Genomic DNA, 72,089 nt, shown 5'->3' with positions numbered 1-72,089 from the left:
TACTGATTAGGACTTTCTATTGGCGATTGTGGAATATTCGTCATTCAAATTTACCCTTATAGGAATATAGGATATTGATACCCTCTTTTTGCAGACCTATGAATGATGGTAGGTACTTAGTTGCTAAAAATGAAAATAGTTATAGCATGACTATGGAAGAGTAATCAAGGGAACCAAGGTTATAGCGGTAATCTGTAATCCAGGGACAAAGACCAGACAAGGAAAACAGACATACACAACAAAGAACATAAAGTAACTAAAATCATACATACAAAGTAACAAAAGTAAATGGAACACAGGGTCATAATAAAGGTCAGAAAATTATTTCTAAGCTTACATTTATGAAAGCGTTTGTTTCCATTCAAAAAAAGCTTTCTGCGTATAGAACTGATACCAGAAAAGACACCAAAACAATCGCTAGTTTAGTTAAAAACAATAAGAAAAAAAAAGAAACGTAGAAATGAAAGAAATTCAAAAAATTAGACATCACGCCCTTAAAATTCACCAAAGTAAGAACCGTACTGATGTGGATGATTGATTCCAAATGGGAACCAATAATAATAATAATAATAATAATAATAATAATAATAATAACAAAAAATAAATAAATAATGATAATAAAAAGAAATGTAAGGAAAAAAGTGTTTAATCAAAAAAAAAAAAAATAAATAAAAAAAAAGGAATTGTGACAACATAATTTTACAAAATAGACCGTTGTGTGATTTTTTTAAACTTTGCATTGAAATGTTTTCATTTCCTTTTCATTTCACAAATTATCAAATCATACTTTACCAACTAACATGACTTACTTATAAATAGTTCATTTTGTAATATGGTTTGCAGTGTTGGACAGTTGCTGGTATTCCACGCATTGGTAAGGAAATCTTAATATTTATTTCCTTTAAAACCTGATTGAGAAAGTTAATATAAAAATAGGAAATGCGTAATTACTTTTTTGTTGTTGTTGTTGTTTTAAAGGGGATGCCAAATCGTCATAATAGTTAGAACAAGACTAAGGGAATTAATTTTTATTATTTTCTCCTTTTATGCAGTTATCTGTTAAAACTCTAAATGTTATCACGGATTTTATAGGAGTGACTAATCCAATGATGTATGTTGGTTTTTAGGCACCAGCAATACAAATTTTTTGAATGTGGTGGTACTGTAAAAATCCCTGTTGAAACAAGCAATTATTCTGACAAAAATAAAGTACTGATACCAGAAAAGACACCAAAACAATCGCTAGTTTAGTTAAAAACAATAAGAAAAAAAAAAGAAACGTAGAAATGAAAGAAATTCAAAAAATTAGACATCACGCCCTTAAAATTCACCAAAGTAAGAACCGTACTGATGTGGATGATTGATTCCAAATGGGAACCAATAATAATAATAATAATAATAATAATAATAATAATAACAAAAAATAAATAAATAATGATAATAAAAAGAAATGTAAGGAAAAAAGTGTTTAATCAAAAAAAAAAAAATAATAAATAAAAAAAAAGGAATTGTGACAACATAATTTTACAAAATAGACCGTTGTGTGATTTTTTTTAAACTTTGCATTGAAATGTTTTCATTTCCTTTTCATTTCATAAATTATCAAATCATACTTTACCAACTAACATGACTTACTTATAAATAGTTCATTTTGTAATATGGTTTACCAACTAACATGACTTACTTCAAATATAATTGGTTTTGTTCGTTCGTCTGTTATGATATAACAAATATTGATGATTACAATTTAATTCCGAGACATCACTAAGTTAGGTAAAATTAAGTCTCTCACATTTGTAGAAACTTTTTTATTTTATATATATTTATGAAAAAATGTAATTTCAACTGCAACTCAATCGCATTACTGTTCGCACATCAATGAGGAAAACAAAAAGTTATCAGTTTGTGCAAAAAGACAGAATTGTAAAACATTCATATTTTATTGATTTATTAGTATTTTATTCGAATGAAATTGTATATCTTTTTTTTAAAATGTAATGTATTGGCTATTGTACTGTCTCTTAATAGTACGAGACACGATTAAAAAATCACAATGAACCACAGTTTTACTGCATATCAATAACAATCACAAAAGAAATAACTCAATAACAGTATAACAAATGTGAAAACAGTATTCAACTAACAAAGTTTAATGTACCAAAATATAAAATGGCTATATTTGGCATAATTTTTTGTGGAAAAATTAATCTACTTTCAAATCAGAATTGTACAAGCGTGTTGTGCTCACAAACTATTGCGTTTTGTAAGAAAGCCCTGCTTTCCTGCACAGATACCTGTAGGCTATTTTAAGGCAATTTTATCCTGCGAACAAGAACATTTTGTGTTCTTTCGAACTATGCATAAAGGGCAACAAGAAGCTGCGGTTTTTGGATAAAATATTGCCATACATCGATGCAGTTTTGTAGACGGTATTTATTTTTTATTAATTTAATTTTTACCACTAGTTTTAAACCCGTACATATTTTTGGACAACTATAGATTTAAAAGTAAATATTTTGCAACCAGATACCTTCTGAATGAACTCTCAATAAGGTGTAATAATAAAAAAATAAAAAATAAAAAAAAAATATATTAGTAGACAAAGAGGTAAATATCAGTTGTACAAGCTACCTCATAAATGCAGAATTTCATGTGTCCGAGTATAATCTATCATATATTGTGAATAGCCAGAACGCGTAGAAAAAATACACTCTTGTGTTGCGTTTTGCTCTAAAACAGTTTGTGCTCTATTTATTCTGTTGCATATTTAATTAGGGATATGGTTAAGAACATGAAATGTAAGTTTTTATTTGCAATATAATATACCCTCGCCATTATATGGTAAATAAAATTGGTCTTAAATCCCTTTTTTACCATGTCTTTCTATGTAAAGAAAACATTGACATATTTAAAAGTTAACCATTTCCTCTGCAATGATTGTTTTCTTGTGGACTTATCGTTTTTAGCACAAAAATAATGATAAACTTCCAAGCATTCGGTTGTCTCTGCTAACCTTGTGTCTTCCTACAGATGTTACGAATTGAATATTAAGGGAAGAAGTTTTCAAATTTTGTTTTATTACACATGGTTTTCAAGTGGGGTTCACAGTGATAGGAGTCTCCAACCTTTCATTCATCAGTCCGTACTTCCTTATTTCCTTTTCATTACACAGAGGGATACCCAACTGTTATACGTTTCTTCTTCTACAACAATGAATGGAATAAAATAAACCTTTCACAGAATCCTCATGGCATATTCCCGTCTATTTCAAAATTTGATATGTCTCCGAAAAGCTCTAATGTTTTGATGTTTTGGTTTGTCTTTATCTATAGGTGTTAAAAAATTTTCCTAGAAGGAATAAGCTGATCTCTGGTCTTGTATGTTGAACTATAGAGTTTTTTTTTTCCATAGGAATATACCTTTTTAAATTACTTTCAATATAGGATATTTTAACTTTTTATTTCGTATTCGTTAATACCCACAAAACAAAAACAAAAACGACAGCAACCATTTAAAAGTCATTTATTGAAAATGACAAGAATATCATTCACTGACAAAATAAGATAATGAACTACCTTAAAAACAACCATCCTTCAATAAAGGTGCCACACAAAAAAGATAAAACAAAAAGTTATTCGTATGATAATTGAGCCACTCAAAATTATTTATCATATATCAAGATGGAAATAACGTTTGGCCATATTCATTTGAGATCCCTTTATATGTTTCAGATGTTGCAGTGACTTGCTGGGTTTGTCACAAGTAGTATTGGCACGAACTGATCAGGAAAATCATGATTTTGAAAAGTTTGTTAAAGATTCTTTTATTTCTTACCATCCAGGAAATATCAGAAGGGCTGAGGTATAAACGATAGTAGTTTCATGACAAAACGCGCGTTGAAACTGTCCCACCATACTTGTCGGATGTATGACAACTAAATAGAAATGAATGTTTACAATTATTTCTCCACTCGAGATAGTCAATAATTTTAGGTTTCGAAATGCAAGTTTAAGCGAATATGTCAAAGAAAACCATCCAAAATAAAGAAAGAAGAATCGTTTATCCCATGAAATCTGTGTAGAAAAACTTAATATTATATTTTAATAACCACCCAGTAGTTAAAAAGTTACACGCCTTCACCAATTTAGTTAGAATGAAATAAACTTTTAAAACTGTAATTAAAAGCATTAATTGTCCAATTAAATTTCATATAATGAAGATAAATCAAATATATTAATCTAAAGGTGATCAGAAAACACAGATATTTGAAAAAAATATATATCAACAGCATCAATTACGCATTTCAAATTAATGTAGGAAATATTACAAAATATAAAGATAACGAATAACATTACCTTGAACATACCAGTTGTTTGCAGCTCCACATAATTTAAGGGAGATTGGGCATAATAGTACAAATCCTTTTTTCACTTCCAACATAATTGTCCTATTTATGACTATGCAGTTCTTCCAATATTACCAATTTTGTTGTTGTTTTTCCTTTATTACCCAGAAAGTATTTCGAAGGTAAAAGAAAGCGGACTATTTATATTGTTCTAATACATAACTGAACAGTAATTAGCAATTTTGTTAAGTGTTAGTCTTGAAACCATAACAAATGAGAGAACATACAGATTTATGATTTTTTTGCAAACGAAATCATTGAAGCATTGCCAAAATTTAGATAGTCTGTTCATTTTGAACTTTTTTGGTCATTTTGTGGCCCCACACTGAAAAGAAATTACATATTTAGTGAATAATTTCAGTTTTACATATTTTATTAAAAGTATAATGTTGTTTCGTAGATATGGACACAGTATTCAGGATGTAAATGTGTCCTATAAGCAACATTTATATTTCTCAGACGGTTTGTTACATGACAAATAATTGTGGTATCATTGTGAAGCCTTTACAATAAACATACTACACAAAACATTCAATTCCCAAATATTGACATTTTTTGGGCCAAAATTATGACCTAAACATCAATAGGAAGTGCATATATGTTTAACTTTATTTCTATTTCGTTAAGGATTACAAATGCGAATTTACAAACGAATAAATTTTAAAAAATGAATAAAAAAAAATTTTAAAAAATGTTTTTCACCTTTAGGACAAAGAGGTCAGATTGGGATTTTATGATCGATAATATCATTTCTCAATCCAAAGATGCATCTGGAAAGCAACACGCCGACAAGGCCGCTATCATTCATTTAGATAGTGGAGCCAAATGGACATCAGATGAAAAATTATATGCTCTCAAAATAACACAAGAGGAGAGTGCACAAATCGTAGGTTGCTTCAAAAGAAACAAATGTAAGGATCTCATGGCTGAAGGTGTAAAGTATCAATTGATACAGGACAATAATATTAAAGTGGCCAAAAAAAAAAGGACACGGAACACTCATAATGCAAGCTAGTAAAGGAGCCATTGTCATCAGCCATTGTAAAGAGAGAGACATATCTAAATACGTGATGAAAGGGGTAGCTGTTGTAGCTAGTTACTTAGAAAGCTTAGGGATGTAAGAGTAATTCTTTATTCAGCAATTCACCATCTCTTTAACTCGATCAACTGCTTTTGATTATATATATATATATATATATATATATATATATAAACATTCCATATCCAACTTTTGCTTTTGGACATTAATTTTTGTGCAATAAAAAAATTGTAAATGTTGAGCTGCACAAGAATTTAATCAATGGAAACAATTATGCGAGAAATAAAATTGAATAAAGCATATTTACTTTGTATTTTACACTGACCGGCTTTTTTTATTTATTTCATGTATTTTATCATTCACAAGCGGTTAAGTTAGGTCCATTATAATTTTAGTTGAAAGCATAATGCATTAGACGGATTATTTATAAAGTGATTACAACCTCAGTTACGGATTCGGCTCAATTTTTTCAAATTATAATTAGTACCTGGTCGTTTTACATTCTATTAAATATTTAACAAATATGTTATATGTCAGTTTATATAAATCGTTTCTGCGCACAGAGTAATCTAATAAACTGCATATTCATCAATGATCCGAACACTTATATAAATTGTTCCGAACATATTTAAAATGATACACGTGTATGTATAGAATTACTGGTCTTTTCTTCCTGTGTGTATGAACCATTAAAATTTTAAACTCCATAAACCGAAAAATGTTTTGAGCATTGAGCTTTGAATGGTATATTGACTAACAAGTATCACAATAGATAACTTATTACCCAATACCGGTCAAAATTAGCCTGTGTTTTCTGTCTCTATTGTAAATCGACCGATAACAATTTAAATTGCTTTTTATTTAGAATATGTAGCTTTAACATGATACCTTCACGACGTTGTAAATTTACACAATTTTCAGTTTCAGTTGTTTTCAAATCTGCCTGCCCAACATTTTAAATTTGATTGAAGTTGTAAGACTTAATGCTTAGAAGTAAAAATGAAGAACAAGATATTCTTGATCATTGACTACAGTAGAACAAGAAAACAAACACTAAACATGAAAACACACAAATTAATCATAAACAGCAACACAAACTAACCAAACGAATGCACACACACACATAAATAAGCAATCTGGAGTCCACTAAAAACTTGACTTTTCTTCACCAAGTGAAATAAAGGTTTATGAAAACAAACACAAGAACAACAGTATATGGATACGTGATAAAACGTCTCATATATCAACAGTCGTCTAAGGATGGATACGAAAAAATATATTGGATTGGTCACGTAGACAGTCGCGTTACATAAGGCTTTTAAATCGACATGAAGACAACGTAACTGTGGACAATTTGATAGATGAGTGTGGAGTAGTATCCGATGTGCATCACACGCAAACTTGTATACCTGTCTAATAGCCAGAAACAGAATAAAGATATAGTTCCTTATGCATACAAAAACAAAGGTATCTGATCCGAGAATTTCCCTACTCTTACCATATATGAGGTTTGAATCCAGTAAGGATGCCACCAAATCAGAAAATAGCTTGCCAGAAAACCTCTGGCATTGCTGGAGTATGAATTTCCTATATCATAAGATCTTCATGATTCTCCAATGTGCATATATACCAAAATTCTTGGTTTCGGGCACTAACTTTCCGGGCAAAATTTCTATAGAGTTTTACATAGGAAAACAATGGCAACATATAATTTATATGTAAGTAGCTTGATTTATATGACTGGCTAAAATTAAACTTTTGACCTTTAATCTTTGACTTTCATCGTAATCTTTGCATTAATTTTCCACTGACAACTTGTTGTACTGGGTAAAACATCAGCTAAAACTTTTGTCAAGTGTAATCCTAGCCTATTATTCATAAAAAGTCCCAAATCAAATATTTTGTGGCAGTATTTTCAACCAAGTTAAGGTTAGCATCGTTTGTCGGGTACCATGACAAACCAATTGAGTATACAGTCTAAAAGAAAAAAAAACAAAGAAACAAATAAACAAAAAACAAAACAAAACAAAGTAAAGAAAAACAAAGCAGAAAAACAAAGCAGAAAAAACGCTGCTATATCGAGCAACAGGTAATCAGTTTGCAACTGTTTCATCTTGATAATAAATTGTCACATTTGGAGGGACATTTCTGCAACAACTTGTAAGCATCTAGTTTCATCTAGAGACCAGAATGTTAAAAAATCTAGCTAGGCCAGTTTATTCATAGTATGGATATATTGAATACATTTTCTCCATTGATAATTCTAAATTTGATGAATAGTTTCCGTTTATTTTTCCACCAGAATCAGAAATTAAAGAAACTACTGACACAGCTTCCTCCGCGTCGTAAGACATTGACCTTTAATCTGACTACAGTAGTCATATCTGTACAAAATTATCTGACAAGCGAAACGAATTCTGATTTCAAAAATATAAATTTCACATCTTATGTAGTAATATGCCAACTTCCTCGGCTTATAATGTTTACATGTTAGAACCTTGACTTCTATGTCATAAATTTTGCATTAATTTGTTGTAGTAGGCCAAACATCAGTTACCATTTTTTTCATTTCACGTTAAATCCTGCCCATTTTCCCAAAATGTCGAAAACAACCTATGAATGATTGATCAACCATTTGCCAGGTACCATTATAAACCATTTGATTACACCGAATCGACAGTGAACAAAAAAAAAAAAAAAAAAAAGCCAAACAAAAAAGTTGTTATAACGAGCGTTAGGGAATCCGTTTTATCTACCAGACCTAGAAACACGACGAATTTGAATTAAAAGAGCTCCGGCATAACGTATGAGTTGTGATATGAAAACTCCATATGGAAGTGCTGAAGGGATGGTTGCCCAGATAGAAGGAGAGTTGACTATACGGAATGAAAAGTCATCGCATTTGTTGTATAGTTTGGTCAATAGTTTCTCTTTACCATCGACCTCTAAGTGCAGGCCAATATATGAGGCTGACTTCATAATGTCTGTAGTATCCTTTATTCGAAGTATCAAATCCCAGAAACTAGGAATGTTTATGATAATATATTATCTTTATAACGGAATCTGAGATTAAAGGATCTATCTAAAATATATAGTGGATTACCCAATCCGGGTGGTCAAAATATTTAGCCTCCGATAAAAATTCAAAACAATAATTAATGGACATTTCTTCTATTAAATGTCGAAAAAAATATGATTATGAATGTTAACATTCTCCAGGAATGGATGAAGGTGAAGTTCTTGTTCATGCGTGAGTTTAATTATCATCCGATTTTAGTAAGTAATGGTTCCTACATAGCACACCATTAATCAGATCTGCTTATATGATTATTTGTCGAAAATCAATTTAGAAATCTAATTTTTAACGGATTTTTTTAGGGTGATTTGGCTTTAGATATTGTTTGAGTTTGCTTTTTAGATTCATTTGGCCCTGCTTTAATTACTAATATTTATAATCTATTGCTTTTTGTGTCAGGTTATATGTTGATGACGGCGACAGCCCAGAATGGCGATTGCCGCCTAAGTCCCTGCTTTTACTAGTAATATGCAGTACCTCAAAACTGAGATTTTATTAAATAAATCGATGTCCCGTCAGAAATCGATAATTTTAGATGAAACGCTCTTCAACAATTCAACAATATTGTCGCAGTCAAAATAATTTGCCTGGTGTTGGCAAAATCCACACAATCTAGAAGAACATGTTTGATAGAGAAAAGGCAAACGCATGGGATACACTCAGGTCGAGGATCACCAACAAGCGATAATGGGTCGAAACAACTAAGAACGGTTTACCTAAAGACGTCAGAAGCTAGTCTCCAAACCCACGATGTCAGCAACTAGAATAAGAAAGATCATGTAATTTGCTTCAGCAACAGTTGTTTTTTGTTAGTGTATATATGTTTATAGGATTAATATCTAATTTCACATAAAGTTAGTTGAAATAATATCTGTCTTTTATTTTAAATAAGGAAGTGCCATTAATCTTTTGTATAAAGATAAACACATTAACATTTATTTTATTTCAAAGAAAAACTTAGAACCGCCTTTTAATTTTCTCGACGATTTTTATTTACATTTTATGCGCAAATTTTTATGATATTTCTGAAATAAATGCAATATTCTTCTGAAAATCAATATGTCAATAGGTAAAAAGCACAACCAAAAGTTAAAACAACACAGCGTGTATGCAAAACAGTCTAGTACCACTCTCAATATAATACTTTTTGCATTCTTACGTGTCTTATGTAAATATACTTGTGTTTTTTTTTAAATGTAACTGCTAATTTTACTGTCTCTAAAAGGAAATATTTCTTAACTAGAACAAGAAACATTCAATTCAAAGATAAGACTTAAACAAATACACAGACATAAATAAACAGGAACAAAACAAAAACAGAAATAAACAAAAAAAAAAAAAAAAACAAACAAACACCAAAGCTATTTAAAACAAAACTATATAAAGAGATATTTAATTATTTAACTTGCAAGACATAGAAGGTAATGATATAATTCATAATTCATAAAACATTCAATGTAGGTGTTTTAAAAAATGTTCATACAAACTGTTTATTTCTGTTTATAATGTAGACACAAATCTACTACAAATTATTCGTGTCCAAATTAGAGTAAGGTCCCTTTTGTCTACTAAAATATTTGACTGATATTCTAAAGATCTTTAATTCATGTACATTATATTATTTGTAAAGGGCATTGGAACTCCGAAGGTTGATAAATGTGTAATTGGAAGCATATTTCGAAAATAATTTTGTTATGATCTGTTTATTTGACTGAACCGATTTATGTTATACATTTCAGTATTTTGAAGTTCAAAAGTCCATAACAAAGTCGAAAAAAAGTATTCGCCTGTCTGGTAGTCAGATCTATCGGCCCGATCTATATCACATATTATTTACTAATTACAAAATTCAAAAGTCCTTAACATTTAACTTTATTCCATGTATTGCACATGAAAATGTTCAAGTGCTAGATTTGGCTTCATATAATGACATTTTTGGTTTTGAGTACTTCATGTGTACAATGTACATTTCACTGTTGGATTGATATATTCTCATGCGTACGGTTCTTATGCCGCTAATGAATGGTTTCTGTCTGAATCATGTGTTCTGCAAACTGTAATGCTAATATGAGTGGCATTTTTTGTATTTAGCGCCCCAATCACATTTCATCATTTTTCAAGGGTCACTCAATCTGTAAACCAGCCGATTCGATATTCGAATGTCATGACAAAAGGTAATAGATTTTCCATGAAAAAACCGTATTGTTCCGTCCATGTTGACTGAACTTAACTGTAGTAGTGTGCCTGGTCAAATCTCCATGCTGTTTTTGTTGAGTCACGGTTTCTCCGTTGGTTAGGACTTAATCATTCGATAATGGTACATACGTCGTATGCAATTAATTGTTTTTACAGTCCTACCTGTATTGAAATAAAAATTAGTTATTACTTGTACAAAGTCAAAAAGGACCAGTGTTGTGATCTTCCCAAAGTACATTAACCCCTTTCCTGTTTGCACGTTTTAGTCATGTGCGGGGACTTCGGAGTCTCTATTTTTAAGCTGCCGCATAATTTTGCTGGTTTATGGCAGATGGCTTAATTTAATATACTATGCAAAGGTCAAGAAACTAAATCGAACAGATCAGTCGTAAGGGGTTTTACTTGGTGTTACTTAATAAACTAATTAATTATTAAATGTTTTTATAAAACAGCAAGCTGTTATCGGTTTCTAAGCAATTAAACAGACTGATATCTTTTTATTTTGATCCTTGCACTTATTTTGAAACAAAAATAAACGTGGATACTGAACATGGAAAGACTTTACTTCACAATAACATATACAAGTAAACAAAATAACAAACAGCAACGATTTATGAAAGTTGAATTTGTCAAAGGTTTTGGCAAGAAATACATTTCAAGATAAATTATTGCCACTGTTCACTGCTAGGGATTACAAACGTAACAGAGATAAAATCTGCTATGAACTGGTTTTTCAGTATAGCTTTACGGATATTTTATTTTTGATTAATGTATTATTTTCAGTTGATTCACCAACAATTGTTAAAAAAGTTGACTTTTGCAAACATTTTTTTTCATATTAGTAATGTATATCAGCTTATTTTTTTCTGCTTTAATATTATTTGTATGGTGAAATAAAGGAAAATAAAATTAAATAATTTTTCAACTTATTTTTGTAGAAAATGGGGGGAACATCTCAATTTATTTACATACAAATAAAAGCAATCTGGGATAGGATATTCACATTTTTCACATCTATGACATCTGGTAAACTAATGAAGGTCAAACCAATTTAAGACATTCTTCGATCTCTCAAAAATTGTTTCTGAAGTCCCCTTATAGGTATTTGTGTTGCTAATCAGTTTTACAGAGAAATCTTGTCTATGTAATGATTCTGTCCCACAGAGTATTGTCTAATACCTTCTATAATTAGATAAACACATACGATTCCTCAGAGACCAATTACCATACATTATCATCCCAACCTATCGATTGTACAGTTTTGCCATTCCAAATGAAACAAAGACGTATTTCCAGCAGGTTACTTGTGGTGGTTCTTTAGTAGAATAATAATTACATAATTTAATAGTATATTTCTGTATACAGTTGATAACTGTTCTTACTGTTGATGAGTAACGTACCAAAGTGTGGAGTTTTTCGTACCTCTTAATTTGTTATAATATATTGTCATAGTATTAAAATAGTTAAAATGGTTTTACTTGGTCGTCTTTCTAAAGCTTAGGTCAAGTTTTCGTTTAGGAGTTCATAGAAAATTAGAGGACGACCACCGTACTGGTATATCTGGTCAATGTTTCTTGTTCTAGGTTAAGTCCGGATGGCTCATTTACTTTTGTTTTGTACGGGTGTGTTGTGATTTATTCTAATTTGAGATTTTATTTTTTAACATAATTTAAAAAATAAAGTAAGTTAATCCTAAACGTTATGTTATACGCATTCCCAAAACGTTTAACTAACCTTTTCATACCAAACTCTCTGAAATACAAAATCATTTAAAAAAATATTACCGCTTTCTACAAAGAAAAGAAATAACCTAAGACTGTTTACATAATCATGGGTCATAAAAAACAACAAAACAGTTAACACATATTCTGTGGAATTCCTTTGCTGACCATTTCTTGATAAGTTAGGCACAATAATTTTATATAAATTCTTAATGCACTGCAATATTAAAAAATAAATTGAATGAACATGCAAAAAAGAACGAAATATTATTGTGTAAGGTTTCCATATTGGTCCGAGACTAGCCCTATTCGACTAAGGCATAGCCGATGTCCAATATTATTCGAGGACCACTAACTCAGCCTATATGGAAAACCTTCCAAAATTACACTTTATTGACTAATTAGTCCAATACGCTAGGCCAATACGGATTTTAATCAGTCCAATATGACGTATTGGACGGGTAAAAGCCGTATTGAATGGCTAAATCCCATATTTGGGCGGTTAAATCCGTATTGGCAGTTTTGATCATATTTAGGCACATTTTCGAACTAATAGCATGAACTGTAATGTTCAAGTGAAATAGTATAACAATTACCAATACCAAAAAAAAAAAAAAAAAAAAAAAAAAATAAATAAATAAATAAATAAATTAATAGATAAATAAAAAAAATCTTAAATTAAAATTTACGCAGCTCAAATTATCGATTGAACCGCAGATTCTTAATTAAGGCTTCTTACAAAAAACGTGAATATCAATTTTCATCAAAATCGGACAAATTTGAATTTTCGAGTTCCAATTTCGGTGTGAAAAATTGGGGACTTTAGTCCGGCGGATATTTGGTAAAAATGGCGGCAGCTGGAATTTTTTTTTTAAGTTCTGCATCCTTCAAAGAGTAGTTCTAACTTCTTAAAAAGTTTTATCTCAATTGGACAAGCCACTCTTGAGAAAAAGGGCGGACACTTTCAACACGTTTTCTGACAGGAGAATTAAAATAATAATAATAATAATAATAATAATAATAATAAGTCGGCGACTTAATAATAATATTATTGTCACTATTATAGTAAGACCCAAAATCAAATAGATAGAATGATTGCGTCGTTCATGTCGGCCGATAGGTCCTTTAAATTGTAACCCAATCCCAAAGCAAGCAAAACAAACAACCCCTCCCCTAAAAAAAATGAAAATACAAAACAAACAAAAAAACACAAAAAAAAAAACAAACCCACCACAAAAAAATGGAAGCTAAAAAGAAAACCAAAAAATATAACAAATTAACATAAATTGATTTTTTCTAAAAATAAATAAAAATTAAAATAAACGAAACAGATCATAAAAAGGTCCCGGTGGAACATTTGTTGTGTGTACCTGTGTGTAGTCTTATTTTCAGTCATAAAATTATCAAAACTGTGATTTGATACACACTATCATGTCAAACACTATACTCTGTATATAAGAGGCTGTTAAGCTATCGGAAAAAAAACAATTATTGTATTTCTCTAATGAAAACGTCTGAACAAGGAGAAAAATACCAATATCGAGCTTCAATTAGTTCGTTATTAGAGGATTTTCCTACAGTACAAACTTCAGTGGAATTTCATTTTGAAGTAATTGAACATACACCATGTTACGTTGATAGGGACTTTGGTATAGTTTTCCACTCATTCATGGAAAATATTTAATGGTAAACTTGTAATTTCTAAAATTCGTTTGGAATATTTTTGTTGCGTGTTAAGGTATATGTTTGAAATGGGATTTCAGAAAAGGACTGACAAAGCATCAAGTGTTATACTGAACAATATAGTGATTATAACATTTATTAGCAGTATTCTAAACACAGTCTTACTGTGCATTTCTGCTGTTGAAGGTAAGAATTTTAGTGTATCATTGGGTATATAGAATTATTGTTTCCAGGTGCAGTGCAGAAAGTAATACTTCATTCGAAGCAAAATATTTTCATTTGTTCAAGAAGAAAAGATGACGATATAAAACAATCAATTTCAAAACTTATAAAATTCGCAACATGTATGTCAGAGATTGATTCTGACTAACAACATATAATGTAAAGTTTATGACTGTTTCAAAAAGAAAATTTTGACTTCATCGCAAAATGTAAAAGTAAAAATTAAAGAAGTAAAAATTTAGTGAAAGAATTATCAAGATAACTAAGATTCATGCCCAACATATAAACGAACATTTACGAATTCAATGTTATTTGCGTGTTTTTGTTATGTTCAAAGCGTAAAAATGCATGTTTTTACGAGTACTATAAATAATAAGGCTTGCTATAACAATTGTATATCTTATCATTAGTGCAATCTGGATGCACCCTTAAAGTGCTACTCTTTTCTATACCACAGAAAATTTTATTTTCAAGAAGTATTAATTCAAGTTTAGATTAGGCCGTATTGATAGATAGAAGACGTCATTAAAGCAACAGTTTGTCATAACTCAGTTTGATCTTCATTTAATCTCTCAGCAGAGAATGACAATTGTGGTATCCCGTCAATGTACTAGATACACCGAACCAACACATGAATCCATAAGAAAATGCTTGATCAACAAAATGCATTTGTATTATATCCAAATTGGTCTATATAATGGCCTTCCATCTTACCACGTCACGTGTTTTTTTTTCTGCGAGATGATCTCATATCTATGAGGACTCTAAAAAAAAATCTAAAAGATCTACTGGAAACTTTTGATTCGGTGTTGAAAAACAGCAAATCTTAGATCTGTTATTTGACTTTCTTACAATAATACAAAGCCAAAAGTGCAGTATAGACTATCAGGTTGTTTAATTTCTTATTGCTGCGAGACAAGATGAGCATGAGAAACTCCCGCCAGTTGAAAATATATTTAATAATCTGTTTATCGCTGTTTTGCTGAATTGTAAGGTATTAGTTTTCTTTTAGTTTCTGTTTTCTAGACCTAAATATGTAAGTTTTATAAGCGTTGCAAAATTTCCTTTCGGAACTATTTTTCAGCGACGTGCTACGTGACGTCACGTATGTAGTGCAGCTGTGATACACATTTTGTTTAACTATGACGGTCGCGTTTAAAATTGTGGGATAATTTTCGGGTTAATTCATTCTATTCGGGTAAGTTACTGTATTTCATCATTTTCTATTGTAGACTAGAAAATATTGCCACAAATTAGCCATTATTTTATACGCAGTAAACACACAGACGGTTATTTGGGTCGTCAAATATTCCTACGCTGTTACTTGTATATCACGCGAGGACATAGAAACTAGCGATAATTTGCATTCTCACTCGAACGGCGTGAGATTGAAAATTATTGTATAGCAAGATCAAAGGGATTTGCAACAAAATAGCGATAAACAAAAATATCACACACTCCTCCTTTTCGTAGTAAGGCAAAACAAGTAGAAACAAGTATACCGTAAAAGTTCTAATTATTTAGATATTTTGAGTAGATAGCATTTTTGTCTAGCGGGAAGGATATGCTTTCGACATACAATCGATATACCAATGAGTACTAGCAGTGCCTTATTGCATGTCGGTTTGTTTCGTCACTCTCGTGAGGCAGATTTCATAAGAAATTTAGTTAAAAAGAAAGAGAGGCATTTAAGTAAGTCTTTTAATACTATTTTTTTTTAACAAAAGTGACTTCCTAACACTGGATAATCGAGAGTTCGGTGGTATTTACATTGCATAATATAAATGACACTTCAGACAATAAGAAAGAGTAATCAAGGGAACCAAGGTTATAGCGGTAATCAAAAGAATGTAATCCGGGGATAAAGACCAGACATGGAAAACAGACATACACAACAAAGAACATAAAGTAACTAAAATCATACATACAAAGTAACAAAAGTAAATGAGCAACTCGGACTCCACTAAAAACTGGGAGCATGGACCAGGTGCGTCCTCTGTTTTTCTAGAAACACCCGCCGAGTTGCTCATAAAAAGTCAAGTCCGGGGTAGACAAACGAGGAAAGGAGAACTATGACCCGTTGAATAAATCAGTTTTCATGGTGTTAATGGATACACATAACGATCCACGAGTTCATGATGACGACCATAAAACTTCTGTAGTGATGACTTCAATCTTGTAGCAACATAACCCTGTTCCAGAAGCCTATTTGTTAGAGTTCTAGCGCGATACAAAAAGTCTGCGTAGTTTCGGCAAGCTAGTATAGTTAGTATAATATCCTGATCCTACTATAGAATCAATGATGGGGATATGTGATGAAAGAGATTTATCTATCCTACTTGATGACTTCCAACATAAAACATAAAAAGAAGTTAACAATTGTCTGTGCCTCTGCATACGAGTTTTTATAGCACTGCTCATAGGTTATATCAGAACATCCTACAGAAGCTACAACGACTTTTTGTACCGTGCTTAATTTAACGAATTGCTATTGGAACAAAGTGCATGACTAAAGTTGTCATATAAAAGTTTCACGGTCATCAGAAACCATTGATCGTCATGGGGTAGTAATATACACCATTAAAACAGATTTGTACACTTTGTCGTGAGTACCGCCTTTTTGTTTTGCCTATTTTGACAAAAGAATATTCCTAGTAAAGCAGAGAGCAATTATTATTTTGGTCTCTTTGTTCATACTTTATTTGATAGGAAAAAATAATTTGTTGCGACGATAGTCATAGAACGATGAGAATGTAAGGAAAACAGAAACACATTTAAACTGGCAACAAAAGTTTTAATATACCCACAATACTTCAATTGACTTCAGTCGAATTTTGAAGGTTATCGATGAAATGGTATGAAGCACATAAGCACATTGTAAGTGCTTTCCATAACATTAGCATTTTCTAATAATGTACTGTCAATATGTTATCATTGGAAAGACAAAGAGAATTGAATATTAGAACAATGGAACACGTGTTTTATATGATGAAGGAGATTGTTGTTAACTCCAGATGTCATATCAAAATAGATGTTTTATTTACAATGAATAGTTTACTCTTCTAACAGGGGCATAGAACATGAGTTGTTATACATCATGTTTATAATAAAGAAATTGAATGATCAATGCATCTAATTATTATTTTGTTTATAGTAGGAAATAAAAAACCAAATTCTCAAGACATTCCAACTTATGGTTATTACAGATATGTGTTCTATGATTGCATGATCGTGGTCTGAATGATAAATATTGTAACGGACCGAGAAAACCGTTACCAGTTACTATCCTTGGAGGCACTGTCATCCATGACAAGCATGAAATTTTACATTGAAGTACAAACTCAATCAGTCTATTTCTTTTTTACAACCTGACGTCATGAAAGACTGATAATGTTCATGAAATGAGTCGAATTATGCTTATTTGTCATTTGCCGGGTAGCCTCGTGAAGCACATATTGTGGATTTGTGGTGACCCATTGAAAAGTAAAAATGGTCTAACAATTACATTATAGGGTAAAATCAGATGCTGTTTACTGTGTATGGTGATAGTTTGCGTGTATCTTCATTAGTTTATTGTCATTTATGCATTTCATGATCAAAGAAAAATTATTTTACTGAGAAACCTTGTTTTTCATACATACAAATTAGGGGTAGTGACCACATACTATACTAAACTATGTATCTCAATGAGAAGTATGCAAGCAACACGTATGCCGAGATGAACATCCATTCATATGTCAGAAATAGAGAAATAACTCCTTAGTCAGAAAGAAATGACGTTGGCCATGTAAATTCCCTTTTACGTTACCGTACATAAGTCTTTACGTCATGACGTCATATTATTCCACAAGCTGTCAAGTTGTATAAAAGAAGAAAAATCGATAGAACTGATTCGTCGTTATACGACCTCGGAAGTATATCAATTCTTCCCTATACACGATATACGGGAAACTCAATGCCCAGTTTGCATACCGGTGGACGTTTTGGTATGACGACATACATATTGTCTTTACGGCGCTGTTTCCAAACAATTAGAAGTCATAATTTAAGAGGTCACTATCAATAAAGAATAATAGAGTCCTTTCCAATATAAGAGACTCTACTAAAGTTCTTATAAATACAAGAGTCTAGAAAGTTAATAACGCTAGCATAGAGAACGTTTCAAAATTGAAGCATGTATACTTTCGTCGGGTTCAATAACCGTGAAGTCAAATTACATATTACAGCCCATATATGCACACCAGATACCAATATATTTGTAATAGGAATATTGTCGATGATCCAATAATTACATAAATAAACCAGTCATTATACTGATTAAATGACCACAAAATAATCTGATGTCACGTGAATAAAATATAACCGGTTCGAAAGTTTCAAAAATCAGATGGATTAACTGACACTTCGCTATTGTTTATTATTCTTCGTCGGCACGAACGCTTGACCAGAGCTGTTCCTATGCTGCTTGCAAATGTTATTAAGTTCTTATGTTAAACTGTTCAAATGTATACAATTAAATAGTAATCTATTTTAACACTAAAGGTACTTGTCTGTCCGTCAACAGTCAGTCACTTCATTCGTAGCGGTCAAAGTCGTTACATATTTGGTGGAGTATATCAGTCAGTTCTACCGGAACAGTCGAGGTCGCTACACATTTGGTGAAGTCTATCAGTCAGTTCTATCGGAACGGTTGAGGTCGCTACAATATCTTAAACTTTCAAGATAATCCGTATTTAGTTCAAATCCTACTTAAAAACGTGTAGAGTATACCGAAATTTGCAATACTGATATTAGTATTTTATGGATTAAATTGATTAAAGAAAGTTTAAAGTTTGAAACACAGCGAGCCCGATGACTTTCAATTCTATATTGTTTATCTGCCATGTTATCAAAGTATTAATTTTCAAGCAGTAAAACAATGGAAAGCGATAAAGTTGCCGAAGAATAAAAGTAGCGAATTTTTTTTTCTCAAGTTTAAAATGCGAGCTTTTTATTTTATTCATAAAATGTCTACCAATCATTTCCGGTTCTACTCGCTATCGACAAAACAAAACTGACCACAATGACAATTAAGCAACCTGAAAATGATTGGTCAGAAGTATATTGAATAGGAATACCTCTTAAGCAATATCTCATTGATTTTTTCACTAATATGGCGTTCAATAATTCATACACAGGTCAAAAATCATTGCAATGCCGTAATGACCATTGCAATATAAAAATTGTTCATCAGTTGCATACGAAATATATATTTTCGTCGTTAATGAACTCGATGTAAAATCTAATGATTTTAGAATCGCCTATATGGGTTTCTGTGCAAACGGAATCCAACGGAAAACGGGCGTTTGATCATATGTTTTGTTGACATTAGACTTTAAGAAAACTGATTGCACAACATATGCGATATAAATTATAACTTCGGATTAAGGTTAACGTATTCTTTTGATAACCGTTCGAATCTTTGTTTTCGTGATTACCATTAACAAATAGAAGATATATCAAAAATCTGTGCTTTTAAATGAATAAGTAGTTTCTAATCTATTATGTTTAAAATTCGTTGTATGAATACAGTAACAATACAACGTAAAATTTGTCAATATTTATATTTTTTCAATTCAAAGCTTCTTAAGCAATTTATTTTCGCTTTGCCGACATGCTCCAAATAGATAAATTTATGCACGTCATCCAAAAAAGATACTTAATTTGTATCTTGTTGTCTCCGTCATATGTGACATATGACTATAAAGTTATTCTTTTTTTTTAATTTATTGTATACATACAAGTCAACAAAAGTAACGATTCAAAGTAAAGTTTGTCAATATTTATATAAATACCTTTTTAAATTCAAAGCCTTTTTAACAGCTTATTTCTGTACACAAAGCCAAAATGCATCTGCTAATCAATTTTCAACATCATTCCGCAACGGATACGATGTAAGATTAATCCGGGGAGTCAAGTTTCGAACAGACATAAATATGATAAAATCCAATGATAAGGACCAGATAGGGAAACAGACACTCAAAACAAAGAACATGAAACAACCAAAATAACACACACAAAGAAACAAAAACAAATGAGAAACTCGAACTCCACCAAATACTGGAAGCATGAACCAATCGTACTAATAGGATAATTGTTCTCTGCCCTTCTAGAAGCTCCTGTCGAGGCGCTCTTAAAATGTCCGGGATAGAGAAAAAAGGAAAGGAAAACTATAGAATAGTAATTAAATCGGTTCTCATGATGCAAATGGTACATCGTAACGGTCCACTAGTCTAAGGTCAAGACCATAAAACGTGTGTTGTAATAACTTTAATCTTGTATTAAGATACGTCTGTTCCATATGCCTAGTTCAAAGAAGTCAAGCATGGTACATAATTCTGAAAAGCGTAATTCATAGTAACTGTCACGTAAAACGTTACAAAATAATTTTGTTTCTGTAATATTTTGTTTTGTACACATAAAAATATCATGTTTGATAAAAATTTTGTATCGTCTCTTATGTTGACTAAAATAAAAAGTATTAAAAATCCAGTGCATCATCAGTTTAAAAAGGCAGGTTATTACTAATAGCATGTAATAATGGCGATAAAAGTCTACAATATTGTACGACGATACCGATTAAGATGTAACGCTATAAAAAAAAAAGATAAATAAGAAAGATTTTGTTTTCAGTCAAAATATTGAACTCTTTGAGTGCCTTAAACATGTGAGTGTGTAAGATTGAAAATGATATGAACACATGCAACTCGCTGCGTAGTAAAGCGATAATTTGTGACATATTCAAATTCCATTTTGAGATTGAGAACTCGAGCGATAATCATGCTTAAATCTCAAGTTCAAAAATCAATGCCGTAAAGATCAATGACGTAAAGATCAATGACGTAAAGTTCAATGACGTAAGGATGCAATATTTGTCTTTTTGAATGTTTTATTGATACAATATATGTATTATTTATACAATGAACCTGGGTATTCCAACACACCCACTGTGCTACAGCCGATCGAACACACCGTACAACTAATTATCAACACTGAAGTCTACGGGGACAAAACTGAAGTAAAAGTAACTTGGTTTATTTATCGATATTTTGTTGTTTTTTTTTCTCAAAAAATGATATCGGTTATGTATTTTTCTCTAACTTTAAATATTTAAATCGCTTTTCAGTTTTAATTCTGCATTTGTAAACTCTTCAATTATTAAGCTAAAATTGTGTGTCGTGAAATTGCAGAGAAAATGTATACATTTTTCATTATTACCTTACATATACAACTATATTCTTCAATTTTTGCATTTGAATGTGAACGTTGTTATAGAAACGGTCCTGTACTACACAACAGGCTACAAAATTAAACTACGCACATGGCTACACGGTAATTTTACAATTCTTCCATGAATAGACTTTTAAGCTTACTTTAGGATGTAGTCAGTGTTAAACATTCATATTTAAACCATCTGATTCTATAATAATCAACTTGAAAATGTTTCATATGGTTATACGTAAAACTGAGTGTTAAGTGGTGTTTCATCATTTCCGTCCATTGTTACTTTCTATGTGGATAAAACTTTGCCTTAACTTAACACATTCACGGTTGTTTCCAATTGTAATACAAACGCTTACATGGAATATAGATGCAATGTAGGTTTTTGACTTGATGGTTTATAAAAAGCAAATGTTTACATAGTAGAGAACACTGCCTTCATTCTTTGTGTTATTTTGTTACTCTCCGTTTATGTTTACAGTGAATACGAATGTTATATAACCATTTAATCTAGATAGACAATCAAACCGAATATTATTGTTATTTCAAACGAATAGGAGAATATCTGTATGTTTAATCCCTTTGCTAAATTAATGGATGGATCGTGTTGTATCCTTTGGAAACACAGAATTTCCATTATCGATACAGTGAATCCGATTGAAACTCCTGTACTAGCCTTTAAATACTTCAAGCTTTTCTGGTTATAAAGGATGCTCCAATTATAACTGTTCGTTTCAATGCAGACTAAAGAAGCATTCTATAAACAGCTAAGTAATCAATGGTTGAACGTCGATCCCATTGTCTTTATTTCTAAAAGAGTTATAAATTAAATTCACAAGCATAAGATACATTAAATTATATTGAAATCAGTTGAACTCAAGGAAAAAAAACTTCATAGATGCCATGATATAGCTTACCACAACTTATTAGAAATATCAACAAAAAAAATCAACGTAGTAGAATAAGCTATTCAGACTAGACACACAAACAACTAAAAAAACCAACTTGATCTGTGTATTTTGTTGTTTTGGAGCCAGCTGCAGCCTGCCCAGTGAAGTGAAGGTTTTCTCGTCATTCATTAAAGACCTGTTGGTGGCCTTGAGCTGCCATTTTTCATCCGATGGGTTTGTTGTCTCTTTGACGTATTCTCCGTATTCACATACCTTATATTGACAAGTTTTTGTAGTTACTTATTCATACAAATTTTACTATTGAATTATTATCAGAAATTTTATTCAAAATGTCATATGATGTATAAAGTTACAAACTACATAAATCGCTGAAACTGTAACTGCCAGGTAAATTGTGGTAATTTGGTAGTAGTATTTTTTCTCTTAAAGACTTCTTGCAAAATGCAATGGATCGGCTTTTTGCTTCAGTGCACGAATCTAAGTCAACTTCTGAGTTTTTTTCAGTCTTAATAGTTTCACCAAAAAACTTAACCCTAAATTGACATGTCAGTCACCTTTTCCTGGAACTTATAGTTTCCGTTATTGGAAAATTTGCGAATATTGTTTTTTTTTTTCTGACAAAAATGTCTATTCTAGATGAAATGCTAATATCAGACCGAAACCAGTTATGGTAATGAAAGGTTTTGTAACAAAAGGAGTATTCCTACAGAATTTCATTATTGACGAAACGTTTTCTACTGTTGTTGACCTTAAAGCCATTATATGAATTGTGCCAGTGTGCAAGTAATGGAATAGTATATTTTTCGATTGGAAAACGTCATACGTGTCTTTTTTGCCTCATCTTATGTTTGCAGAAAAGTGTCTTTTCAAAAGGATGATTTAAAAATGGAATTTCGAAAAAAAATAGACAAACCGTCTAATGATATTTTGAACAATATAGTTGTGTCAGGTTTGGTTAGCAGCATTTTGAATACAATTTTATTGTGTTTATCTGCATATGAAGGTACGTGTTTTAGAAATTTGTTTTAAGTAAATAACTATGCATGTTCTGTATTTCACACTTAACAGACAGATAAGAAATCGCTTGAGATAGTAGTATTGACATCAAAACTGGGTGTAAATTGCAAGTCCTATTTTACTGTGGTTAACCATTTGATATCAAATACGGCGCCTTGATTCGGTATTTCAAGAGATAGTAAAGTTTATATAGTTGATTTATAAACCCTTAATCTTCATCATGTTTTAAGTAAATGATAATCAAATTATGACACTGTAATGCTGAAGTATATTATAGATCTTTTTAAATCTCGTAAGAAGGAAAAGGGCACCAATAAAGACGTATATAAAATGCCTATTTACCTACCTAGTCATGCCCCAAGTCAAATAGAGCAAGTACTTGTAGTTTCCATTCAAGCTCTTTCGTCTCTTTTCTACCGTTTGTCTCCCTGTTGTTTTGGCGTGCCTGTTTTCGTTTCTCTTTGGCATAAATAAGCAACAGCGAAAATTGGTATGTTTACAGTAATTGTTATTTAACAAGATTGCATTTTTATTTTTTTTAAAACACTTGTGTTTTCCTCAAAATGCATCACCAACAGAAAATGGAAATTGACAACTATGGACAGAAGCAATGAATATAATTGTTGATAACGTAATGACCATGGCCAAACTATATATGTTCAAAGACATATCACTTTATTTTGTAAGGCAAAAGATTTACACAATTTCTGCAAATTTATATTTATCTTTCAAAATTTGCTCAAACCGCCAAAGAGACACTTTCTACTAGAAAATGGACTCCAAGTAAGAAAAAAGTACGTTTTCAGTGGAAATAGGCAAAATTTTAAAATCTTTTCTCATAAATTCTTTATAAATACTTTTATACTGATTTTGTAAACCTACATTAAAAGTAGGACCACAAAATTGTAGACGATGATTCCATTTAGTATTCTTGGACAATGACTTGACTTCATTGAAGTATAAAGGCCAATACTTTTTCTCGTTTACTTGTAACTAGAATTCTTTAATAAGAGCCTTCGTTCCAACAAATACGTTTAGTTTTATCATATTTCTACAATACTGACATCAGTTGGCGTGAAACTACTAATCAAAGAAATATACTGCTTCATCAGAGTCATGAATTTTGTCCGGTCGATCTATTTCATTTTGCTGCCTAGTATATTTGACACTATCCTTAGAAGGATCAATATGTTACCGTAATGTTTAAAATTATAAGTCGTCTACTAAACGACGTCAAGCATAACTTCGAAGAAAGATGCAACCACTTAATCCGGTATTTAATCATAAGAAATGTAAGAGTCCATGTCATGATGTTACAGTTTCTATCCACTTTTAATTTCATTTTTATGTTTTATGTCCTATTCTGTTTGAAGAGATCATAGAAAAAATTGATACTTGGAAATTGTGCATTTATACACAAAACACACAACGAACTTTGCTAAATTTCTACTTTTCTTCAAAGCAGTAGAAACAATATCGTAGAATGTAAGACAGAGAAGCATTTACCAAGCATTTCCCAAAGTTCGATCCGGTTTGTTATTTATGTTGGATACACACATTATTTTTATTTTTTACCTTTCCATGTTTAATCAACTAGTTTTGGTATATGTTACTTAGGGAAAAAATATAAAAATACAAAAAAACAAATCCAAAAAAATAATTAACAAAAAAATTAACAAAAAAACAGGAAGCTACGAATGCATACATACAATGAGAACTTTATGCATCAATGAAAAAAGCATATTCTAAAGCACATCTCTATTACAACAGTTACTTTAGAGAGACTATTTGGATGACTTATTTGAATTATATATGTTTCCAAGTTTCAATTATTTTTGTCGAATCTATTCTCCTGTGCTTAATATGCAATTTGGAAATTTGGAAGTAATTACAGCAAAAAAGATTGTATCAAATGCTACTGTAAAGGCAATAATCTTATACCTCTTGTGTTCTATTTGATAGTATTTATTTTCATCACGGTAGGTCAATGGTTGTTTTTATTTGATCAATTGACAACTGAGCTGGTAAATGCAATGCCACCAAAAATAATTACAGCAAATCAACGTACTGTAAGATCTCAGATATATATATATATATCTAACACGTCTTAGAATGTGACGACTCTATTCTCTACACTGCTCCATCGGATCAAATTGATACAGGGAAGATAACGTAAACTTATAGAAGGGTCCGAAAAATTCCCAACGATGTTAGAACTGTCAAATTTGCGAAGCAAATTTTTGTCATTCCCTCCGCGGGACTCGAACTCTATAGCCTAACTGGCCGAGTGGTTTAGGGCGCTGGACTTAGTGCAGGCGGTGTTGCCGTAGATGTCACAGCGGTACGAGTTCGAGTCCAGCGGAGGGAACGACAAAAATTTGCTTCGCAAATTTGACAGTTCTAACATCGTTGGGAATTTTTCAGACCCTTATATATATATATATATATCTGGGAAAGGTGAATTATGTGCTATTTTATGCCGTTTTGATAATTCTAATAGCGTAGATTAAACCGTCATCATCAGAATTAAATTAACACCAGATACATATGTATGCAACAACTTACAAATGTAATCACTTATTTTGTAAGAGACAAACCGTTGTTTTTTACATTACGCCATGCTTAAAGACAAACATGCTACAGGGAGGTGGGTTAAAAAAAGATTGCTGAGAAAATCGTTGAAAGCAATTTCTTTAGAGAATAATATATTCAGTAGTTTTTGTGTGTTTTGCGTAATCGATTCACCGACCACGAAGTGTTGGTGACTTATTGCATTAACTTTTTTTGTCTATCATTCTTTTTACCTTGTACTTATTTATCCATACAAATCTTTCCATTGCCTCACCCCATTTCTGCTTTGTCTCATACCCCATTCCCTATTGCCTCGTACCCATTTTTTCATTGCCCAAAATTCATTTACCTATTGCCCTATGCCAATTTCCCCATTGCCCATCCCATTACTCCACTGCCTTGTACCCTATTCCCATTGCCTCATGACCCTCAATCCATTCCCTCAGTACCATCGCCCCATTGCCTAATTACCATCTCCCCATTGCCTCATAACCTTCACCCTATTGGCTCATTACCATCTTCTCCACTGCCATATACTATACCCCTTTTTCATTGCCCTATACTTATTTCCACATTGACCCAATCCAATTTCCTCATTGTCCTATGTCTAAATTAATTCTTAGTTTACCCTATTTTTGTAATGCATCTATCATGTATCAGCGATTTTTTTTGAAATTATGTAAATAAACATTTGAAATTGAAATTATAGTGTTCGTTTTTCACGCGAAACATACTTCGTTTGAAATTAATCTTTTGTTGAATTTTATTTTGTATGAACAAAGTATATCTTAATGTACTTGTCTTAACTTCTTCCAGCCAGTTAGTAAAAAAAACCCGTCAAATGACTCATGTGGCTTTGACTGACAAACAATGTGAAATAAAAAATTGTAATGAAAATTTTAGCGTTAAAATTAAGTTTTTTGTTAAAGTAACGACACGATGACATTGTTATATAAAGACTTCACGAATGTACCTCGTATTTTGTTATAATGAAAAAGAGTCATAGTACCACTCATGGTCTCTGAAATGTATTGCATTTACAAATACGAAAGAAACAAATCTTATCGTACTGAATTGTAACAAAACATATAATATTGATTCACACGTACTGCATTGTAACAAAACATTTCATCTTGAGTCGCACATCTGTTTACATTTAGCTGATCCTTCTTTTACTTTAGATAGTAGTAACAGATTGCTAAACAGGCGTCGGAATATCTTGGTTGAAAATCAGTTCAGTATTTTCATATAATTCTAAAAACTTATAAAAATAAAATATAGGTCATTATTCGGAAATTTTGTTTTCTACCCCAACTGTCTCCGAAGTCTTTTTCCTTACAGTTTTAATATTGTTTTTATCTTAAGAAAATGGTGTGTTTCTGAACTCTGTCAGTCTAAATGTTAGCAGTATTTGATTGGCAAAACCCCATAGCATTTTTCCATAACATGCATTTATTTGTAGTTAAATCCAATTGTGTGCTTTTTGTATAATTCCGTACCTACACCCATTTCTTGACGATTATAACAAACAATAAGTGTTTTTGGAATTTGAATTTTGAACTTATTAGGTAATAGCCTTAGTTTCTTCAAATTAAGAAAAAAAAACAACAAATGTTTCAAATGCATTTGTGGTGCTTGATAAACACCTACTATGTTACAGGACATAGACAATTTAAAGGTAAAAGAGCACGAGGGCAAACCCCGAGATGAGACAATTCAAGAGCACAAAAATGAAAGAAATACAATAGAGCGATTATTGCTATATATCTATCATTTTTACATATTTAAACAGCTCTTATTTATTTTGCGTCATGTCATTTTAAAGTATATTTGTGATAACATTTTTTACATTATCATGCTAATAGTATTATTCCAATTCCTCATGTGCACAAAGAGTACCACACCAATGTCGTTTCACATGGTCGTAAAGGAATTAGACTATATTTGTTTATTGAAACATCCTCAACTTTTATTGATGTTATTAGCTTAACAAGAACGGATATTGTGAATAAGTTAAAGAGACAACAACCCAACTCGGATGAAAAATATCAGCCCGAGGCCATCCATGCGTCTTGAATGAATGACCGGGAAAGTCTCACGATATAGGTAAGGTTGCAGATGATACAGCGAAAAAGTTGCCCCCATATACACAAGCAATATAAAAGTAAACTGAATGTGAAAACGAAACAATATATATAGGCCCGAAATTCTTGACTTGGGACAGGCGCAAAAAATGCGGTGAGGTTATAATACTTTGGCGTAAGCACAACCATGCCCCCTTTTTTTTAAATCAGACAACTTTGGAAAACATATAACACATTAAACACACATATAGATAAGTTAAAACAGGTGTGAGTTTCTTGTTGAAACATAAATAACGTGTAGATTTTTGTTTTGGAAACAATTCTTGCACTTATTGTTTCTAGCAATCGTCTACAAACAGTTGGATAAGTGTTTCAAATAAGTACATTCTTAAACATTTTATTTCTCGCAAAATCGTTTACTCATCTGAAATTGAAGTCTTTAAGTCTAGTATGTAGGAGGAAATGAAGCCAAAATTAAGGTTGACATATAAATCTTTTATGTTTGTTTTCCTTTTCATTACCCATCTAAATGTCGGCTAATAAGATAGTTTAATGTTTTGTTTTTTTGCTTTTACTTTTAAAAAGAACAAATCATTTGATTATTATGTCAACAACACTTACTGATAAGTTTAACATGCAATGTTGTAAATAACGTAGTGAGAACAATGGGATTATTCAACTACGTCGAAATCCAAATAGATAACCAGAACTAGATAACACGTTGTTGCAAGCCGAATGAAATAGATACATATAAAAGCTGACAGAAAATAAAAAAGGCGTATAGTAAAAAAAACTTAACACTATCAATATGAATTCCCACAAAAAAACGGGAGTGTCTTTAGGTGATCCGAAAGAGTAAGCTTCACCCTTAATATTGATTCACAGTAATTGCTCCGTCTATGCATCTGGTAATATATCATTGTTTTCATATATATATATATATTTATAGTACGATCTGAAAAATTCCCAACGATGTTACAGTTGACAGTTCTAACATCGTTGGGAATTTTTCTATAAGTTTACGTTTCCTGTATCAATTTGATCCGATGGAGCAGTGTAGCGAATAGGCGAATAGAGTCGTCACATTCTGAGACAGATATATATATATATATGTGTGTGTGTGTGTGTGTGTGTGTGTGTGTGTGTGTGTGTGTGTGTGTGTGTGTGGAGAACCTGTATTTTTATTAGTTTAATAATTAAGTTTCCCATTATATTTCATTTCTTTAAATTTGATCTGTTCTCTACAGTGGTCTGAGTAACTATACGCTTCATTGCATTTTGCATTTACTTCACATTGTGCCTAACTTCTGCTCACTGACTGTTACTGGTTTAATTATACTTAGGGGTTGGATGTCCTAAATTTTCCACTCGTGAGTAGTATTTTATTTTGGTATAAATACTCAGAATTTTGTACAGTATTTCAATGTGGAATTAGAAGGCCAAGATGTACATATTAGAAAGCAGTATAGCCAGCAGATAAGGTATTTATGATGTTCATTTTTCATTTTTCGTACTGGCATTTTGCCAGTCAGAGCTTTTAGCAAGTTTCATTGTAATTTTTTTTATTATTTTGATTTTCAATATCATTGAGTCAGTTTAATTGATTTGATGCTAAGGTATCTTGTTATAGTGAGTACTTATAACGAACTTTAATGGTCATTTTGTGTATTATTATAGTTAACTGTGGGTATTACATTTAACTGCTTGATCATTGAGTTGTGCTCTATCTATGCTCTATCTAACTGTAGCCATGTCTCGATCGACATGTAAGTCACTCCAAAAGCAGGTCTTTGAATTCCAACATCAATTTAGCAAGATGAAGCCAACTGAGAAGTATACCGATTATAGCGAAGAGAGCGATGAATTCGCGTGTGATCAAAAACGTTCCATCGTATATGTTCAGCATGAAAGACGAGTTCAAAAGTTTTCCGGGTATAATATGTCCGTAGATGATTGGTTAGAAGATTTTCAATCATGCACTCTTGATATGTCTCGTCAAGAGCGTGCCAGTTTCATTTATTCCTTTCTGGAGGGCGCCGCCAAAGAAGAAATTATATATATACAATATGCTGCATTTCATGTGAAGATATTTGTGAGGTTGTAAGTTCTTAAAAGTTCATAACTTTAGAAAGGAGTCCGTTATTTTATATTTTATGTTAAAAGCAAACGCGTGCACAGTATTGGGACTGGCACTGATCAGCATTCAAGCCGGGCTTGCCGACAGACTTTAATTTCAAACCGACCATATTTTCTTCTGACAAGCTGGTCGGCATTTACTTTCAGTTCTGCACGTCATATGTCCGGTTTATAATCATCGCGCCTCGCTGAGTTGTTTTCATTAGCAAATATGGAAAAAAAGAAAGATGGTCATGATGAAGAAAACAAAACAAAGCTGTGAGCTAGCGACTTTCCACCGGATTATCACCAAAGCCTTTAAAAGAGTTGATTGTCATTGACAAGAGATACATTTGTCAAAAGTATAGCACACAAAGCGAGGAACAAATCTGGATTGACAAACCATGTATCAATGCAGTAGTTAAAATATGGGGAAACTTGAAGTAAAGACATATCAATTGAAAATGTAAAAGAATAAATGAAATCAGTTGTGTGAAATTCGTGATAATGAGGAAAATTGTTTATGAGAGGAAACAGATAAGGAACAATTTGATTAAGAAACTGAAAATGAAAAAAAAAAAATAAAATTGTACCAGTTTTAGATAACTGCATGCGATTGTATTGTATTGTAATACTTGCATATTTACAATTAATTATTATTATATTATTTATTTCGACACCACATAAGAAATACCTAGTTGAAATATTTTCATTGCAAAATTAAACCCGGTTGTAAAGGGAATTTTCAAAACACTTACCTTACCCATGGCAAAAAAGGAAAACACTGTTGGAAACATAAAAATGCTTTCTTGTGCCAATTGTTGTACTGGATATGTTACAATAAGGCAGAATTATGTCAATAAAAAAAACATTTATGTACAAAATGGGACATTTCGTGAGTTATGGAGATTTCCGTAATTTTTTCAAAATCGTAAATGCATTGGGAATTCTATTCTATTGATTTCATGTACTTTTTTTATAAACATGCAATTATTTAACATACAGTAACAGACTCTACGCATTAGAATGCGACTTATGCGGTTTAGTATATGACGGTGAAACACAAGAACGATTATACAAACGAATGTACGGTCATCGTTCCGGAATTAATACATTGATATCAAAGACTTTAAGGCTAAACCACCTGACTGTTCTTTCAAAAACTCTCGATTGGAATATGGACCTTTCCAGTCACGTCGTTACGTGAGATTTAATTATCATCGAAAACGAATTTCTCCGCAAGTCCTTACTATGGGTCCAAAGTAACGTGAAGTACGCTCCATAATTTGGAATTATAACTTTAAAATTATTATGGATACCGTGGAGGACTACGCAAGGAAATGGATATAATCGAGAACAAGAAGACACTGATTTTCTGTCAGAGTAAATAAAGGTCATGATGTCTTTATTTTTGAAATGTATGACAGTTCAAAGTAGGTCAACGAGTGTCAATGCTACATTTCATTCTGAATTGTCAACAATCCTTTTCATCTTTTGCAACATCACTTCAGCACCTGCGTATAATTTTTTTTTATATAATTTTCACAACTCATACGTTATGCCAGAACTTTCCGCAACTACACTGACTTTTTGTTTCGCGATAGACTTCTTACAATTAGGCTTCTGGAACATGGTTATGTTGACACAAGATTTAAGTCATCACTACGGAATTTTCATGGTCGTCATCATTAACTCGTAGATCGCGTTACGGTGTATCCATCTGCTCCATGAAATCTGATTTGTTCAATGTGTCTTAGTTTTTCTATCTAGAAAAGCATAGAACGCTTACCCTACCGGTCCACCTGGTACATGCTCCTACTTTTTAGTGAAGTCCGATTTGTTTACTTTTGTTATTTTGTACTTTTTGTATTTGTATTTTGTAGTTACTTTATGTTCTTTGTTGTGTGTGTCTGTTTTCCATGTCTGGTCTTTGTCCATGGATTACATTCTTTTGATTTTCGTTAGAATCTTGGTTCTCTTAATTACGCTTTTCTATTCTCACTTTTTTATAATTTCAAATCGCAATTCATAAAATATATATACAACAAGACAAACACCTCACTTTTTGGGCAAAACGGACTTAGGAGTCATAACTTATCGGAACAAAAAGACTCTTAAGCAAGTTTTATGAGCCTGTCTACGGTCAGGATAATGTGTCATTAATGTGTCATTTATGTGTCTTTATGTCACTTTCAGTTTTATTTTGAAGAACTGTCATCGTATAGTTTCCTTAGATTTTATTACTTTGTTGTCGGGGCCTTCAAGAGCTTACTGAAAGGTATATTTACAATAATTGAAGATCTTTTGGTGAACTCTGAAAGTATTAACTATTTTGTATTTAGGTTATACGCTTGTGCATTTGTTATTTTTACCACATCCGTTCTTTTTCTCTCATTCCATTTTTCTTACAGACAAATGCCTCTACAACAATGTAATGAATTCCTTCGCCCTTCAACTGGTACTTAATCAAAAATTCTAGGAAAAGTTCCATGGCATTTTTTTAGGGTATGATTAAGTTCATTTTCAGTAATAAAAATATGGCTTTAGTTTATTTTCCTTCTGGATATGTTGGTAATTGAAGATATTATATCACATTTGAACGCCTACAATTCTGAGTGATAAATGCAATATATTCAATTTATTAACAATATGCTTATCAATGCGGAATAATCATATCAAGGTAATAGAATAGTCCCACACTTTCTTTGATTTGATATAACATATAACATTTTCAAGATATAATTCTTTAACGTCTTTTTAATATAAAGAACCTTACAAATTGATCAATATGTATCTCGCCAAACAAACAGTGTGTCCGTGACCGACAACAACATATAATTCAGTTCCGATCTTAAGAGTAACTTTTTCTTCACAATATAAAAGTCTCGTTAATGACTGTAAGCTATCAACTGAATAACGAACATATGAAAGATCCCTAGGTCCTATCCGATGAGCTGTTCTTCAATCGGTCATAGTCATAAGGATTATTTTGTTATTTTACATAAAACATGAAATTGGTTTGTCTGTTTCAAAAACAAGGATTGAAGGAACATTGTATGATGAATGTAGTCCTTTTATCTTATTGTATGCTCGTTTTATCTGAAAAAATCTCACATATTTCTGGTTAAAATAAAGCAAATTTGACATATAAAGACCAGTTTCTGTAACGTATCATGCAAACCTATGTTCGACTTTTTAAATGACGGCAACCGTTTCAAATTGGAAATGAAATAATGTAGACTTAAGAAGTTTGGTATACTAAAAATTAACCACTTGAACCATCGTATTTCTATTGTTTGTATTTCCTGATACTTTCAGGCTGCTGCATTGATACTAAAATATCGAGTATTTCCAATGACAACGCTACATCAAAGCGATTGTGACGTCACCAACAAACGGAATAATATCAATTCTGAATCTATTAGCGAACACCAAAACTCACCCTTACGGGCTAACCTTGATTTTTTAATCTCAACGTCATGTTTTTTACTGTAACAATCTATCAAGAAAAGTATAAGATAGTGATTTCACAATACGTTGATGTTAATTTAGGATAATCATTGTCACAACCGGATTTGATAATGATGCTTAAATGCACATGGCCTTTAATAATACAACATTATATGGCCCTGGAGGGTTATACACAGCCAGACGAAGTTGTTCATATTAATTCTAGTTCAGTTTTTTTTTTTTTTTTTAAAGTTTTACACAACTGGCATGTGTGTAAGACAGTAATATTTTGTAATACGCATATGTGAAATTTAAGACGTGAGCGTCTTGTTTCATGTGAAATGAAAGTCTTGAATAAATTCAGATTTTACAAATATTTCGAAAAAAAAGATTTTATAAGCCATTGCAGTCAGAAATTATTTAGTGAATGGAAATCAAACATTTCTACAACAATTGATGAGATTTCAATAAACACAACAAATATAGAAGCATCGAATTAAACAAATGCTTAAAGTTACATTGAAGCATATAACATTGAATCAGTCATCATGACATTACCACGACATTTTTTTTTCAGACAGTTCGGCTCTTCAAGTATTGTTGAAGGATTGTGCACTGAAATATTACATGACTAACTATGTAATGAAACAATATGTGCAATGCAATTATTGCTATTCTAATGATGATAATGAAAAAACGAAATTTTTATTATTATCATTCTTTTAATTACAATAATACCTAAAATAAAATTAAGTAGTGAATTTTGGTGATTAAAATATGTGTAGGCCTATTGAAGTCTTTGACACAAAAGAGGTATCACATTTACGGTTTAGATCTTAAAATATAATTTCAAATTCAAATTATCTAATTAAGTACCAGTCCATATGAAATTCAGACACTGCCTATGGTAAGGTGATTCATGGTGTAAAAAATCCACCGAACAAATGATGCATTTTTTGGTCTACATACGCTATATTTTTATGTGACAATAATCTTTTGTGTATTTAGTTCTGAACTTTTGAGAAAACTACACTTAATCTACAAGTAAAATCAACCAAATCAAACCAAATCAAGAACGATAACTCTTGTAAAGTTTTCATTTCATGTACAGTCTATATAAATTTTATGTCAAAAGCGAAATACTCGAATGAAAATCTAGGCCTTTTTATATGGTCTATAGCTGTTTCTGAACAAGAAATAAACTGAATTTGTGGGTTTTTGACATGCACGAATCACCTTCTGTCTGAATTTTAAGACTGCTACTTAAATCACTAGTAAACCTAATAGCAAGGTTATCGATTTACCCATTGTTTACTCAATAGGCAAATATAGTACATTCATTCCAAATTCAAGCGGATCCAATCCATATAACAAGCCAGTGCACATTGTGCTGAATAATGGGAAGTTATCAAGTGATTAAATGATATGTTTTCTTAATAGATCCTTCTGGTTCATCTATCTACAATTATTAGAGTCGTCGAAAATCGGATAAAATAATTATATTATTACAAGTTATGGATTCTTTGATAGTTACATTACTGAAAACTAATAAATCATTTGCTGTTTGGAGCAATCATTAGCTTTTACGCTGTGTTGCAAAATAAGTAAAGAAAACAATACATATAAACGAATTTTTGGCATATTTTGTATTAAATATACAAAAGATTTACAAACTGTTACAAAATTTAGTGTGAAAACGACGTCAAAAAATATTTTTTCTATTCTAGTTTTAATACCTATTTTTTTACGGAGATTTGGGTGTGGTTTTATCCTCACATATTGGCCACATGCTGCGACGGGCTAAATTTGTTAAGGTACAATAGGCCTTTATGATTGGAATATTTAAGTTGTCGACGCACGTGACCTACTCTCCTACACACAGAAATGTTTTCTTCTTTGGTAAAACATATACAATTTTACTTCATTTAACAATAAGGATTCCAAGTTATGAACAGATGAAGGGCAAAAAAGGTTTTGTCGACTAAGTAAGCAAATTTTTTACTAAATATTATGCAAAATCCATACCTATTTGTCTATTGTCAAGGGGAATTGGATACGAACCGAACATTGTACATTTAACACGAATGGTAAAGAATTCATATATCAATGTGACCAATATTGGTTACTCCTGGCAACGTTTTCGTAAATAAATTATGAAAAAGGCACCAGCATATTGGAAAGGATTGCTGACAGACAACAAACGCCACGAGATGCACGAACCTTTGGCCAAAAGGAGTAAAAATGTTCTATTCATCAGTCTTTCTCATTATTATAAGGCGTGCCAAGAATAACTTTCAAAGTTTTAAGTAGCAGTCTTTATAAAAGTCAGACATGGGATGATTCGTGCATGTGAAAACACACCAAATTAGTTTTATTTCCTGTTCAGTATCAGTCACTGATCACATAACCAGTCTTAGTTTTTTATGTGGTTGTTGTATTTTGAGATAAAAATTTCATACTAGTAGATTGAACATGAAATTTAATGAAAGAGTTATCGTTCTTGATTTTGTTTAATTTAGTTGATTTTAGTGGGAGATATATGTATGATTTTCTCAAAAATACAGTTCTGAATACAGAAAGGATTATTGTGTAAAATATAGAACGAAAAAGGGTCGTTTGTTTGGCGACTTTTTCTACACAATGAATCACTTTAACATTGACAGTGTGAGATTTGTATGTGGACTAGTAATTCAATACTTAACATAAAACAGTAACCATACCATTATTTTTGTTGTTGTACGTCTTTTTAGATATTTTGGATATAATATGCATATTTTGGGATATAATTTGGATATTTTTTATATAATTTTGGATATTCTGTTAAACCATACACAAAACAAATACTAAGCTAGAAAATTAATTAATGTATCAATGTTCTAATCAAAACCTTTGTGTAGGCTAAAGTGGCATGTACAATAGTTGTTGAGTAGAGATAACTGAGTTCAACAGTTTCATTTTGGAAAGAAACTCTTTTTTCTTACAACGTCTTAGAACAACATAGTTGTGTTAAATATATCGTGATCGTGTAGACATTGGCAAGTACAAATTATCCAAAATGGTTGTCAATGGAGTCTATAAAACGAAGTTTTGCGACATATTGTTTTTGCCCCGTTTCTTCTTCTTCTTCTTCTTCTTCTTCTTCTTCTTCTTCTTCTTCTTCTTCTTATTATTATTATTATTATTATTATTATGCTTCTTCTTCTGCACGTAAAGACGTCCTGGCGATTTCTCATAGTCCGTTTATTCGATTCATACCAGACTTAGCTCAAACATCAAGCATGCTCAGAGGGTATGCATGCCTCTTCTGGAATTTCAAAATGTCTGCCGATTTCAGAATGGCCGCCAAAACAAAACCCGGAAAAATGAAAAAAAAATTCTATAAAATTAGTGGAACTCATTAGATGTATGAAAATGACTCAGAACGCTGTTCTAGACTTGCTGTCACCATATGCTTTCAAGAATGCCGCCATTTTTTTTCAAAATGGCCGCAAAAATCGGCCAAATTTGAACATTGTTCGATTTCAATGAAAATTGATATCTAGGGTAAACATGCCATTCTAAATTCAATGGCGGCTTCAGATTTCATATTAAAGCCGCTTAAATCGGCAAAATTTAAACTTTGTTGGGTTTCCATGATAATTGATATCTAAGGCAAAGATTTGCATAGTAAATTCAGAATTTGACTAAATCCGACTAATTGCCGGTTTTGGCGACTTTTGTGTTTTGCTTGCAAACACAGTATCACTTGTTATAATTTGTTTTACAAAGCAGCACGAACATCAATATATGTATAGTAATACTATACTATACAGTTAAAGTGGGGGGAGAAAGGCAAAGTCTCGAATACTAAATGTGTGAAATCAATAGAAAACTTTATTGTAGCTTGTAATATGTTATAATGTTACACGAACATCACCACTTCTGTTTAATCAATTTGATCGACTACATTGTACCTGTAAAACGAATATTTTAGGGAGCTTGAAATACATTATGATTGATTTGAAATTTGTTTACATCAGTGATCTAGATTTACCCTACCGGTGCTACTAGTCCATGCTCTCAGGTTTTAGTGAAGTCAGAGTTGCACATTTACCTTTCTTGCTTTGTGTGTATTGTTTTGTTAATTTGGTGTTCTTTGTTGGGTATGTCCGTTTTCCATTTCTAATCTTTTTTCCTGGATTATATTCTTTTGATTTCCTCTAGAATCTTGGTTCCCTTGCTTACTCTTTCACTTATTGTCTAAGATTCTTGGGGTAGATTTGCAATATTACAAGAAGCCATTGTGATTTATATATCTAAGAATATTATAACATAACGTCAAATCTCGAAAAAAAAAGCTCAGACATAATATCTTGTTTGTATGTTGTCGTTGTTTCATGATAATGTCACAAAAAAATCAAGGTTTCTGTCGGCAGTCACAAACATGACGACCTATTGTATGAAGAATTGAGCGACCGATATATTTGACTCTTAATCATGAGTTAAATTTCTGATAGGCATGTTTAATGTGAAAGAAGAAAGACAGTTTAGAACAAAAATCTTAGTGAGACCAAAACAAATATTTTTCTTACAATTTATCATTGTAAACATAATTAAGGATTTTTATTTTGACGGAGTCGGAGGGAAAAAGTATCTGCCAACATTTTCTGTATAATCATTTTTCAATGTTTATTTATTTAATGTTTTTGGTATGTATAATAGTAAAATATGGTCGAGACTTTTTATTAGAACTTTTACCGACAATCCAATTCAAAATCTTCCTTTTCCCAACATATACGAAATTGTTGAATACAATCGTAAAAGTTGTTTTTGGATATGAACTTCCGATTTATTTTGAAAAAATAATCAAATTATATTTCTCGTTTTGGAAACATGATTGTTACATGCAATTATGATGTTAGAATTTGTTTCACATTTACAACCATAGTCAAATAAGTCGAAGCATATAATGGCGTCCTTCAAATATCAATACTCGAAAAAGACAAAGCTAGCAATTTATCAAATGAAACTGGTGTCAAAGAGACAGCGGTATGCGTCTACACGACAAGTTATTAAATTCCATATCAGACGATTCTTGTCACCAGTTCTGAATTAAAGGAAATAGATGTCATTTCAAGAATCTATAAGCAATATATGAAAGAACTACTTAAAAATCATGACAAACCAATGTCAGAACAATAAGAAGGAAATTAAAGACAATAAAAAAAAAAAGAAAACGAAAACAGATAGCATATAGAATAAAGTTAATTATAAAAAATCAATACTATTATTGATTGATCTGTATCAATTCCTTTTAAACAGTGCTTCTTGTCGTATTTGTACAATTTACATAGCATATTTGTAACTAATGCTTTAACTTCTTGCCAGCAAAAAGTTGCAAAAATGTTGTGGGATATTAATTATATAGGAACCTAATAGAATTTATATAAAAAGTAGTCAATGAGTGCTATATGCATATCAAAATCGCATTATTTTCGATTCGTTTTCAAAGGTTAATAAAATATTCTTATTTTATATACAAATATTACCTGTAAAAACTGTATTCTGAAAACCTTTCTGATTGGTTTGTTTTCTCGTCACATTTCAACGTCTCTACAAAATATTTTCTTTGTATTGTATCGACTTTTGCCTTTCCTTGTACTAATTTTTTCCTAATGTTCTTGGATTACAGAGATGTTACTATAATATTCAACAAAATTTGTTGCTATACTTGGGTATTGTTCCGAAAACTCTTTCACTTAAGGAGGTAGACCTAGGGTAAGGGACATTACTTATGAAGTCAGTGATATGTTTGTATCATATTCAATTTCACCAAAGGCTATCAAGCTTTTATTTGACACAGAAATTAATCTAAGTTACTTTGATGCTTACATGACGTAGATGTAAAATGCTGAATACAAACATTCCAATGATTTTTAAGAGTTGTGTCCCTTACACTAGGATTACCTCCTTAAATATTATTAATTAACTTATTCAATTAGCTCGTTAATAAAATTATATTAATAACATAATATTTAAATCTTGCTATATTTGAAGTTGCTTAGACCTTAATGTATGATGCCTCGAGTTCTTGGGGACAAATGGCAGCAACTGCTATAATTCGAGCCGAGAGGCAACCAGGTACTTATTTATATAGACCTACCATAAACAGTTATAAACACTTTAATACAAACGCAAGTGACAGACTAACTAGATTGATATCAACTTTCAAGCTATCTCTCTGTATTGAATTATATCACGACTAATTTGATGCGGGGAACGAGAATACGTAATCTAATAAGCTACCGCTGTGTATAACAATATACATTCTGAAAGACACTGTAAATAAGTATTATCTTCAGGCATCATATTAACTGTAATGCACTTGGTAGATCTTTGCTGGATCTGTTTTCCAATTTTGATATTTTTGGTGCTGGTAACTTTTTATATTACTTTTAGATTTAGCTTTTAGTGCTGTTGATTAGATGTTATAATTTGAAACACGTGTACATCATACAAGAAGTTGCAATGTTAATATTAGTGGTAATTTAGAATTTTTTATTATGTTCTTCTGTAACACAGCATTGAACTATTATTTGTATTTTTGGTCTGATGTTAAAATGTACTGTATTATAACTGTGTCTGTGGTATTTTGATTAGATCATGATTAATCATGACTAATCATGATTAGACATTTTATATACTGATATACTGAAGCACGATAATGTTTTGGTTTCAATCTCGGAACAAAAATAATTATTTGAGTTATCAGATCACCCATAACAAATAGGAGATACTCATATATGTAAAATGAATACGATTTTTATAAAAGAGAAATATACAGCGATTATACGGCAATTTTTGAAGTCGAGGCAGGTAACATCGTAGCCAGCTCATCAGCTCTAGATTGATGTTGCCTCGAGACGTTCAAAATAGACGTTATTCTGTTTATGAGCGACGTTGTCATTGAAAATTGTCGATATGTTTTATTATCACGGCGGTAGGCTGAGTGTCGATTTTATAAGGCAGTAGGAACAATAAAAATTTGATAAAATTGCCGATAAACAAAAATAAACGCTGAACCTGTATTATAAAAAACACTCAAAATCTCCTCATTTCCAAATTCTTTATCTAATTTTTACAGCTGTCTACTTGACCTCTACATTGTTAATGGAATAACAAATAGAATATACATATGGTAGAACGTCTCGGTGATGGATTTGGCTTACTGTTTCGATAGTTTTGGTTTTGAGTACTTCTTGTATACAACTAATATTTTGATAATGATCTTCCTACATATTCGATTTTAATGCTGCTAATGAGAGATTACTCATGGAAACACGCGTACAGCATAACGAAATTTACAATAGATAAAACTGGTATTTGTGAAATTAAATAATATTATCATTGTATATTCATAAATTGAGTAAACAAAATTTGCTTATAACAAGGTTTTGTATCCATTCGTGACTATTTAACACGTATATGTTGTGAAACCACGAAAATAAATAAGGGTATATTTCAATCTTTTATATAATATATCATAATGTAGCTGTAGTTGGAATACATGCACAGTACATCTGTATTAATTATAACACATCCGCTTACTATATCATAAAGCATAAACACACAACACAATACAAAATAAAAGCGGAAAGGGAAACCTCGAAAAAAAAAGAAAAGCAATATTGAGTGTTGTTACTAAATGGAAATAAATTTAGTATTTCGTTTCACGGGTCAAATAAGAGAGAATCCGTACATAGAACATAACTGTTATATCATTATATCAACACCGAAACCTGCAACACAATCCCATCTCAGCCCAGGGTTGAACGGAAGTGTATTTTTTGAATCAGCGGTTTCTATTTCTTAGACAGCACAAGTTGCAGATAAAGATGTTCATCTCAGTGAAAGAGGGAAAGTATCCATGACAAAAGGAGGACGTTTACTTATTCGAACGGCATTGCACAATGGTCAATACGAAACTTTTTCAGTAATCACCTGATTTACCAATATGCAGTGCCGTTCGAATAAATAAACGTCCTCCAATGTAGTTGTTGAGACAAAGTATCAAATACTATTATAACTACAAAAGTAGTGTATAGAAATGTCATCTGTAGTAAAGATCACAGTTCATATGTACTTATATGTCCTTTTAAGATTATGTCTGATTTTTCTCTGAATCCTGGCACTTAATGTAGAAAAATCTTCTTTATGTACAAACTGTCCAGTCAATCAGCAAAATCTAAGAAATCGTGACTGCTTTGTGTGATTGTCAGTCTAGACTTTACATTTGCATTCAATTTATTTTTTAAGACAATTAGTGAAACCCCCCTCATAGAGAAAATTATCTCATCGTTAATGTCTGAGACATACAGCAGACAGGGAGAGTTTTGCGACAGTTTAATTTTCGTTCTTTCAGGTGTGAAATGTATTACCTGAAATGCCACAAATACAGTTTCTGCGAATGTTTTATTTCAAGAATATTATTATAGATTTGGTCAATGAATGTGAAATTAACGCTGTGCGAAAGCAAACTTGATAACAAGTATTAACAAAATGTTAACAAACTTAATGAAATGTTTTCATTCTAAGTTTTATAAATATATCAAATGTAGCTCTGATACATTGCTAGTCCTGTTCCTAAATGTAAGATGTAGTGCAACCTTCCATTTATTTTCTAAAAAAAAAAGACGTTTCTTTAAATCTTAAATTTAGATTAATTAATTATTTTTTTATGCCACAACCCAGCTAAATACCAACACCCACCCATAAACAAAATATTAAAAACTTCAATCAACTATCACATTTTGTCACACATTATTGCTAGCATGCCCTGAATTGGATATGTAGGCTACAGCATATTTGCATTTACGAGTAAAAATCTGTTCTGGTAAATCTGTATATATATTTTAAAATTTTATATTAACACCTACGTTGCTAGCAAAATTTGGCTGCATTAGCATGTTTTGTGAAGAAAGGAAACATGCATATATGTAGAATACTGTATAAAGAAGCATTAAGCTTAGTTTTCATGAACATAATTGCATAATTAACATCTTGACTAAAATGATATTTGCAATTAATATCCTAGATTTTGACATAGGCAGACCCTGCAGCGATTACAGCGATTGATGACTTGAAATAATTAAACGGTTAACTTGTGATTGAATGAACAATATAAATTTACTAGTAAAATGCAGAATTAAAATTGTATAGTTTCTTCTTTCGTCTACACCGGACTTGACTTTTCATGGGCAACTCGGTGGGTGTTTCTAGAAAAGAAGTGGACGCTTACCCTACCGGTGCACCTGGTCCATGCTCCCAATTTTTAGTTGAGTCCGAGTTGCTCATTCATGCTTTTATTACTTTGTATGTATGATTGTAATCACTTTATGTTCTTTGTTGTGTCTCTCTGTTTTCCATGTTTGGTCGTTTGTCCCTGGATTACATTCTATTGATTACCGCTATAACCTTGGTTCCCTTAATTAAGGTGGTTAATAGGTAGTTGATCTTTACTGTCAGTTTCAATTTTACATTGCACTTTACTCCAAAGGCATATGATTAACATCTAAGCAGGTAATACAAGAAGCCTATGCTTGCGCGCTTTCTAAAGTTTTTTCTATACATTTTGGTGTTACTTAAATATGCTCCTACTAAAAAGCCGCAAATGAATTTTAATGTTCGACAGATTGATCTTTTTTGAAATCCAAAAACGATATTTTTTATGAATGAATATGTTTGATGTGTGTGTATTTAACATTTCAGAAAGATGGTTATTTGGTGATATTTCATGCCAGCTCCATGCAATGGTTTGCTACGTTCTTCTGTCAAGCATAGGGTGGTTAACCACACTGGCAGCTATCGAAAGGTAAGCACTAGTCATAAAAAGTCGTATGTGATAAAGTGATGGATGGTTTTAACTTCATACGAAATCGCAATTAACATTGTCATAATTACTTACATCATTGTTTTCTCGATAGCGATCCAAAATGTTCCTGTAATCAGATATTTCTCTCATAACACGAACTATGGGTTAACAAAGTAATTATATGTACCTTAAACTAATTTGAAGAAAAATCTATAAAAAAAAAGTATGATTTACTGTTTTTTGAATATATAGGGCAGACATGTTATAGTGTTAAAAAGAAAGTTAATTGAGCATTGTTAACCCAAAAAAGTAAAAAATGAATATCAAGTTTCCACTGAGAAGTCATTTACTTTCTTCTTCTGGTGTATGTGATTATAATAATATTACCGAAATCGAATCATAAATCACTAAAGGAAAACTATTGACCAAACTTTAAGACAAACGTGGTGATTTTTCATTCAAATTTGTCAACTTTCCTTTCATCTGTGGCAACATCCCTCCAGCACCTGCATATGGAGTGTTCATATCACAAATAATACGTTATGCCAGAGCTTGCCGAAACTACGCAGACTTTTTATATCGCGCTAGAACTCTAACAAATAGGCTTCTGGAACAGGGTTATTTTGCTACAAGATTGAAGTCATCACTACAGAAGTTTTATGGTCGTCATCATGAACTCGTGGATCGTTATGGTGTATCCATCTGCACCATGAGAACTGATTTATTCAACGGGTCATATTTTTCCTTTCCTTGTTTGTCTACCTCGGACTTGACTTTTTATAAGCAACTCGGCGTGTGTTTCAAGAAAAGCAGAGAACGCTTACCCTACCGGTGCACATGGTCCATGCTCCCAGTTTTTAGAGGAGTCCGAGTTGCTCATTTGCTTTTGTTACTTTGTATGTATGATTTTAGTTACTTTATGTTCTTTGCTGTGTATGTCTGGTGTTTGTCCCTGGATTACATTCTTTTGATTATCGCTATTACCTTGGTTCCCTTGATTACTCTTTCACTGTTTTTAGTTAGGAATATCTTGAAGTAAAACCGATGTGGTTTTGAAATATGAATGTAAAATGTTTCAATTAAACTTGACAACACGTTAAAAATGTATTTGTGTTTTTGTGTTTGCAATCTTCTTAACACTGAATCCTATAGTAAATGTAAGACGTTATTTATTTCAACGAAACCTGTTGTAAATTATTACATCATTGTCGTAACGATTGACATGACACTATTTTTAAGCAGCTATAAAGGAAAAAAAACACATCGACATAAAACATTAGAATTACAAGCTGCGTTTGATTTTCATATGAAACAATATAGTGCTAAAAATTTACATAATAAAAATATAAATTTCTTGTCGACGCAATCGTTTTGCGATGTATATTAAAATCGTCTTTTTCCCCCTGACATATAAAGGTGATGTAGCAAGTTCGTTGGTTTTACAAGTTGACTTTTTTGTACTCATCCTCATTTGACATTCCTGTCACTGGTTTATTATATTTTATTTCTGAATAAGAAATCCATCTATCAAAGACAATTAATTCAGCATGGTCGTAATCAACATCTTGTAGGGAGACAAATTCATGAATTTTACATTTGTGATTCATTTCGATGAAGCATTATAATGTCAGAAATAGGAGCTTTTGAATATTTGAAATTCCAATTTTTTGGGGAAACTGAGGATCTTTCATACTAAAATATACATCACTAAAATACAAGACAATGATTCATCTCATGGCATAATGAAATTCTAAAAACATAACTCAATACAGAATGTAATTTAACTTTCGAAAGCAACGAGATTGCAATGCCTAGATATTATTAGGTACTTTTAAATGCAAATAACATTTTTTGATTGACAACTTTGTATATTCCTTTCAAATGAGTTTTGATGATCCGTTTTTTGCTCGGCTTTTAAAGTTGCTTGTAATATCTTCCAAACATTAGTTTCTCTTTTATTAACTCAAAACGCGGAAATACTTTTATGGAGTCTTACTTCAAAGTTTATGGAGTAGATTTGAGAGCTATGAAAACAAAATTCATCTGAAAGAGACATTTTGAGTTTTGTTGACAAAACTCCAATGGAAAAATTTCAGCTTAATTTTATAACAATATAAAACTGGTACAGAAAGATGGTTTAGTAATTGTATTGTCTAAGAACAATTGAACGTTTTTTTCTGTAGAAATATTTATAACATGTCAAATTCTGATATGTTTATCAAGATCAAAACATGATGAAATAAATTCAATTCTTAAAGAAGCTTTCCTTCTCATAAAACAAGTTGACAGTGGATGGACATATTCATGATATACATATATAGTTATGATGGTAAAGGAAAGAAACTGAGAACAAAAATCAATGTGTACAGACATGAAGGATACAAGCCAATTAAAAGGTGAAATCAATACAAATTAATTTCATCAAATACTAACCGATAGCCAGAAAAAAAATTGAATGAAAGCAATAAGAATTATCTATATAAATACTTTCATAATGAAGCTGACAATAATCTCTTTTATTTATCATATCGAAATGAAAAAAAAACCGTAAATTAATCATAGAATTAAGACCTTCTGACCATGAAATAATGATTGAAACAGGGAGATATAAAAATATCGTAAGAGAAATGAGGTTTTGTAAAAATTGTCATAACTTAGATGATGAACCTCATTTCTTCTTTGACTGTCATATACATTCGAATTTGAAAATTTGATTTCTAAAATATATTGAAAGAGTAATCAAGGGAACCGAGGTTATAACGGTAATCAACAGAATGTAATCCAGGGACAACGACTAGAATGGAAAACAGACATACACAACAAAGAACATAAAGTAACTTAAATCATACACACAAAGCAACAAAAGCAATAGAGTAACTCGGACTCCACTAAAAACTGGGAACATAGACCAGGTGTATCGGTAGGGTAAACGTCCTCTGCTTTTCTAGAAATACACGCCGAGTTGCTCATAAAAAGTCAAGTCCGGGGTAGCCGAAAGAGGGAAGGAAAAATATAACACGTTGAACAATTCAGTTTTCATGAGGCAGATTGATACAACCGTAACAATCCACGAGTTCATGATGACGACCATAAAACTTCTGAAGTGATGACTTTAATCTTGTAGTAACACAACCCGGTTCCTGTAGCCTATTTGTTAGAATTCTAGCGCGATACAAAAAGGAAAGGAGATAAGTAATATGTTTTGATATACAATGTACAATATTCTATTAGTTGACATAGTTTGTTGTCTATCATGTAGTTTTAATTGTAATTGTTCGTGTGATTTCATTTCAATTATATTTCAATCGTGTACACAAATGGTTAATGTGTTGTTTTGCAAAACAACTACTCTCCACAAACAACAATATTTGACACCTAAATGTAATATTTAAAGAACTTACGTTATTATTGTAAAAATATGTATTACGAATTACGCATGTTTTTTGGAGGAAGTGATACGAGCCACATATTTACACTTACCTTGCGTCCGTGGAAAAATAATTTCGTCAATGCTCAGAATAAAATAATATGTTTTGATAAACAAACATATTACATATGATATGAAAAAGGGGGCATTACTGAACACTCGGGATTTACTGAACGAGAATGTAACACGATGATTTTTTCTTGTGTGTAAAAAAAAATGATACAGATAAATGTGCACTTATCATCCGGGTTTAAAGGGGAAAACTTTGACGCACAGGAAGTCCCCATGTAGTCAGAAATATTCAGAATCTAACGCTTCTGAGAATCAAGACGAAGAAACTTCAGACACTCAGTTTATTTAACGAGGCTCTGCTGAGTTGAAGAACATTGTATGTCCTGTCGCACCCGTGGGTGAGTTATGGAAATCACAGTCAGAAAAATCAATGATTATATCCCAGAATTATATAGCATAATAAGAAACAATCGACAGTGACGTACTACAACCTCTGTAGTCATCTTTAATGACGTTTTTGTCAAATATATCTTGCTCATATCAACAAGGAAAAACTATATTATCACTTCTTAATATATATGCCTTTTTTGTGAGTAATAGACCCTGGTATTTTACATTTTAAAAATCACAAGAACGACAAAATCGGAAGCAATCTTAAAATTTCCGTTTTTTCCTAAATGTAAATGAACATACCCTTCAGTAGATTTGATTGTTAGTGTCCAAGTTTTCTGCTTTTTTTCAAACCTGAGTATTTAATTAACTTTTACTGCTTTTTGCTATATGTCTAGTTCATTCGCGATATTGATTTGCTATCAAAAGTCGTATCCGAACTTAATTAAATGTTGGCATGTTAGTTTGTTTTCGTCAAAAAGTGTAAGAGGTGTAAACATTCTACACAGCATGACAATTAGTCTTTGAAATTTGCGCTGTTGCTAAAAACATGTGAATGCCTTTAATCACGAGTTTATATTTTCAAGTCAATGATAATTAAAAAAAATAAAATATTGTATGTAATCATTTTTAAAAAGTATATTTGAAAAGATTAACTTCTTGCGGCATCATTGCAAAGAATTGTGATTTTCAAAATATGTTTTGGTTTTTTATTCTCGATATTTTTTTTCTGTTTTGCCTCCAAGTCCCTGCCATTTTGGTCGTTTTGTCAGAATCATTTTATTTCAGGTGTTGCAGGATACTTTATAAGGAATTAATTCCCTATTTCTTTTCCGTTTTTAATGGCATAAGCACAGGATATAACATAGTAATAATAATAATAATAATATTATCATTTAAGTGGATAATATGTAGTAATTGATTTGTATCGATTTTTAAAAATGTAAAGAAAAATGTTTTAAAAATTGTGAAAAAGTCAATAAACTCAAAATACATAATTGTAGTTTTGTGTTGAATGATACATTACTTCAGGCACTAAAAATACATATCGATAATAAGGCATACATAAAGTAGATTTTTAATGGTATATTTCATATCGTAATTCGTAAACAGACTTATCAAAACAAGCATACTATGGATAGAGCGAGCAAAAGAATACTCATGATGTTAAGTGTCAGTGTCTGTATCAATCATTGGACGTAACATGGTATAAAAAAAACCCACCATATTGAAAGTTTAATTTAACTATATGCACCATCAGAATCAAGGAAATAAGACAAGATTTTGGGAAATTGAGTTATAACTGAAAATGAACATTTTATTTGCAGATAACTGTCTCAAAAACCTCATATTTCTAACATTCTGTAGAACAATTTCTGAGCGAATCCAGTGATACAGAGATCAAATAATGGTCTTTTCAAATAGGGAAAGCATCCTGGAATGAAATTACATTGTCGGAACAGTGGGTTTTTCACATGAATGTGTCTTACAATTCCAAGTTTTCCTGATTCTTATAAAAACTTACACTTAATACACACAGATACATTTACAGACACAACACTACAACAAGTAAATAAAGAAATACACATACAAAATCAAGAATAAATTAGCAACTTAGATTCCACTAAAACTGAAAGTTTGGAACAGGTACATCAGCAGAGTAAGAGCCATTAGTTGCATTTCATGAATCGGCCGACGATTTGTTGATGATAAGATACATATCAAATCCGGGTTAAAACCAAAGAGGGAAATTACTACAGTGTTCACAATTTTAATTCTTTAGTGGAATAGTGTCTAGTCAACTTTTATTTTAAACACACTATTTAGCCATCATCAGAAAATCTTGAAATCTTTCATCGATTTCAAATTACACGAAAACTGATTTCATAGATTTAAAACAGTTTGTCGATATTCTAGATACCTTTCTTTGCGTCTTTCATATTATGATGGTGTCGCTCAATATACAGAAACGCATGATGTATGAGCTAATTTCCACCTAAGAAACATATGATCAATCGTTAAGTATGTATAGTATTATAGGTAACTGGACAAAGCAAGTATGTTATTGATACACACCATTATTTCGTATTATTTTTCCAGACATTGCAAATTGTACATAATTGCCTGAAATCATTTGACATTCATTTTGATCGCCTAGGGGGTTTATATTCTCTGAATCCTTCATTCATATTTTTTTAAATTAAACTTTGACTGAACATGAATTAAAACAAACTTTGAAAAAAAAACTTATAAAAAGCGTTAAAATGTGCTTTTATACAAACCTATATATGATGTGATGCTCTGTACTAGAGACATACACAGACCTATCATGATAAAATAAACAATTAAAAAAGTATGTAATTCCATTACACATCCATGGAATATTTCCCTTTATAGCTTTTATTAAAGTTTGTGAACTTTCAAATATAACGATAAATTCATTTCAAACATCATTTGCCAACTCAATTTTCACCTATCTTTAATGAGAGTGCGTTTATAAAAGGAAAAAGGGAATAACATTTTATGAACAAATCGAATATGAAAATATATCTTTAATGTAATTCAACAGCCAATCGTGATCTAAATGTAAAGCTTAAAGACAATATCATCTATATGAAGCACGAAATATGGTAGTTAATGTTTCATGTTCTAATTAGTTAGAATTAGAATCTTAACGCATTGACCATTTATCTAAAGTCCTTCGTCTCGAATTGATTTGAAGATAACCGTTCCTCGATTATTCACAATACATGTTATAAAGACGTCTATATTTTCTGTGAAAACACAACTCATTTGTTTTAATAATATTCATCTAAAATCCAATTAAGTCTCATAGTACGTTTTAAGTGCAATCTTTGTTATCACATGTATGTTTTGAAAGAGGCGGGAACTGCTTTTCCCATTTGGGCAAAAAAAATTACTCCATATCATTGATTGGTCAGTGCTTAGGATACATTTTTTATGAATATAGGAGAATATGAAACTCCTATTATTAACCCGGTGAGTTTTAACAATTGACAAGAAAGACACGAGAAACACTCAAGGGTAGTATCAAGCAGCAAGTGACATTTGTGAAGTCATAAAAAAACTGGTTTATTTGCATTTTTTTGGTACAAAGAAAAAGAAGAAAACAGAGATTTCTGGGTTTGCGTACATATCACCAAATCTAGTTATAAAAAGAATTGAAATATTGCAAGAGAGCAGGTAGGAAATCCGGGATATGTTCTATTGCTCGGCAAAGGCTCTTTTGAATACTTGACATCTTACCCGTGGTAGTCTCAAATTGCTCTGGGGCTTTATGAATATTCCGGTATACTTCAGTTGTTAATCGGTATCATTGAGGTACACAATGTTAACAAATTGTAATACTAATATTCCGTCATCATAATGTTTTGAAGTACTCAAAACTTTACTTCTCCATGAAGCCTTATAAAATCAATGATTTATCTAATACGGTTTATGTGCTGATATAATTAGAATGTAATCCTATTTTATTACTTTTATCAAGTTTCGTTAAAAACAAAATACATGCAATCAGGAAGTCTGTCACAAAGCACTCTTCTTTTGAGCAATTTCATGTTTCTATTCGAAGATAAAATTTTAATTTTTTGGAGCGAATTGAGTAATTTTCGTAAGAAGCCTGATTGGTGCCAATCGGGGAAACTTTGGTAAAAAATACCACTAAATCTTAAAAATGAATGTTGGAACAGTATTACAGCTGCGAATTGGGAACATTTGACCTTGAACCGATGTCATAAAATGTAAAACAATTAATGATGTAAACTTGAAACACGATAGAAACATGGTTTTTAATCAATACATACTTTCAAAATTGATATTGAAACTCTTTTATACTTTATTTTAAAAACCTTAATTTTAATTTCAAAACGTGCAAAGCATGGATTGAAATGTACTCATGGTTACACTGAAAAGTAGCTGCTATATTTTTAAGGATGAATAAGAAACTTAAAAGAGTAATCAAAGGAGCCACGACACTATCGGAAATCAAAAGAATGTAATCCAGGCTTGGAAAATAGACACACGCAACAAAGAACATGAAATAACCAAAATAATACATGCAAAGCAAGTAAAGTAAATGAGCATCTCGGACTCTACTAAAAACTGGAAGCGTGGACCAGGTGCAACAGTAGGGTAGAAACATCCGACGAGTTGCTAAAAATAAGTCCAGGGTAGACCAAAGAGGAAAGGTAAAGCTATGACACGTTGAATAAATCAGTTTTCATGGTGCATAGGGATACACCGTAACGATCCACGAGTTGACGAGTTCACATGATAACGACCATAAAACTTATGTAGTGATGACTTCAATTCTGTAGCGACATAACCCTGTTCCAGAAGCCTAATTGTAAGAATTCTGGCGCTATACAAAAAGTCTGCGTAGTTATGGCAAGCTCTGGCATAACGTATGACTTCTTATATAAAAACTCCATACTCAGGTGTTGAGGGGATTTTGCCAAGATAGAGTTAAAAGCGAAGCAATAAGCGTCGAAAAATCTTTCAGAAATATCAAAGCAATAATATGAATTTTTTCAATGGGAACAATATAAATATCTTCTTACATATTTCATACACATAATTTTGATTAATTTTGTCCCTGACTGTTTTTTGTAAACCACTATGTAAAAAACATTAACCTTGGTTGATCTTTCCGCATTCCAACTGAAGCAAATAACTTATAAATTATTCTAATGAAGACAGCGTAATTCAAAAATATATTGGTGCCACAAATTCGTTATCAAGAGAAGAAATCAGCTATCTATTTGAAATAAATTATTTGAAACACATCTCTTTTCATGCTAAATGACACCAAAACCAATTCATTAAATGTCAACTCTATTTGATAATTTGTCATTCCCGTTCAATTTCTAATTTACATTTGGTGCACTGCATCAATTAAAGATTTCATACTATTGCATAATCTAAGAAAGTAGTTGATTTCGCTAGACACATATTTGCTAAAAAAAACTCGGTTTGATTATGCATCAAAACTGTTTTCTATCTACTGTTTACCTTTAGAAAAGGTAAGATGAGGAAATGTTCCTAGAGAATAAAGGAAATTTCCACTCTGCAATTCTGGTAATATAGGAGACGAGTTTCACTTTCCTTTTATTTTTCAAAATTTACAAAATGATGGAAATAGATTCTAGACGACCTAATTGTCTGAAATTTTCTGAATTGATTAACTCAAATAAAGGTTTAGTTTACGTTGTTGAACTGTGCAAAATGATTAAGATAATCAACAATAAGTTGCAACCTCAAAGATAGAGTTTATATAAATCATCAATATTATATTTGTATGTTTATACATTCATTATTTATTTGGGAATCTTCTCTTTCTCTATCTTACTTTTGTAATTTGTTTACTTTGTACCATTGTATCATCATGTATCTCTATACCATTGTAATTTTGGTTTATGAGAATAAAAATATATATATACATGTCTACTGAATTCGTCGTATATCTAAAAAATCTTCCCGTCCGGTACATCCACATTTTTATTTCGCAATTTAAGTGATGATTCGTTTACGTTTATTTAATTGTATTCAGCGATGTGGTCTGTAACCATTTTAACCTGTCACTGATATATTCCTGTTGTCGCTCTTCCTCGCTTGGCGAATAATAATTATAAGTCTATCAACAGACCAAAGCATAGTGATGACAAAGACATAATCTCTCTTCTAACAGATAAGTGATATATCTACAGTATATTCTATGGCTTGAAACTGAATGGCGCGTCATCATGGTAAAGATGTGGGAAAGAGTAATCAAAGGAACCAAGGTTATAGCGGTAATCAAAAGAATGTAATCCAGAGACAAAGACCAGACATGGAAAACAGACATACACAACAAAGAACATTAAGTAACTAAAATCATACATACAAAGTAACAAAAGCAAATGAGCAACTCGGACTCCACTAAAAACTGGGAGCATGGACCAGGTGGACCGGTAGGGTAAGCGTCCTCTGCTTTTCTTGAAACACACGCCGAGTTGCTCAGAAAAAGTCAAGTCCGAGGTAGACAAACAAGGAAAGGAAAAATATGACCCGTTGAATAAATCAGTTTTCATGGTGCAGATGGATTCACCATAACGATCCACGAGTTCATGATGATGACCATAAAACTTCTGTAGTGATGACTTCAATCTTGTAGCAACATAACCCTGTTCCAGAAGCCTATTTGTTAGAGTTCTAGCGCAATACAAAAAGTCTGCGTAGTTTCGGCAAGCTCTGGCATAACGTATGAGTTGTGATATGAACACTCCATATCACAAAAATAGATATTGACCAATACATTATAGATGTTTTGCTTAAAAAAATAACTGAAAGTACGTTAACCAATCATATAAAACGCTCTTTTCACAAAACATAACAATATCTTAATGACAATTTCCTGTCACATAATTAAACTGGTGTTGTCTTTCTGAATACCAACAAAGGAAAAAGTCACATGTGTAACAGCATATGTCAATAAGTATATTTGAGATTTTGTTACCACCATTACTGAAGTTGCTCTAAAATCAAATATCATTTTAACATGTTGTTTTCCTCTCCGAAAAGTCTAAAAAGTCACTGAATCTTATTAGTCTTTTATCTATATGCATATGTATCTTATTCATTTTATCTTTTACACTTTATCTTCAGTTTTGTTTTTTTTTTCTTTGTTTTTTTTTCAGTTAACTACATTTTGTATATGTATCGTCATTGTTTCATACGTTCACATTGAGGCCATGTTGTGGGGTATTGAGGTATTTGAATTGTCCCACTGCTTACGATTCGGTACTTTTTGCCGATATGTTGTTTTTGTATGCTTATGTAAAGTTTAACATTTAGGGAGAGTAACACTCTTCACTTTATGCGTTCTCTCAAAGACATTTTTTGTTGCTTCTATCATCTTATTGAATATTTACACATTCATTAAAGGCACGTGTAATCATGTTGAATATTATCTATTGGTTTATCCATATATGTCTTCACATATTAGCTTACTTTCGTTGTTTTTTGTTTGTTTGTTTTTGGTTTGGTTTGGTATGGTTTTCTTTTGTTTTTGTTTTTTGTTTTTTTTTTGTTCGTTAACCGTATTCTACCAAGGCCAATTTCCATTGTCAATCTATTCAGTAAATGTGTTTTTCTTCTGAAAATGACTTGTTATGCTTTAATAACGACAAGAACGTTAACATCAAAAGAAATTAGTTTTGTTTCGATTGACGGAGATGAATGATGTATAATTCCACAACGGACATTTTTTGCCTTCATCAAGACAGACTTCTTTGGTTTTTTTTTCAATTTGTAAATGAAGATGTATAGTACGCGGTTATATGTCATCAGTGAACGCAAATCCGATGGGGATGTAATGTATCATTGCTAAATATGTGTTTATTTGTTTACTAGTTTTGTTTTGACGAAAAAAAATTCAACTGATCATTGTTAATTGTTGTACTGTTTTCTTAGTTTTTACCCTACCGTTGCACCTGGTCCACGCTCCCAGTTTTTAGTGGAGTTCGAGATGCTCATATGAATCACTTAAATGGCTTTAATTACAATGAAAGTATTATATTTAGCAATGAGAGATTATCTATCAAGAAACAATAAACGTGATGCCTCTTTGCAATTCAAATATCCGAAATACTAATTAATGCTTTTCTTTGCACGAATAACCTCGAATAGAACATTACAATTGCAATAAAGATTTATTAATTATATTAAATGTAATACGAGTATTACAAATTTTGTAAAATTTCGATTAGTATGTTCTTAAAAGATATTTTGGCCAAGTGTTACCGGAAACATTTCACATGCGTTTTAAACTCAGACTATTTTACTTTTTTTAAATTTGTCTCGAAACTTTAAATGTATCTAATATAAAACTCTAGACAGACGCTATTTCATTAACACTGGTATAGATTTTGCTTGTTTCATGTGATGGAATAAAAAGGAAATTACAGAGTTCGTGTGATCTGAAGCCATAATTACTGTTTGAATCCTTCTATTACTTCATTCCAATGAGGAAGTAATCTGTAAGATCGTCGTTCCATTTAATATTTTCATTTAATTGATGTCTATTTTAATGGTTATGTTAACTTGAGATACCTAAGTAGCAGTCTTAGTAAGAATCATAAAAATTCTGTAATATGTGATACACCATAAAAAAGCCTTCGCATTTTTATTTTGTTTTTAATGAGTTGCCTGGTAGGTCTATATGATGAAATATATGATTATTCATTTCGATCTGTCTTCTCTTAGGAGATATTCACATTAAAAAAATAAAAGTAAGGGATATATGAAAAACAACATATTACTGCCTTTTTACTTTAATTATTTTTAACAAGATATCAAAAATAAAAAATACATAGACTTTTCAACCATGAATCGCATTTTGCATGATTCGTAGATCGAGTGCTACTTAATACAAAAAAAAAATATGAAATGATATACGTTTTACTCCATTGACATTGTAGGATTAAACTGAAAATCAAATTTACTTAGCCTTTAGATTTGTGTTGCTTTTAGTTATAGTATAGTTTTATTATTATTATTATTATTATTATTATTATTATTGATATTGATACTATAATTCCTTTTTTTCATTTTCATTATTCTTAATAATGTAAATGAAAATTTATGGTAATGAACATTAGTGATTTGTCGAAATCATATATGAACACTCACAAATAAGACTAAGACACACAAAAACTCACCGTATCAATATGTAGAATATGGCTTTAATGTAGAAATAAAATAAATGTCTTTAGTTTTGTTTTCTAGAGGCACCCGTCGATTTGTTCATTTTAATAGCGTATAAAAAGGAAGTTGTAAACAATTGATTCAAGCATGTACCTTTATAATGTTGGTAATGCACTTTATGTTTGTTTTGTATTGTATTTCTCCGAAACTACTCAGACTTTGTATCGCGCTAGACTTCTAACAAATAGGGTTTTGGAACAGGGTTATATTGCTACAAGATTGAAGACATCATTACAGAAGTTTTATGGTCATCGTCATGAACTCGTGGATCGCTACGGTGTATCCATTTGCGCCATGAAAACTGACTTGTTCAACGTGTCATATTTTCCTTTCCTCTTTCGTCTACCCCGAACATGACTTTTTATGAACAACTCACTCGGCAGGTGTTTCTAGAAAAGCAGAGGACACTTACCCTACCGGTTCATCTGGTCCATGCTCCCAGTTTTTATTGGAGTCCGAGTTGCTCATTTGCTTTTGTTACTTTGTATGTATGATTTCAGTTACTTTATAGTTACCGCTATAACCTTGGTTCCCTTGATTACTCCTTTGTTCCTATTTATTTCATTTTTTTTCGTATTACGTCCCTTTTTAGTTAAAATTTAAACATTTATTTTTTTTTACTATAATTGCAATTTATTTATCGTATCACATTTGAAATTGATTTTGTGTATAACGAAAATATGTATGGTATATGTATATATGTAATGTATATTGATAAATAGCTGAAACAAACAATTCTTGCTCTCCAAGTACGATAGTGTCGTTGCGTGTTTTTAACTTTCGTAAGACAAATAACAAAGTCAACCATGTAGTTTTACGTTCACTTGCAATTCTAATTCTAAGGTGACGTCGTTGTCTTGACGCTACCTTACGTTACAATATATTGCTTTGTGTTTCATGTGGTTTTTCTTGCAGCAAAAAGTAAAAAAAAATAATTTACTAGTTTACAATACAAGATCAAGAAAATAAAGAAAATTTCAGTCTCTCGAATCATTAAAATTATGATCATTTTTCACAGTCTTTTATTAAAGTTACGAGATGGCATTTAGGGGCAACTGTTCACAGCTTATGAAGTCCATCAATTTATCGACCCCTTTTTTGTCCATGTTTTAATCCTGTCTTCTGCAAGTTCTGCTACCTTACGTTTCGGTATATTCATCCTTGTTCTCGATTCATCTCTGTTTGGTTGAAATTGTGTATCTCTTGATCTCATATTTGAGATGATTTCGAGCGGATATAATTTGACAATATGGTGAGACCAAATTCCCGATTTAGTTCTTATAACTGCCCAACGAACAAGTCCATTGTTTCCGAAAGTTAGATCCTCGATGATTCCTGTCTTCCACGGGATCCTGCGTTTGTTGTCTTTTGAATTTGCGCGACATCGCCGATTCTGATTTTAGATTAGTTGTTTCCAGATTTCCTGTAAAACTCTCGAAATTACGTCAGATTTACTTTTTTCCCAACGATTCAAAAATTGAGGTACGAGTAACAATTGACTCCGTGTTCGACTAGTTAATCAGAATGTTCGACTGCTGTTCAATCACTAATGTCAATTTCAACATTCGATAGACACGGCAAAGTGTTATCCGATGGCCGTATAAAAGATGGGCTAATGTGGTTGGTTCAAGATCTTCTGAGTCCGACTTTGTACGTTAACGGTTGATCATTCATAATTGATTCTATTTCCGTAACTATCACAAGCGATTTTCCAAGAATTTTTCTCATGCCTATTAGCCGATCTCACCATCCTCCTTACCAAGGAGCTCGTTTGGGGTTTAAGTTCCAATCTTTTACTTGAGCGGCTAGTGTTTCATGTATCTTTTCTGAATTACGCAGTCGTTTTATCTCATCCGATGCGGAAGCGGAAGTTGTCGCATTGTCCGACATGATTAAACGAGGTGTACTCTTCCTACTTGTAAAACGACTGAACGCTTGTATAAATTATTCTTCTGCAAAGTCCTTCACAAATTCTATATGTATAGCTCTTGTAGAGGCACATATGAATAAACAGATTTTTTGATACTACTGTTTTCCTCTTTTACATATAATTCTCCAGTGAAAGCTATCCCTGTGGCTGTGAATGGTGCGGCTTCTTGCAGTCGAATTTTCTGTAAAGAGGGTGGATCTCCTGGGCTGGAAAAGAATGTCCTTTAACTTTTCGACAAGTTAAACGAGCTGTCTGATAGTGGGGATCCAAAATGTTTGTCTTGCGTGTGCAATCGTTGCATTTTCTCCTGAGTATGATACTTTTTTCATGCGCATCAACTACAACCAGTCTTGATAGTGGATGGTTTGTAGGCAAAATATACGAGGATTTTGCATTGTCAGGTAGGGGTGCATTGTGTATACATCCACTCATCTCGTATGGTCTTGTTCATCAAATAATCATTTTAGTTGATTTTTTTTTTGGTGAAGTGGTTCGTATCATTGCGTTGTACTCTTGTATAAGTGGTACTTGTTGATGAAGTGTAATCCACACTCATGCTGATTTCTGTAAATCATTTGGATACTTTCCGAAATTTGTTTTCGAGTTTAGTGTTGTACACAAATCGTTTTTCATAAGATGTTACACGCAATAATTTCCGGTCAATGTTTATAACCACATGAATTCCTGGTCGACCAAGTTGTCCTTTGCTGAGCTCGTACATGGAGCTTCCTCTTGTAAAAGAACTGATAAAGATAGGTCAGTTTCAATTGCATCCGGATAATTTGAACTGTATTTTAATAAATCAGGTCATTTAAGCCGTAGAATGCTCCATCTGTCTGTATTGTTCAGCTGCAATGCCTCTAGTTATCAGGTCAGTCGGATTGCTTGCAGAAGGACAATATGTCCATTTTCTCGACTTTGTAAGATCTTGTTTTTCTTTAATTCGGTTCGCAATAAATTGTTTATTGTTTTTGTCGACTTTAGCCATCATAAACAATTAGACTCTCCTACCACAGTGTAATATTTATATAATCCAGAGTTAAACGAAGGTGATTAACTAATCGGGCCCCTAAAACTGCTACCATGAGTTCCAGATGAGGTGGTGTGAGTTCCTTCAACGAGGCTACAATTTTCGTTGACATCACAAGAGCGCTATCGCTTCCGCAACATAGATTTGCAACTGCACCATAAGCGTTGGTTATTATGTTCATAACTACGTGTAATGTGTACTCAATTGAAGTGGAACTCTCATTGAAGAAGTGTCGTGGTAATACCGTTTCAGTAACAGACTCGATGTTTGTCTTTAACTTAATCCATTTTTTACACATTTTCACTCGAAATCTTCACGTTATAACTCTTGTAGAGCCATTTTGGCTCTTATTGTTACTGGACTCAATAGACCTAGTGTGCCATATATGGCCGATGATTGTTTCAATATTTCACGCTTTGTTACAAGATGTGTTGAAATTTTAACTTTTTTCGGAAAGAAACATTCATCTGATTTACTGTACCACCTCATTCCTAATATTTTAGTGTGTTCGTCTGAATCCAATACATCTTTTGCTAGGTTTCTTACATTTTCGATATTTGAAGTCCAATATCTCAAGTTGAACCCTGCCTTGCTCATTAGAGTCCTCGATTCTCTAAAGTATGATACTGCTTCTTCCTCGCTTTGTAAGTTCGTCAGTTTTTTAATACCAAAAAGATCCCGTGTTTATAATCTTGCAGTTTCCATATTTTCTGTTTGCAGGTGTGTTGGTATTGTAACATTCAAGATAAAAAGAGAACACGTTGCTCAAAAAAGTACTGCCTTGAATTTTTAGGTTGTTGAGGAACTATTTGTATCGGAAGGGTCACTTAATCATAAGAAACGACACACAAACTTTCTACAATGATGACACGTGTTTTTTGATATATATTCTTTAACGTGCTAGTGTCTTAAATGATTGGAACATTAATTGTTCTGTTTAACGATTGAAACACGATTTTTGTGTCACATACCATAGTACAAGTTGTACATGATTCTCATTGCAATATTAAAAAATTACGAAGTTTTCTGAGCTTTATCTCTAGGGTATTTGTATACTCATCAGTTTCCACTATTTCTTTCTCGATCTCCTCATATTTCATGGCTTCAAGTAACTGTTCGTTGCTCTTTTCCAACAATTTCTTTTTCTTTGTTAAATTTTCGAATGTCACAAATAATTCCATTTTGTCGTGATCCGCATTCTCCTTGGCCTCTTCGAATTTCTGAAAAATCATGTGATCGCACTTTGATTTCCAGCTCGTATCGATTTGAACTTCTCCATTGCCGATGGTCAAGGCATTACTTTCGTAAATTAGTACAATATAGTTAGGTCATTTCTGAAAATTGGGTCTCATTTTGTGAAATAAAGCTGTTTTGAGGCAGTCCGCACAGAAATTTCTAGAGTTTTGTCATAAAAAAAGTGCATATTTTTGAAATCCTTCGTGTATGGAGGTTCAAGTCATTTATGAGTAATTTAGTGATTATTGTTGTAAAATCCAGTAGCCATGGTAACATACTGAAAAAAATATTACTGAGACTTAGTACAAATAAGAGGTGCCTTTCCAAAACTAACAGCCAATTACTATGTTTTATAAAATATCAGGCACTTAGACACTACCACAGGATGAAAGCATGCATGGAGTAGGTGGGAAAAGGGTAAAAATAATAAGACCCTTTTTGATTCATTCTCTCACAATTTTAGATCCAAAAGGTCTTGCGAAATAAGGTATTTTGAAAATCAGTCATCTGATGCTGAGGAGAGAACCTAATACGAGAGGGGACTGAAACGTTCCGGATACCATTCTTCCTTTAAATCATACTCGTTAACCATTACATATATTACATCTGTCTATGTATAAATGCTTGATTACATTTGAACAATATAGCCACCAAATTTCAACTTATAATTTTAAGTTTTACAAAATTTGACGGGGGGGGTGTAACTTGGTGTGCGAAACAGTGCGCCTTAATGTAACTGTATAATGCACTCTAAGACAGATAACAAAGTCAACCATGTAGTTTTACGTTCATTTGTTATTCTAATTCTAAGTCGACGTCGTTGTCTTGACGCTACCTTACGTTACAGTATATTGCGTTGTGTTTCCCGATGTCTTCTCCACAAATAGGTTGATGATATTTCTCCTTTGTCCTGTCAAATACAGGATGTAATAACTTTTCTCGTCATTCTACACCGTTTCCTTTAGGCAGGCAATGGGTCATTGTTTTCGTGATTACTTAATACTCTGATGTATTTAATCAAATAAGATTAATTCTACAGGTCTACTTTAAAGAGGACCCAAATATGCCCTCAATTATTGCGAAAAATTTATCACTGATGGAAAAGTAGGCGAATGAGATAAATAGTTTTGACATAAGAGAGCACTTGCTTTATCAAGCAAGGATGTAATCCAGTTACATATTATTGTTTCCTTTAAATAACAAACAACCATCATTAGTAATTGTAATCAAATTTGTATGAATTATCACTGCAAAAGAAACCAGTATATGATAAACAATTTAAAAAATAACCCATCATTTTACACTTGCTTTAATATTTAATGTGGTAAGTCATTTTATTTTAAGGTGAATAATATTCCACCAATTTATTTTCAACATGGTTACATGCAGATCACTTTCACTTTAACTTGACTACAAAACTGGGAACCATTATTACACAAGAAGCTGTTTATGTTTCAACGACAGAAAACATATGTTACCCTACCAGTTCACCTGGTCCATGCTCCCAGTTTTTAGTAGAGTCCAAGTTGCTCATTTACTTTTGTTACTTTGCATGTATTATTTTAGTTACTTTCTGTTCTTTGTTGTGTAGTGTTTGTTTTCCATGTCCTGTCTTTGTCTCTGGATTACATTCTTTTGATTTGTACTAGAATCTTGGTTCCCTTGGTTATTCTTAAACACAACAAGAATTAATTAATAAAGCAATAAATAATTTTAGAAACTATACCGTACATAAAATGATTAATAATTGTTTCCTTGTGATTTTGTTTGTATTTGTTTTTGTTTTTTTGCTTTTTGTTTTTGTTTTTTGCTTATTATGTTGTGTATCTAGTATTGATTTAAATAATCAGTATTACGTGCTAGGAAAATGTGATCATGCGGCAACTTCCAAATTGATTTTTTTATAAAAACAGATAAAACTGTAACACGTATTGGTGTGTTTCTTTCTTGTTGACATGTATTGCAATTCTTTTCAACCTATAGTTTTTATCATCTCTCATGAATAATATACAAAAACGTAACTCAAGAATTTGATATATATATAATCCGAGACATGGCCAAGTATGAACGATTTTCTGAACGTGGTATTCATGTGTACATACGACTCTATAATACTGGCACTATGTGTTATTATCATATTGGATACATTTACGTATACGAATCACGATTTCCGGTCGAGAGGATGATATACAGCAAAAAAGTGTTATATGATGATGATCCATACATTTTGTTATGGAGTCAGTAAATAACAGACTATAACAATTAATGCTGATTAACCAATGAATTGTTTGTTTTTTTTTTTTGTGTGTGTAAGAAATATAACTTTATTTCTGTTATATCTATGTCAGTAGTAAAAGATACTTACCGATAAAAGCTATTTTACTACTGAAATGTAGGGTTTGTTCGGAACTAAAGGTCGTCGATATTCCATCTTGTTATAAGTACATATTACAGCATTCCTATTATAAATTCATAAAATAGTTTTCGTTTTTTTTTTTCAGACTTTACAAATGTGTATCATCCGGTAGCTATTCCATGACGTTTTCTGATATAAACACGAAGTTACTAATATTTGGAATGTATATGACAGCATTCTTTCTATGCACTGGTCCCATGTATGGATGGGGAGAATATTCACAGTTTAAAGGTATGTTTAATTTATTAAAGAAAGGGACGGTTATGCCAACAAGAATGTATAAATATTTATTGACTTAAACATAATTTAATGAAAATGGCACATTTTTAATAACAATTGGGTCGATGCCACTGTTGGTGAACCAAAAGTCACCGGGGGTATTCACCAACCCTGTCTAACCCCAACTCGAATTATATCAGATTTAATTCATCATATTTATCTAAATTAGCAGTATTGAAATTATAAAAATACTTCATTCATTGAAGGCAAATGGCGGAACCCCTTTTTGATGGGCTTGGCTTTCTATTTCGGCGATTAGGGTTTTGAGAACTTCTTGTATACAATTAATTTTCCTTTATATTTAATTCTTATTCTGCTGATAAGAGGTTACTCCTTGAAACATGTGTACAGCATATGGAAATCATAATATATACGACTGGTATTTTTGAATTTTGATATGGTGTTATGCAGTGGTCAAGTCAAAATACTTCTTTGATATGGTGTTATGCAGTGGAGTCATATTTGCGTTAAATTTGTCATCTCAAAACAATTTAACAAACACAACTGCACAACGTCTGCAATAGAAGAAATTGTTATCGTTTCACCTCCGTGTCATGCAACTACCTCGGCCCCATGTCACGTTGTTATTTACGCCAAATGTCATGTTTATTATGATGTAATTGTAACCGCAGATTAGTAGACATATGTTGCTCTTACATAATGGTGTAAACTATTAACACTATGCAATATCAATTATACACAAAGAGTAGAAGATTAATACATTTAAATCTAGTTGTAGATGTTATGGTCAAGTCAAAATACTCGTTTTAATATTTATAGTAATGTTTTCGCAAACAATAAATATTTTACCATTAGCTAACACATTTGTAACAAACCACAAAAAGTAACAACAGAAAGAGTCATTTTGACAATACGTGGTTTCCGATATTGATCGCCCTTAGTGATGGCGGTAGGAAAAAAATATTTTTCGTCAGTAGTCTTCTTCTCACCGTCTGCAGTGTAATTTTGCAGAGCCCACCAAAACTTTGATGGGGTGTCAAAATCAATTCTAATAGATGGTAAATGATCTTGATCTTTTAACAGAAAACCTACTAAAGGACAAATTCGGTCTATATGAACAATCAAATATTCTTATGACATGTGAAACAAAACGAATACATATCTTGAACACAGCAATTTTATTTCTGATTTCCACAGGTATAATATTCTACTTATCTTCCATGAATATCTTGGGTCCTTTGATGTCCTTTCGAATAAGAGTGCATTATCAGACGGATTCATAACAGAAAAAAATGATGTTTTTTTTAAAAAAAAAAAGTGAAATAGTGAAATAAGTCCAATATGTACTATCGTTGTCTTCTCTAGGTTTGTTGATGATTAACGTGGAACTGTTATCCCGCACAACTACGGAATCTGCTGCCTCATTCTTGTGCAACACAACTATATGTGGTGGCGAAATTCAAAACATTCAATATATAAGCCGGGTTATCTCTGTAAATCTACAGGAGAAGTGGTCTATTTTTATTCGCACAGAACACAGTAACTGCAAAACTGGAAACATAGACTTTACTGTTAGAATACAGGATGCAACTTCATTGACGCTTTTCTTGGAAGACGTAGAAACACAAACTTCCGGTACAGTGTTATATGACCTTATTACTCACTTTGATGACAATATAACTGAACGCTTTACACCCTCCATCATGGTTGACAGTACCGATATGGATAATTACAAAAACGTCTTACTGCCTTTCCAGAGTAAGTACCAGGGTTTTTCATAGAAAGCAAGATACTGGATCTTGTGCATTTTGCTTCATTGAGGACGAATCATTATGTACTGCAATGGTGTATCACTTGGTTCAATCAAGATTTTGTTTTGTTTTGTTTTTTAATAAATAAAAGCAAATTATAGCCTGGATCTGCCCCTTTTTTTTATTGATTTCCCCCTTTTCATAATATCTAAATCCGCCCCTTTATTGTACATGACCAAAAGGGGTGTTATTTATAGTGTTTTCTTCTTCTTTTGAATAAAACCTTTTATATGTAAAATAAAATGAGAGACACTTTTATTTACACTCTTGCTGACATCAAGATTAAACAGTTACTTATCTAAATTCAATTATTTGATATTATTTCAAATAAATGTTTGACATTTCACTATATTTGTAGACAAATTATTTATTTGCACATCGAATGGATTGCATAATTTGTCAATATGTTGTATTATCATTCTGTTAGAGGTGCAATATGACTTTGACAATGTCTCAAAACTAAAATGTTGAAAATGTAATAAGTTAACTATTAATTTTTGTTCATATACTTTACTTTTTAAAATTGGAGATTTTGAAAATCATATCAAAGTCAAACCCACTTCTGATATCAGAAAAAACCGACAAACCACTTAAACAGTTCCCACCATATGATGTAAGTTATAATTGAAGGCTTATATGCTCATTATTTTTCCTTAAATTAAATGAAGCAGATTTCCTTGTAAGGATGACTTACAATTCTTGTTGATGTGATAATAACATGACGTATATGAACACTAGTAAAACAGTGTTGCTTTAATGTTCCTAATCCTGTAAAATATGGCTGTGCTGATTCATTTCTAATGACGCCATTAGTGTTTTCTAATGAACCAAGTAATACACCATATTATCTTAAGTGATTAATTTAACAAACCACGTTAGAGATGGCTTATTTATATAAGAATTTTCTCTCTGTCGCATAATACTGTGTTTTAGGGGTTAAAAATGTAGTAAACTCCATTACAGATTACATTTAAATACGAAATAGGCTTCGATCAAGCACAAGTAATCTAAAAGCATGTATTTCATTTATGAAAAGGTTTTTTTTTAGTTTCTCATCTGTTTTTCATTTTTTTCATGGGAGGGTTTGTTGATTTGTATATATTCTGTTACAAATTAGGTACTACTTCTTATTATTTATATAATGACAAAGGTATTCTAGTAACAACACAATACTTTACTGTTACAGAATGTTTTAAGAAACAGGTACTTCAAATTTCTTTTCTCTTTTTCAGGTCTTGGAGTATGTTCTCTAGATTTTTCAACTGTAAACAAGTACAAAAGATCGGCAACATACTATATTTTCGGAACTACTCTTGTTTTACCTTTTGTTATTACTGCAGTTTGTGGATTGATTGTTCTTATTCATCACTATTCTGGGTCACTTCCGGACCACATTGTCTATTTCAAAATAATATATTATGGAAGTTTGCTACAGTTTTTAACATGTCTCCCATACTACATTGTTAATTTTCTGAATGGGTCCGGACATTTTATACCAAAACATATCAATTTCTTGTCAACATTTTTCTTTTACAACGCATCATTGTGTCTGACAATACCGTATTTACTTTATCGGAAACCACGTTGTAAATTATGGTCACGAAGGAAACAATCATTTACAACTACTACACATGGTGGAATACAGGAAGAGATTCAGATTGATAATGACATTTCTAAAGTAGATTATGTATGAAATCTCGATCGAATTGTACAATTAATTATCCAAAATATTTTGCCAGAAATAAACGTGGTTAACTTTTCGTCAAATAATATGAATGAGTAGGTTTAATTCTTCTAACGAAACTTTACGTAACATGTTGGATAAGTTTAAATTTGGTATATGCACTTAACTCTATTGAAAGCATTTTAATGATGATTAAAGCACAAGACCAATTCAGAGACATCAGACGTGAAGCCACAATTCGACGACAAGGAAAATAGAGATGATTTACATGTAGACAACAGAATAAAAACAATCACTAAAGATAATGAAAGCAAGACAGCACAAAGAGATTAATGTAAACCGGTAATGACATATCTATATATCAAATTGTGATAACGATCTTAGATTTTATGTAGTAATGTTAACAACATGATTATCATCAAAGGATCAACAAACCATTGACAGAATCCTCTATATATTGAGAATGTCAGTGTACAAAATGCATGCATGTCAGAAACGGATCAACTGCGTATAGTCAAAATCATCATGTTCGTCTTTAAGTTTCGATTTCAAACGTCCCGAAAAATCTATGAATAGATTAAGGTCTAAGCATGAAACGAAGGAATGTGTATTAATTGTCTCTGCTATTTTAAGTTACTTTGGGCAGATTAAATGAAAGTACTCTATGAAGTTATGATTATCCGGAGATAGTACATTGTCTAATAAATAATGCACTAGTCGCTTTCCTTTCCTCTGAATTTGCTATTTAAAAAGCAAGATTCTCATAAATGCAGCAACATTTCAGCCATAAGGGGTACATAAAATGTCTTCTGTAGTATGTTGAAACGGTGTTCCGAATTCGACTAAATCATTGTCGACAACAAATCCCAACATTTCAACATCTCACTCAGAGGAATAACTGTGCTTCTTTACAATATAAGCCTTTCTATCAAATATAAGGTAGGCATAACTTCTGGTCCCTTAATTGCTATAGCAAAATTGGTTTTATAAGAACATGTCGGTTTTATAATACAACGAAGGGTCAATTTACCAGAGAGATATACATGTGTAAGAGCGTCATTCCTGTAGGTCTTTGGATCTTTTTATATAAATCCATCTCTGATTCACGCCACTTGTACAGTGTTTTTTTTTTCAGTTTTCTCACAGTTACTCTTGAACCATACTTTATTTTAGTGAGTAAATTAATGAGACGTTTTTAAAGGGGTTTCGTGGTGGACGCGGAAGACCAAGCATTATACCGTGAAGGACACTAGTGAAGGTTTGGTATACAATAAATTTTATGTAAGTTATTAATGAAGTATTGACGCTGTCGACGAAGTTTTCAATGAAGTTTGTTTCTGTACTTATACTCGGCGTCACATAAATAACATACTGTTAAAATTTGAATAAAAATATTTTCTACGACTTTATTGACACCAACCGTCGTTTAAATTGTCTTAAATGACTTGCTCATTCGTTTAGCCAAACAGTTTCTCAAAAACAAGTCGCTTATTAGCTTAAATCGTGCGTAACAAATCCTTACGGGAAAATCCCATACTAATATCCGCCATGTTGGTTTTTACGGGACGATTTGTTTACAAACGAAGTGCGTAAGTTCCCGTCGAACTCCGGTGACAATCGTCTGCTTGATCAACTTCTCGGTATTATACGTTGTTCGCGTAAAATAAATCCGAGATATCCGAAATAACACCGAATTGCATTCTGGGTTCTTCGGTTTTTGGACAAACCATTTAAACGTAAACAACATCTCCTAGCAACCCGATCACTGTAAACATGGCCGACTTTTTACAATGTAAATATTGCCACCTAGAATTAAAATCTGACCGGAATTTAACGATTCAATGTTTAGGGAGAAGCCGTTTGGCTAAACGAATGAGCAAGTCATTTAAGACAATTTAAACGACGGTAGGTGTCAATAAAGTCGTAGAAAATATTTTTATTCAAATTTTAACAGTATGTTATTTATGTGACGCCGACTATAGTTCCATGTGTAAGACACACAAATCCCTCCTTATCTTTAATTGTCGTGTTTTGGTTTTCATTTGTGTGGAAAGGGTTGATATGTCTGTCTGTTAACTTGTTTGAATATCATTGTATTATTATTTATATGTATAAATATGCTCTGCATAACGACAAAATAAAACAGATCGATGTGTTTTGGATCTAAAGATCTTATCGGAGGTAAACACATAAAACCTTAACTCGTATTAAGTAATTCGGGCTCCAACAAATCGGTAGTACGAATACATAATAGTTCTGTAGTGAACATCTTAGACAATTTATTGTTATTTATCTCGCTTTCACTATATCAATCGGTGCGGCCTTTTTCAGAAACAGAGATCTTAATCGAATAAAAGCAAAAGATGCCGTATTGACAACCACAAAGTGAATTATTAATTCATGATTTAGATGTCTGGTGTTATTTTGTGAATGATTCCGAATAAAATCAAATTTTAGAACTGGGAAATCTAATAAGTGACCTAATTGATTTTCTTGGTGTCAGATTCATGTTTAGTGTTGTTTGAAATATCAAACCTGTTGATATAATCTTATTTTTGTCTTGTTATTTTTTTTTTTTTGTATTACTGTTGTATCGTCTCCGCCGAAACTTTCTTCATTTCATTTAAAACCTAGGGCCAACATGATTTTACCATTCATAGAAACATTTAGTTGCTCTTCGTTAAAAAATGATTCGTCACGAAGTGTTTTCTCCGATCAATTCTTTTCCTTTACACTTGTTACATTGAGATCTGGATTACATTTTAGGCTTGATGAGTCACATTAAAACAGGATTATTTCTACCACATAAAGGAACGTTGTATAAATAAAGTTTGAATGTTTGAATTGAAATCAACTTCCTGAGCAGAAATTAAGAATGATATAACACCATTGTCATGTTTTCCATTTGGACGGAATGAATTATTCTTCATTTTATGATGTATTTGGACATCGGAAGAGACTATCTTCCTAACAGTATTAAATTGCAAAAACAGAGAACTGCTTCCACTAATTTTGCGTCAAAATGTTATTCACTGGAACAATCGTTTGTCAAATTTGTCACTCCAATTTGATCTTATCAAGGAATTATAATCTAGCCGATTAAAATCACTGTTTATTTATTCAACTTGTAACCTTTAATCTCGGAACAGTAAAATAAAACATGTACATTTAGAGCAGAATATTTAAACAAACGTTTAGATAAGTCGTAGGTTAAAGATTTTAGTGAGATATACAGGATACAGCCATCCAAGCAGTCATATACGATCAAAACGAACAAATAAGCGCCGTAATAGTCATTAACAATATTCGTATTCATTATCAAAACATCTCAAATACTTTTGCAATGATAATAAACGGGGCTTAATTTTCGTCGAAAGGACTCAGTTTACATGCAAAGTACTAAACGGTCAATAGAAGCAATATCCCTCAAAAGTCACATGACCAAACTCTTATAGAATAGTTAAAGACACAAAAAAAACATACCGAATAAACTAAGTATAAAACTTAGACTAAGAAAAAAACGACGAGATTAAACAATAAATATCGATTGTTAAAATCATATATTATTGAAGGATTAAACTATATTAAAACTACAAAAGTCTTCGGGTTTTACAACTGGAATTTAAAATTTGACAAAATATAACATTTAATCCAGAATGTAAATCATATAAGTGAGACTGGCTCGATTTCAGCGTTCTTAAAACGCGTTTGTGGAAATAGAATAAAAACCTTGAAGAAATTCATGAATAAAATGTCAATTTTGTTAATTTCTGAGAAGTGGGATGTTTCAACTTGAATTGTTAACACGAACTTGAACTTTTCAAATGTTATATTGTTCGAAATGACAATTAAAATAGTATTTTTTATCTTTATCGCCAGACAAAGAAATAAAATAATAATTTTCTATGATTCCAAGCAGGTGTATATTGTCGTTGGATAAGATAATTACTATTATTGTATTCGTCAAATCAACTTTAAAAATAGGAACCTTGAGAACGTTACGTAAACATCAATGTCGCGAGCAAAACTGTCAGATATAGAGATGTTAAATTTGTAATAAGTCTATCTGGTGCTGTTGCAGAAGGTTCTGCCTGTATCGACGACTAAAGTACGAATGTAAATCACGGAAATTGCCATTGGTCACTTGTCCAAAATAGTAAAACTCGACATTTCGATTTCGGTAAAAACCGTCTTTGACATTTATACCGGTGTCATTCAGATAAACTCAGCCGAATTGATTCTTTCTTTTTGCAATTTACCAGATTTTTTGTTAAAAACATAACAGAAAGTTAAATATCATAGAACAATTCAAAACTAAAAGAAAACAGGGTCGTACGGAAAGTGAAAAAAACAAAAACTACAAAACTTTTAAAAAGACTCCAAAAAATCAGACACTTTTACACATTAAGGGTCTGAGGCATGTTTATATGCTATAATGTTCTATTTGAGTTTAAATATACGGTTTTTTAGCATTCAACACTTAACTAAATCCTTTGAACCACACACACACACACACACACACACACACACACACACAACCATATGATACTTTACATTACTGTTTAGTTGATGTAGACTGGATGTATGTGATACTAAAGGCTTGATTATAAATTTTCTTTATCCATAGAATTAAATTCTTGGGAAATCACAAAACGCCTACATTTCATCCACATAAAAATGTCTTAGCACTTAAACTTATCTATAAACAAATTCCAATTAACCCTCAAATTTAAAATGATCTTCTTTCCAATTTTAGATTTATTTAAGATATCTTTTTAGATTTTTACTCTTTCATTTGAAATTATAGAAAAAAAATAATTAAGCCCCCAATTTAAAACGTTGTTTCTAATTTTATCAAGAGTTAAGGAAGTGTTTGTTTTACAGATTTAAGTAGACTGTTAATTGTTTGAATTTTGTTGTCGTTGATAATAAGAAAACAAGTACTAGTCCATCAAAGTTTGATAAAACACATTAGATCATTTTGCAGTTAAAGATTAAGAGGACCAGGGTAGGGCATGCGTCCGCTGCTTTTCAAGAACACTGAAATGAGAGAAGACAATCAATCATTTTACGGTTCATTTTAATAAAAAGTAAAGAGGTTTTCCAGGATTGAAGACTGGAGGTTTAAAACTCATCATGTGAACTATATCAGGGCAAGCCATGCACAATACAAATCTTATAAATACTTCATGTTTTCATAGTACCAGGGACATGACATTGCATATTATCTGATATGTACTATAAACTTACTAGCCTTTGGAATATATTCAGAGTGGTTTTCGTATTAAATGGGTTGCTTCAATGTGAAGTAACCAAAGGATGTTTTCCTTTAATGTTAATTTCGTAACTTTAACATTAAGATGTGTCATCAATTACTTAATGGGTTCCATTTGTTAAAGATAAATGTTCCAAAGTAAAAAAAAAGATTTTTAATTGTAACCCCATCGGATCAACGTATTGCATGTGCTGATAAACCATAGAGATCTATACATATTTTCTCTATTTAATGAAGCATATATGGTAATCACTGTAATTATCCGACGTACATAG

The 72,089-nt window shown here is 31.7% G+C and overlaps 1 protein-coding gene and 1 long non-coding RNA gene across 3 annotated transcripts; both read left to right on the top strand.

The window, feature by feature from the left end:
- Nucleotides 1-814: 814 nt before the first annotated feature.
- LOC148609593 (uncharacterized) lies at nucleotides 815-5,561 on the top strand. The gene is made up of 3 exons (XR_015914685.1): nucleotides 815-874; nucleotides 3,732-3,861; nucleotides 5,114-5,561. It is a non-coding gene; the product is annotated as an uncharacterized LOC148609593 (long non-coding RNA).
- An 8,281-nt stretch (nucleotides 5,562-13,842) lies between these two features.
- On the top strand, nucleotides 13,843-67,260 carry LOC148609592 (uncharacterized). 2 transcript variants are annotated; one of them, XM_088542029.1, is made up of 5 exons: nucleotides 13,843-14,306; nucleotides 43,498-43,600; nucleotides 62,890-63,035; nucleotides 64,410-64,802; nucleotides 66,088-67,260. In XM_088542029.1, exons 1-5 carry the CDS (start codon nucleotides 14,180-14,182, stop codon nucleotides 66,546-66,548), a joined length of 1,230 nt encoding a protein of 409 aa, XP_088398155.1. In that variant the 5' UTR covers nucleotides 13,843-14,179; the 3' UTR covers nucleotides 66,549-67,260. The 2 variants fall into 2 exon arrangements, with proteins under 2 accessions (XP_088398155.1, XP_088398156.1); XM_088542030.1 differs by lacking the exon at nucleotides 13,843-14,306 and adding an exon at nucleotides 39,795-39,870.
- The last annotated feature ends 4,829 nt before the right edge of the window (nucleotides 67,261-72,089 follow it).

This window comes from Perna viridis, chromosome 8 (genome assembly GCF_037379345.1).
Source record: "Perna viridis isolate PV_CMFRI_1.1 ecotype Kerala chromosome 8, ASM3737934v1, whole genome shotgun sequence".
Lineage (NCBI taxonomy): Eukaryota > Metazoa > Mollusca > Bivalvia > Mytilida > Mytilidae > Perna > Perna viridis.
This window is presented reverse-complemented; position numbering and strand designations above follow the sequence as displayed.

Excerpts from the sequence above, each read along its gene's own strand:
- LOC148609592 (XM_088542029.1), top strand. The coding sequence starts at position 14,180 with ATGTTTGAAATGGGATTTCAGAAAAGGACTGACAAAGCATCAAGTGTT. Across the intron at positions 14,307-43,497 it reads GTGCATTTCTGCTGTTGAAG|AAAGATGGTTATTTGGTGAT; the intron begins GTAAGAATTTTA and ends TTAACATTTCAG. Across the intron at positions 63,036-64,409 it reads AGAATATTCACAGTTTAAAG|GTTTGTTGATGATTAACGTG; the intron begins GTATGTTTAATT and ends TGTCTTCTCTAG.